At 32.7% G+C, this 72,089-nt stretch overlaps 4 protein-coding genes across 4 annotated transcripts in view; 1 reads left to right on the top strand and 3 right to left on the bottom strand.

Annotated features, from left to right (window-relative positions):
• The window catches only part of LOC132717970 (snake venom 5'-nucleotidase-like), a 15,410-nt gene extending 3,795 nt beyond the window's left edge, over positions 1 to 11,615 (bottom strand). The window contains exons 1-6 of the mRNA XM_060701582.1: positions 11,087 to 11,615; positions 9,362 to 9,575; positions 5,243 to 5,428; positions 2,092 to 2,289; positions 1,117 to 1,248; positions 114 to 236 (exon numbers count right to left, since the gene is read on the bottom strand). Coding sequence (XP_060557565.1) covers positions 114 to 236; positions 1,117 to 1,248; positions 2,092 to 2,289; positions 5,243 to 5,428; positions 9,362 to 9,575; positions 11,087 to 11,446 — 1,213 coding nt within the window. The 5' untranslated portion in view covers positions 11,447 to 11,615. The remainder of the gene's footprint in view (positions 1 to 113; positions 237 to 1,116; positions 1,249 to 2,091; positions 2,290 to 5,242; positions 5,429 to 9,361; positions 9,576 to 11,086) is intronic.
• A 2,813-nt stretch (positions 11,616 to 14,428) lies between these two features.
• Positions 14,429 to 17,277, bottom strand: LOC132717963 (uncharacterized). Its single transcript, XM_060701574.1, has 2 exons — positions 17,195 to 17,277; positions 14,429 to 15,730 (listed from the first exon to the last, which is right to left on the bottom strand). The coding sequence occupies exon 2, from the start codon at positions 15,723 to 15,725 to the stop codon at positions 14,763 to 14,765; it is 963 nt and encodes a 320-aa protein (XP_060557557.1). The 5' UTR covers positions 15,726 to 15,730; positions 17,195 to 17,277; the 3' UTR covers positions 14,429 to 14,762.
• A 9,055-nt stretch (positions 17,278 to 26,332) lies between these two features.
• LOC132718013 (snake venom 5'-nucleotidase-like) lies at positions 26,333 to 71,680 on the top strand. Its single transcript, XM_060701621.1, has 9 exons — positions 26,333 to 26,736; positions 27,195 to 27,408; positions 30,147 to 30,332; positions 32,682 to 32,879; positions 33,340 to 33,465; positions 33,804 to 33,926; positions 68,779 to 68,934; positions 70,145 to 70,339; positions 70,953 to 71,680. The coding sequence occupies exons 1-9, from the start codon at positions 26,371 to 26,373 to the stop codon at positions 71,138 to 71,140; spliced, it is 1,752 nt and encodes a 583-aa protein (XP_060557604.1). The 5' UTR covers positions 26,333 to 26,370; the 3' UTR covers positions 71,141 to 71,680.
• On the bottom strand, positions 40,000 to 48,895 carry LOC132718025 (uncharacterized). The gene is made up of 5 exons (XM_060701631.1): positions 48,053 to 48,895; positions 47,425 to 47,504; positions 43,489 to 43,594; positions 41,798 to 42,043; positions 40,000 to 41,161 (listed from the first exon to the last, which is right to left on the bottom strand). The coding sequence occupies exons 1-5, from the start codon at positions 48,339 to 48,341 to the stop codon at positions 40,953 to 40,955; spliced, it is 930 nt and encodes a 309-aa protein (XP_060557614.1). The 5' UTR covers positions 48,342 to 48,895; the 3' UTR covers positions 40,000 to 40,952.
• Positions 71,681 to 72,089: the final 409 nt, after the last annotated feature.

Raw genomic sequence — 72,089 nt, 5'->3', positions numbered from 1 at the left:
GGATGCGCAGGCTGGTCTGGATCCATGCTGGTCGCAAACGCATTACGTTGGTTTTGTCGTGACGCGGCTCATATGATAAATCTTGGTTGAAATTTTTTCTAGACATTCCTTACCTTTGTCAATCGAGGCTCTTACACCCCCACCATTCCACACAGCTATAGCTGCTGGTGCCCAATTAGAGGCTGGGTGCGAGAAGTTGACATGATACGCCACTATGGCGTCAGTTATTAAATTACCTAAACAAAAATGATGAAAATTATATAAATACTTGGAAATTATGACAACAGCGCTTTGGTTTTAATATGAAGATACATGAAGATATATACCTGAAGATATGTTTACTTCAATATTAAATATAAGACAAACGTGGCAAGAATATCAAAACTTATTGAACAACAAAATATGTAAATGTAAAGTATACAAAACTAAGGCCATGCCATCAAAATTAAATATAATATGGAGCTGAAGCTCGATCAGGGTAGTCTTGTTTAAAGGTTAAAAAGCAAACCCTGCTTGAGCATGATCTTATATATGTTTTTAACCACCCATAACTAACTTGGGTATAGTATCTGAGCGCTAAAACGTTTTCCCAGGTCCAATAACCGAAATATATCTTAAGTTTAGTAATAATTATATCTTTTATAAAGGCAGTCTTGCAGCTGATACTAGAATATTCAAACACCAATAGTAGTATACTTCCTGAATAAAAAACCAGCATATAACTTCAACAAGTAGTATATTCAAAAGGGTATAAAGCTATATTATAATGCTTTTTATTTTTGTATTTTTTTTATATAAAATTTGCAAACTGGTATTATGCTGTATCCATGGCAATATGGTTGATTGTCAAAAGAGTTGTAACATAGAACGTCTCTATTATTAGACACACATGAATAGTGTACGTAAATAGAATAAAACAGAACACAGTGTTATACTGCCATTTTAAGAGTTTTTTTATTTAGCTTTACACACTTTTAGTAATGTAATGAAGACATTAAATCCACAAGATATATGCTCGAATACGCTCAACATACCGATTTTTTATTATTTGGTAAATTGATCAAGTTTTGCCTTTTTTCTAACAACAATTCAATAAAAGAACAATAAAAGATATACCCAAATTACATTCCTTTGACCGACAATGTACTCTGTCACCGTCTAAGACAACCTTTGAATAGCCGATAATTTCTTTACTTAGGGCATCGACTGGTTTCTTCCATTCTTTTACATAGGATAAGAGCATAGTATCTGAAAAATCAGAATACATGTATATTGTACCATACTGTTATATGATGACATTTATACGCATTAAATGTGCATTTCATTCAACGATGTGCATAGAAGTCATTATTTAGAATCAGACGGTGAATAAATGAACTTGTATTCATTTTTTTTCAAATACTGTAGTTAGTTTTGGACAAATATCACAATGACTAACGGGCAGATTTTGCTTCCACGAACGTTCTTCTGCGAAATTAGAGTACATTTTGATTGTCGCCTTCTGCCGTTTCTGGACGGCGACATATGCAACTAGCCCGAACACCACCTGCGCTTAGCCAATCAATATGGAAAATTTAAAACCACATGACAACAAAATGGACGACAAATTACCTCAAAAAGGGGCGCATACGGGGCACGCCACTCCAAGTTTTTTCGGGTTAACTATATATAGAATTGAAATACTTTCTTCATGTTCGAAGCTTGAAACCAGTGTGTAGGTATAGGCTCCTACGCAGTAAACAATTTATGGTATGTTTCCCATAAAAGAAGAAAGATCGATTTTTCAGGAGAGTCCATTTCACGAAAAAAAATATTCGAATACTCGGATGAACAGCATTTTTAAATGCTTGTAATCAAACACTATCATACAATGACATGGTAATGATTTCGCTGCTATATACATAATATACAAACTAACATATAAAGGCATGTGCATAGACATGCATGCAACTCAAACATATACAAAGTTCTATACAACGCTTGGTCAATACTATTATGCGGAAAGAAACTAAACACGTCGAATTTCTTCTAATTTTGATGAGATGGAATATCTTAATGATTAAAGGCCTATTCAGCATGCTTTCTACTGACCTTCCTGAACACTTGAATCCAATAAAATAGGGTTTCCTGTATATTTTGTCACCACTCCATTTTGATCAAATGTAAGATTAAGATATCCAAGATATTTTCCCATGGTATAGGCTTGAACCACGAGACCTTTACCACCACCTGGCTGGTCGGCAACAACCGGATATGGTCCCTCAATATCTTCACCTGCAGGCGGGTTACCTTAAATAGAATTTTTACGAATTGGCATTTTTTTAAAATAAAAATATACGAACTATTTTATAAAGTTTTTGTTATCATTTTTAGCAAAACATTTACACCGGCGTATTGAATTCATATTTTTACATAGATTTCAAAATATAAAAAGATGGGAGTCGTTTGACAGTTGTATGCAATTAAATGATAAATAGCGACATCATTCTAATAATATAAATAAAATAATAACAATAATTGTTGGAAAGTGCTTCAAAAATGGCACCAGTAAAATATAGTACATAACATAGTAGCTTATATATAATTAGGTTTACTCAAACCTTTAGCTTTATGAACGCTAGAAACCTTTAACTTTATGAACGCTAGTGGCGGAAACAAAATGTTTATGTGCTAGGGCGACATACTCATACCTGATGTCTAACTGGACTCTTTAACAATCGGCGCTGGCTACTTAATTTTAATTTTGATATTTTATTTTTTTTATATTTTTATTGACCCTTACCCTGCAGGAACAGACAGTGATTGGCCTTCATAACAGTAGTGGAGGACAGTGCTGTCCTCCACTACTCATAACAATTAAAAATCCTGGTCAATCTGTACAATCTTGTTAAATGTTCTGTCTGACTAGGCTAAATTATGTTTATAATATATTTTTATGTAATGAATATAATTATTTTTGTTCGTTTATGTGACTTTATGCTCATATTTTCATAGTCTAGTTGAGCTGAACTGAATATATACATATATATATCAAAATATTGACTGTTGAAATGGTGATTGACCAACAGTTCATATTGGAAAATGCTTGGATAAAATTTAAATCTGCCTAAAATATAAAAAAGAAAGCCCCACTCTTTTTATGTACTGAACGTTACAGATAAATTCTAATGATTATTTACGAAAAAATCATTTTGGATCCATGCATTGTTTATTTTTTAATGTGAAATAATTTTATATATTAAAAGGAACTATGGCAAAATGAAAACTTTTTTTTTACTTCACCTGTTCACTCATTTGTACCCTTGGATTGGCAAAATGTCACTTTAATATTCGTACGTTTTCCGATTTTTACCTAATATGGTTATAGTGAGTGAGTCATGCAGTAATTAAGCACTGGCTGTATAAGTCTGCATTTTGGTTTATGGCTTGGTAATTCGACGAAATACTGGACAATAGTTAACATCAATTAAGTCCCAACCACCCAACCCATTTAAATATTTGTTCATTATCAATGTTCTTTTAAGCTTCTATAGATAATAAATCATATATTGTTATTTGTTGATTGTATACATGTATTACAATATCTTCATCTGTTTCAGATAAACAATTCCCTGTTGTTTCAAGTGTGAAGGAGTGCAGAACAGTTATCGCATTTAGCGATACTTGCGTTATTTTCCTATCGGTTTAAGTTCATGGACTCATTCGTGGATGCAAACTATTGTGTGTTTGAGTTCATGTACGTTTAATAAACGCTTTGTTCGGTATAGGTCACTCCTACTAAGTCGTTGTTGTCTTTATTCCTAAAGTTATTAATGTTTACACAATAGATAATTTATGTTTGTTAAAGGGAACTGAAAGAAAACATAAACCTTTTAATTAAACCCCAGACAGTTCCAACAATAGATTTATTACTCAAATTCAGATCCTCATTTTTGTAAGATATAAATATAATAATTGAGCCGTGTCATGACAAAACCAACATAGTGGGTTTGCAACCAGCATGGATCCAGACCAGCATCCGCGCAGTCTGATCAGGATCCATGCTGTTCGCTATCACTTTTTATACTTGTTATAGGGTCTGTAAGTGAACAACATGGTTCATGATCAGACTGCGCGGATGCGCAGGCTGGTCTGGATCCATGCTGGTCGCAAACCCATTATGTTGGCTTTGTCGTGACACGGCTCATATATAAAAAAAAATCAGCGGAAAGATAAACAAACAAAGATAAAATATTTGCCTGAAGAAGTATTAATGATACATATCAAAATAATAATACTTAATTGAACATTAACTTATATATCTTGATCTACTTTTTAAAGATACATTGTAATGTATACTTACACGGATTAATTTACATATATTATATATACAATATATCATACATTTACATATCTTGGTATGAAAACTTAAACTATGTACATAATAATGTATTTTGAACTCCTTAAGTTAATCATGATAATAATTCATTTGTTTACATAAATCTTTGAGAAATGATGTTATTTACCGGCCTAATCATAATGGAAATAAACGGGTTAATTTGGTCACCTGAATAAAAGATTGCCATGGATAAAGTTTTGTAGCCATCAACCGTAAAAAATCATAATTGTGCCGCGTCATGACAAAACCAACATAGTTTGTTTGCGACCAGCATGGATCCAGACCAGCCTACGCATCTGTGCACTCTGACCAGGATCCATGCTGTTCGCCATTAGTTTCTCTTCTTGTTATAGGCTTGGTAAGTGAGCAGCTGATCAGACTGCGCGGATGCGCAGGCTAGTCTGGATCCATGCTGGTCGCAAATGCACTATGTTGGTTTTGTCATGACACAGCTCATATTATCTTTAAAGAGCATTTACCTGAGAACTGTTAATATCACTTCAGTCAATGCACCTTTAAAGGTTAAATATATTAGCATAGTTCAAGATGAATCATTCAGCGGAAATCAGTCATACGTTATTAAAAATATTTCTTACATAACGTATGAAATTTAAAGCCCCATTATTCTTTAGGAATGCTACCATTTTTATTTTATGTTTAATTTTTTTGTAACAATTCTAAAAAAGTATGTATTTCTGAGGGAATATATGCCTTTTACGTTGAAGTGAAGATTTAACGAAAAGGACTAGTTATATCATTAACGAGCTTTTTGCTATTATTTTCATGTACTAAGATCCAAGATGCCGGATCGATAAATTAACATGTTTTATACAGCTAAAGGGAACCGATGAAACAAGTCCTTACCATTATATAAAAATGTATTGGTATGACCTCCAATTACAAGGTCAATTCCGTCTATACCCGCCACTTGTTTGTCCATGTCAAAACCAGCATGTCCTAGAGCAATCATCTTGTTTATTCCTCTAGATTCAAGATCTAGGACTTCTTCACGTACTGTTGTAAGAATGTCTTTAAAGCTGACAGTTGGACCTGAAAATACATATTTTTCATCACATCTTTTGATCATACAATTACACTCTCAGGCACTTTGAAATATATCGGCGCCAATAGTGTTAACTGATTCATATTAGAGATAGAGAATGTTTCTTTATGTTTTTACGAAATAATATATACATATACGCAGACAGACAGACAGACAGACAGACAGGCAACAAGAAGCTTATACAAATCTATTTTCATTCGATAGTGTTAGAAACTATTGAAACACTCTCGAATCCGTTCCTGGGACCAACCAGTACTAAGCAATCAGTGTAAAAATTCTTGCTCAAGGAGACAAAAGTTTGTCCCTGACGGGGTTCGAACCCACGCGGCCAGCAGTCCTTAGATCACTAGCGCTTAACCACTCGGTCGCAGCCACAAACAGAAAAATTATAAAATTATAACACAAAATATTAATTATCGCAAGGAAAAGATAAAATGTTGTGATAAGTTTTGAACGGAAATTTTATTTCAAAAACTATAGCTACGTATAGTGTTGTCAGTAAACCATTCCAAATGAAAAAGAACACATTAAAATTCTGGCTATATTAGCTTTCAAAAAAGGGTTTTGTATCATCACCAATATTTGCGATTTTGTTGACGTAAATGATGTAATGAAGCAAATAAATACGTACATCATTATACAAATGTAAGGGATACCCTATACACTTAAAATACAACAAAAGTCAATGACTGTGTTTGTTGTACAGAAGTCTTTTTACCATCATTATCAGTCTACCGTTATTTGCCTTAACCCACAAGTAATAAGATAAAATCAACCAATTTTATAATAATTTTATACATGCTTTTATCTTTAATGAAATCATTTGGACGACCATGCATGATATTGGACACATTGACAACCATTTTAAGTTTTATTGTTGTATATGGGTACTTTTTAAAAAAAGATCCATGAAAACAAAAATACAAAAGATATAGAGTACCAGAAATAAACAAATATATAACGTTATCTTAGTTAAGAAATTTAAATAACTTTAAAAACTGTGAAAATATCATAAACTTATAACAGCATTCTTCGTGTATTTCAACCAGAAATAACAATTTCTGATTTGTATTCCTTTATTAGACTCATAATTATAATGTACAGTGTGATGAATCATTTTAATTCAAAGGTATAAAATTGATGTCTGCTCAGATATTAATCATAAAGAAATGAAATGCAAATTTCATATCTGCAGAAAGTAATACACTAGATATATAATCAAGGGGCAGGACGTGAAGTGGTTGCACACTTGGTTCAAGCGAGCGAATTGGTTGCAAACTTGACAAAATGGTGAACACGGCGTGATTTTTTGAAACGGGTGAACGAATTTTTGCCAGGCAAGTGGGTTTCTTTGTTATTTTGAAGTTCATTAGTATGTCTATTCCATAATGCAATATATATGCCACACTCGATTAAAGGTTTCAGCATCCTAGATTTTGTTTTGACGAAGTTATTGAAGATATAAACTGATCATGTAGATATTTTTTAATTTGACATGTGACTGTTCTGGTCGGTTTTTCTCCTAATTTATTCGAATTTGTAAGTTTTGAACTGCATTTAACGATAACAAAATATGTTTCTGTCAATGTTGTACAAATGGTTTAGTTTGCAAGTCCGAAGATAACGTTCAATACATAAAAATATCTTGTTCAAGCACATTTTGGTTGCAGACTTATACTTCAAGCCTTTTGGGTTGCAAACTTTTGTGTCAATAATGTGGCATGCATATTTTAGCGAGGAATAACTTATCATTTTTTTTTAATAATTAGCAATATTAAGGCAATTATACCCGTTCATCTAATAAGAAATATATATACAAATTGTGCATGCGTGCAGATATATCCTAACACAGGGTCTTTCAAATAGATATAAAACACAATATGCTAAACTGAAGTTCAGTTGTGTTTATCTTCATCATATTTTCTCCTCGATATACTTCTTTTCTTTTTACAAAGTCTTAGGACTTTTTTATATCTTGGCATGACTTACTGTAAAGGAAAAGAAGAAAAAATAGCAACAAACAGCTTTCATTATTGTTCTTTTTTGAGATTTGAAATAAATTTGATTGTATAGTAGATAAAAACTATATTAACATTGACACAAGGGCATTATTCACATGTTTCTTTAAATTGTTCCTTATTATTGACCAATCGAAACATCTTCCAAATTCCCTAACTCGAACAATGACTTCAAGTAGTTTTGTCACGTATCAGTCAATGTAAATAACCAATCGTATATCATTTATATTATGATCTAATAATCAAAATCATCTTTAGAATACCAATTGACATATGATGTACATCAAATCCGAAATATTGTAAACAAGCATGTCATTTTAACTTTCGGTTTGTAAAAATATTTTAAGTTCATTTATATACTTTATGTCTAAAGCAACTGCTGATCTTTACATACGAACATTTCTTGTGGTTTTGATAAACTTTGGAAATTTTACCGAGTAACATCGTATGTGTGCACATGTCCTTATATGTTTATGATGAAAATAAATCACTTACATACAACAGTACTCTCACATACGTTTGTTTTGTATGTAGTTTTCATTTGCATTTTACATATGATGACATATTTTAGAATTGAAGTATCAATAAATATTTTTCTATATGCTATTCTTTTACTGATGATTATAGTATTGAACTGAGAACCATGTTATTTGAAACATAAATTGCATAATTGTTGTAAAAGAAGAAAGTATAAATAACATTTATGACAAAAACAAGTAACAGTACATAAATGTCAATAATTGCCATTGAAAATAGGTTAATAAATATAACCTTCTACACTCCTTTTGCAAAGATTTATCATGGAATTCAATAGAATAAGAATAAGTTTGCAACCAAAAATGCTTGAAGTATAAGTCTGCAACCAAAATGTGCTTGAACAAGATATTTTTGTGTATTGAACGTTATCTTCGGACTTGCGAACTAAACCATTTATACAGCATTGACAGTAACATAGTTTGTTATTGTTAAATGCAGTTCAAAACTTACAAATTCGAATAAATTAGGAGAAAAACCGACCAGAACAGTCACATGTCAAATTAAAAAATATCTACATGATCAGTTTATATCTTCAATAACTTCGTCAAAACAAAATCTAGGATGCTGAAACCTTTAACCGAGTGTGGCATATATATTGCATTATGGAATAGACATACTAATGAACTTCAAAATAACAAAGAAACCAACTTGCCTGGCAAAAATTCGTTCACCCGTTTCAAAAAATCACGCCGTGTTCACCATTTTGTCAAGTTTGCAACCAATTCGCTCGCTTGAACCAAGTGTGCAACCACTTCACGTCCTGCCCCTTGATAATTGTATACATTATTTCTTTAAATGCCAAATTACCTCCCCTTATATGAGCCGTGCCATGACAAAACCAACATAATGCGTTTGCAACCAGCATGGATCCAGACCAGCCTGCGCATCCGCGCAGTCTGATCTGGATCCATGCTGTTCGCTATCAGTTTCTCTTTTTGTAAAAGAGTTTGTAAGCGAACAGCATGGATCCTGATCAGACTGCGCAAGTAAATGCGCAGGCTAGTCTGGATCCATGCTGGTCGCAAACGCATTATGTTGGTTTTGTCGTGACGCGGCTCAAATATACTTTGTACCAATGGACTAACTGCGAAGGCTCAGGACAAATGCGCTTCTTAAAAGCAATCAGTGCCGGTGTCATATTAGGACACACAGTCCTGATTCCTCAGTAAGACTTGGACCCACGATATCTGGGTTCAGTGGCAGACACCAAACTACGAAGTCAATGCTCCCAACGCCCATTCTCAATTTCTACTCTAATCATAATTTTATAAGGCTAATGTATACATAAACACTTATTACAACTGAGCTGAAAAGTATTACAAAGTAATATGTACGGTTTTATTAGAACTAATTTGTCAGGTTTACCTGATTTAGATATTTGTGATGTTTCCGGTGTGATGTATCCAATGATTCCGATGGTTTCTGTACCTACATTTGTTACAATTGATTTTAAAAACTTTCCGTTTAAACGTGGTTCTTTCGTTATATCAGTATTAGCGCTCACAACCGGAAATGTAACGTTCTTAAGGAAGTTTGATAGAGGTTCAACTCCGAGGTCAAACTCATGGTTCCCAAGGCACTGAAATATAATTTAAAAACAATGTGCAACATATTTATTTATTTTCTTAATTTCTTTATAAGATAAGACAAGATAAGATAAGATTTAAATGATTATTCCAATTGTTCATAAGTCAGGAATAAAACATTGTATATATGGTCTACTTTGCATGAGGATGCACAATGTTGATTAACTACGCCAAACCATTATTTTAGTTCGTTTTTATTTTCAAGATTATTCTTGCTAATTCAATCAAATCTGTAGTAAAATAATGAAGCATATGTTAATCACTCTCTAGTCCTTTTCTTCCAGGACCAAACCAAAAACTGGTGTGATGTAAGTAAACATGGTCGTGATCCCGGTTAGGCTTATATCTTGGATTGGGAAGCAAAGATCTTATTACCTAGACAACCTCGTGATAGTTTTCTAAAATGGAATGCTCTACCTTAACAAAATTACATATGTTTGCGGCTTATATTAGAGCTGGAGTAATTGTAATGTCTGAAATTGACAAACGTTGTGATAAGAAAATGCTCATTTCAAAGGACATAAAAGATGTTGTTTGGCACAGATGACACGAGGTATAGGAGACTGACATCTGAGCTTTTTTTGAGCCGCGTCACGACAAAACCAACATTATGGGTTTGCAACCAGCATGGATCCAGACCAGCCTGCGCATCCGCCCAGTCTTGACAGGATCCATGCTGTTCGCTTACAAACCCTATAGCAAGAAGAGAAACTGATAGCGAACAGTATGGATCCTGATCAGACTGCGCGGATGCGAAGGCTGGTCTGGATCCATGCTGGTCGCAAACCCATTATGTTGGTTTTGTCGTGACGCGGCTCATTTATTGTACCGAGACACATGTAGCAATGTGTAAATATTAATTAACATCGAAGTTTATGCGTGCATCTTTTCTTGGGCTTTTATGATTCCATATTTACAAAATATTTATAGGGATTTGTGGGTCTTTAATTGTTCATTAAAGACCGCACGTGACCTCCTTGCAAAATTTCAATGAACAATCTCTTCTAAGCTAACTGAAAAGCTTCTTCACTAATTGTTACACCGTCCCTGGTGAATTTAGAACGAGCAATGTTTTGATACCAGCAGTCAAATAAAACGCTAGGCTACAGTACATATGTAATTAATGTAATAAAATAGTTCATCTTTGTCCATCACTTGGTCAAATTTTGTCTAAGGTGTCTATGCACCTAATACACTATATAAATTATGTGGCTCTTTCTGTTTTACCGAAACTTATAAAGTTGCATGAACACATGTTTACATGTAAGGGTGAACATTGATGGTTTACAGATGATGTTAGGCAACGTTTCAAACTGCAGGTGCAGAAACTCAATTAACTAAAATTTAAAAATATAATTGTGGGTAAACTTCTTTAAGCATTACTACATAAAAAAATTGACAAAAAAGAGTGAATAATCATATATCTGAAGATAAATACATTTAGCAACCATTTAAATTAAGTCTAAAACATATTTGATAGTAAGCATTTTAATTAACTTCTTACCATGGTATTGTACCCAAGCTGATTCATAAAGAACGCCGTGGCATGTCCACGATGTACATTAAACCACGTGGTTCCCATGAATTGGTCGCCAGCGTCCAAGAGAACAACGTTTTCGTGACTATTACGAATCTGTTGAACTTTTGAAAGTCTTCTAGCCACGCCCCCAAAACATTTTCCATCACTGGCATCAGATCCTGAACACGCTGATCCATATTTATTAAACTGCTCAACTCTCGCGTGAACATCGTTCGTGTGTAAAATCGTTATCTCAAACCCTGTTACATAAATTGCACAAAATGTTAAAAATAAAATTCCAAATGGAATACTGATTTTTTGTATAATAAGTTGTCTGGAAAACATTTTAACCCTTTCAACTTCAATACAAAGTTCACTTTGTAAGATATCAGTGAAGCGTTATTCTTTTTCAACCGCGGTCACAATAGTACTGATGAGATAAAATCATCGGCAAAGGGTAAACGATTTATTCCCGGATCTATGTGATTAACCATATTTTTTCTCTGTGTAATAAAATCCCAACCTTTTTTTTTGTCTAGGTTAATATCTGATCAGTAAAGAGCATCTGTGATGATGAGATGCATATGTTAATCTTGATATATAACTAGTATTACTTAAGGTATTGCATCCATATGTTTCGTAAAACTCCGGCATTATTCGCCACTTTCCGTGAAGAATAAATTTTGTAAAGATCTGTTTAGCTTGAATATAATTATGCTGCTAGACGCTTCATAAATATTCATCTGTATTTTTATTTATTTGTTGTTTTTTTTAACCAACCTTTGCCTATTCCAACAAATGACTTTCAAGTAATACGTTTAAAATACGAAAGTCCAATTGCGAATTTCGGACTATTCCGTCAAACTTCGGATAAGAATTTGGAACTCAAAAGTAAGCATACACCGACCGGATATTTAGTATTTTGCTAAAAGAATTTAACAGCTAATTGTTTGGAATTGTTAAATCATTTTATTGAATCATTTATAGTTTATATGGTGTTGATTATTATGTTTTTGACGAATTCACAAATCATCAACCTAACAGCATTAAAGAACTAAATCTTCAAAAACACACGACTAATTACCTACTCTTGTTAAGAGTCAGTACAAAGATTTTAACTATCAAAAATTCAGAGATCGAGAATATTACACGTCATTTTAAAAAAAAATCGTTTAGTTTTACCAAATAATGATTAATTCGTAATTTACAAATAAAATAAAATGATAATTTTAAAGCAAATTTGACCAGAAGCAAAATCAAATCAAATCAACGCATCTCAAATAAATATAAAAACCATAGGGAACGTGCATGAAAGAAATAACGCGAGTAACATATGGATAAAGAACCTTAATTCAGGTGGTAATAAAACAATGATGCGGATAAATTAATTCAATGAAAATGACTATCAGGTTGAAAGTTAACGATGTTTTATGAATATACACATCAAATAAATCGATGAATTTGTCTTAAGGGAATTTCATCAAGCAAAACAATATAATGAAAATGAGCCGCGTCATGACAAAACCAACATAATGGGTTTGCGACCAGAATGGATCCAGACCAGCCTGCGCATCCGCGCAGTCTGATCAGGATCCATGCTGTTCGCTATCAGTTTCTCTACTTGTAATAGGGTTGGTAAGCGAACAGCATGGACCTGATCAGACTGCGCGGATTCGCAGGCTGGTTTGGATCCATGCTGGTCGTAAACCAATTATGTTGGTTTTGTCGTGACGCGGCTCTTATAATGAAAATGATAAAAATTCTCAATTAATATATATAGCCTCGTAACACTTTCATGTTTTAATATCCTTTAGGTGAAAACTTAATCTAGATAAAAGCTTGGTATATATATCTTCTCATTTATCTTCTATAATTTCGCGCTAATCTTTCTATAAAATCTTTAACAACGTGCTATGTATTTTCCATTGAGTTTTTCTGCCACTTAGATTTAATAATTATGTTTCATTTTATGATCATAGATAATTAAATATTATTCATGTGTTTTTTTACTAACCCAAGTTTAATTATCAGTATTTTTATATTGAACCAAATACTCTAGATGTTCGTCTTTCATGCCATGAGAAACGTCCACTTGTGTATGAGCTTCATCCTGTCCAAGGAAATTACATATTAATTTAACCGTTAGTTAAAGTAGTAATTTCTATTGGTTTATGTAATTTAAATAATGCTACATCAAGATTAAACAAACAGCAAACAAAAATCATCCAATATTGTAGGTAAGTCCGTTCTTCTGTCCGTCCGTTCGTCCGGCGTTCAGTTATGACACATTCACCTTTATATAAAACTTAACTATTTCAGTTAGAAACCTGAAATTTGATATGTGGATATAACTCAACTCACTGAGCAGACGAACAGTGCCTAAGAAATTTATACTTTTAAACTTTATTCCTAGCTTGACTGTTATATGTATACAATACACATAGCTACCCTACTCATCCGAGCTTCGGTGTCGGCATCAGAGCCTATGTCTACGTCATATTTGTAATTTGAGATTTCCGTACCACCTCATTTATTTGTACTGTTTTGAGCCTTAGAATTATTGTTAATGGCTATCATCCCCGATTCCAGCCAGGTGACATAACTGTACTAAATTTTGATTAAATTAAAGCCATTTTCCGACTTTTTTTCCGAAGTTTTTTTGTACCGCCCTTATTATTTTCTTTAAGTTTTGAGGTGTTATTTTGAAATTTTGATTATTTGTAATTAAGGGACTATCGTTCTTATTTCGATACAAGAGGACATAACTCTGTCAAGAATTTTTAAATAAAAGCCCCTTTTTTGACTTTGAATTACTGTAGAATTTTATGTATTAACCCAACTTATTTATAATATTCTATTGTTGTTCTGTTTTGCAACTTGTTTCCGGTCAATAACAAGTTTGGAATGACATATTGAAATAAGACTTGGTAAACTTATCTTGAGAACTCACTTATGAATTCGTTTATGGTCCCTCCTTGGCTTAGGGTCAAGAGCCTAATGACTTCGAGAATAGAAAAAATGTCTCCGGTCAATAAACAGAGTTAAGAATTACATATTTTAATGGAACTTGATGTGTAGCAAGCCGTTATGGAGACCATGAAATTAGCAAGGTGCGCGCTGAAGAAACAACAAAAACAACAACCAAAAAAAAAAAAAAAAAAAAAAAAAAAAGAGTAATTTCTAGATCAAAAAAGGAACGAAATGTATTCAATCTTTTTTAAACTCTCCCTGTACAATGTATATAGTTTTCAAAAGAAATCATTAGAAGTTTATATTGATATACATGTGATTTTTGTTTTTCATTGAAATCATAACTAAACAACCGTGTGTAGGTTAGTAGCTTTAATAAACATAAGAAAGTTCATTCACATTCAAATTATTTTTAACGTGATCTATTTACATAAATTAACTTCTAAAACTATTTTTTTCTATTTTATTGCACATTGTTTTCCAATCTTTTATTGCACAATTATATGAGTTTATACAATTTAATTTCTGCGCGTATGTAAGTTTAAAATAACTTGATTGTTGTATTTTTCAAAACATGTTACTTATTTGCAAAACAGAGTCCTAGAAAAGTATCGAATATTATATGTTATATACCATGATATGGCTACAGGGCTAAAAGCAATTCACGACTGTTAATTGAAATTCATATTGTTCAATGGCAAAAATGCGTAACAACGAACGCTGCGACAAGGATGTATATTACAGATAAAGCATCGAAAACCGACGTGCTTCCGCCAATATCATTCTCTGAACAGTTTTCAAGATCGTTTCCTGGATTCTTACACACAACGTAACAAATCTCAGAGTCCCAGTTTCGGTAGTTAGCAGTAAAACATTTCCCTGTCATCTCTCCACCGCCATTTGGACCATCATTATTTGGAGGCCCATCGCCCGGGGGTCTGCCGTCCATTGGTGGTGGTCGTGTTTCATTGCCACCATTGCCACCACCTGGTCCCGACTGTTGAGCTTTAACACTGTTTCCATGGAAACAACTGATCAGATATGGAAAGTCATATGTTGCTCTATACATGTACCTTCCATTATATGTATGTCCATGACACTTGTCTAACTCGGCAGAGGTCCAGTTTTTACCAGTGCTGTCCATTGGTCCGTAGATTGGATAACCGTCTAGAGCTACACCTAAGAACTTGTCTGCAAGATCTCCTGTATAAAGGCATTCCGGGACACCGTGATAGTGATATGCTCCATTAGGACTTGGATGACCCCTGCAGCTGTCAAGCTCCTCCGCACATTCACCATGAACAGCGTCCCATCCGAATCCAGTATAGGGGTTATAAAACGCCGCACCACTAACTGCAAGCCCTACAACACCAAGCCCTCCTGCACAACCCTTTGGAGAAGAAACAGTAGGTTTAAGAGGAAGTGTATATCTGTGATTGACTATTTCTGCATCATTATTATTTCCCCATCCTTTATCAGATGTATGGTCGGGCACTCCAGTATGTTCATACGTGATAGTGCTACTGTCCACGTCTACAGTTATCGTGTAATTATTATTTCTCATCATTTGTATTTCTTCATCAGTCAATATTTGCTCAGCTGACGCTTGAAAAATAAAAGCGCCCGCAAGAACAAGGATGCAAGAAAGTTTCATCTTCCCTGAAATAAAAATATAACGTGCGTTTGTAAATAATTAAGGATGCTTGTTTGTTGTTTTTTTTTTTCTGTTTGTTTGAAGAATGAATATGTAAGTAAATTATTGACAACAACTGATGAAAAGAAGGTTGCGGAACACATGTTATTTAAAGCAGAGAACCTTTATTATAATGTCAAAAATTAATTTTATTTGTAACACATTTGTCAAAGAGTTTTGCACTATTTTGATTTTTTGGGCGGTTGTTTGGTCAATAGAATGAATTTTGAGGGAAACTTTCTATTTTGTTGTTGTTGTTTTCTTTGGTTTTGGTGACTGAGTTTTTCGGTTGAGCTGGTTGGTATGTTAGTTGGTTTGTCTTGGGTAAATGAGTGTGCAAGTACGTGCGCGAGTGAGTTTTGTTTTATATGAATGAATGAATCAACAAAATTTTGTTTCATCCATTTAAACTGCATAAATTGCGTTTGACATTTTCTATTGTAATTTGAGCACATAATGGACAATTTATTTTTTATGTCACTGAAACGACGTTTTCGCACGGAGCGCACGATTTTCAACCTCTCCCTAATATTATCGTACGTATTTAGAAACGTTTTAAAGTATCAATTTTCTCAATGAATATTTCATACTTTGTTTTGCTTATTTTGTGAATTCACTTTCAGCAAAATCTCATACATCTGTCACAAATGTTTCTAAGTCAGACAATACTCTTAACATGCTTAAGTTAATAGAAATTATTTCGGCATGTTCAATTCTATTTGAGCCGCGTCACGACAAAACCAACATAATGGGTTTGCGAGCAGCATGGATCCAGACCAGCCTGCACATACGCGCAGTCTGATCAGGATTCATGCTGTTCGCTTAAAAACCCTCTTAAAAGTAGAGAAACTGAAAGCGAACAGCATGGATCCTGATCAGACTGCGCGGATGCGCATGCTGGTCTGGATCCATGCTGGTCGCAAACCAATTATGTTGGTTTTGTCGTGACGCGGCTCATTTGGTTTTTTTTTTGTTTTTTTGTGTTTTTTTTTCATTGAACTGATTAAATATTAAAAAGAATAATATCTTAGTGTTGGTTTATAATAAGTGATAATATATCAGCAATAATTATTATTGGTGTTAAGAGTGTTATGCTTTAAATGGTAAAATATTTTTATGTATTTTTAAAGCACATCCATAATTTGTTCTTTCAAATTAAAAAAATCAATCTCCACTTATTTGTTTTTTTATTAATCAAAAATATCCTTAAAGTAACATTGAAATATAAGTAGTTAAGTACGATTTTTAACCAAATTCATGCAACTTAAAAAAAATCAGATTTTAGCCCGCTCCAACCGGTTGTGCGGAAGGCATATTAATCGCCAGATCAACACCCTACTTATCTTATCAATTAGTACATAGTTATAAAATACATTAATGTTTACAAGTAAAAGAAATAGATAATAATATAATTTAAGTAAACTACAAACCTTTTAAACACTTGCAGTATCCACGTCCTTTCTTAAAGTCTGCTACCCTGCTACCCTTTGCTTTTTATATTAAGATAAAAAAAGATATGTATGGTCGCGTAGGAGGGCCATCGTATAGTCGCACTTTTTTCTATTTATAGCACAGTTTATATAGAAAGATGTGGAGATTTTGACACTTAGTTATCTGAAATTATCATTTTAGAAACAAATGAGAATAGATTCTGCTAAATTTCAAACATTAAGAACTTATATTTAACTAATGGTTTATTTTCCATGAAGCGACAAAAAATGATGAAAAACCTTGGAATTACACAAAAACTAGATTTTTCCATGTTAACACATGCCCTTACACCAAAATTTGGTGAAAAATTGTTGTTTTTTGACATTTTTTATTTTTTTATTAACGTTTTAACCCATGAGCATATTGCGAAAAATGGCCGTTTTCATTGAAAAGCCTCCTGTAACAAGTTCAAACTGCTATGAAACTATGAAAAATGCTTCAATACTAATGAAACTTGGCACAAGTGTTGACTACACCATAGCCTCTGTAACAGCATGCTCAATCGTAAATTTCCTGTTACCATGGCAACGGGGGGACGTCTCAAAATTGCCAAAAATCACTATATTACATTGTTTTTTCCATCAAAACTGATTTCAAAGTGCTGCAACTTCACAATGAATTGAGATAGAGTAAAAGGCTTTTCAGCGTCGGTAACTTGTTACCCTAAGATCAACCTGAGGCTATTTTAGCCTGTCACATGTCCAAAATTTTCTTGGCGATGAGGGGGATTCCGCCCCCTCCCCTTCAAACCCCCCAATCAGAAGGGGGCACATACCCCTTCTGGCAACCCCCTGATGTAATATTTGGATGGGGGACGGCGCCGAAAAATTGGTCACTTTTTTAATAACATTTCTCAAACGAAAAACAGTGTTTGGGGCCTAAAAAGGGCATTTTTTCACTGTTTGAGGCCTCAAAAAAAGGGGGGGGGGGACAAAAGCCGTCGAAACAGGCTTATATAAAGGAAAAGGTTAAGTGGATATGCTCATGGAAATTAAATGTAATTAAACTGTCTAGTATGCAAAAGTCTGAATATTTTGTCAACTTGTCATTATTTTTCATTTTCCGTATTTTGCATGAAATGCATTTACTTGAATATACTTGTATGTTTGTTTTATTATTATCTTTATTTTTTATTCTATGTAAACTTTAGAAGTGGAGAAATATATCAAAATTTCATGTTATAACTTCAACTTAAGCTTTTTTGGAAAAAAAAATACCCCTATCAAGTTAAGATTAAACACAATTTATTTCAAACAATGAATCAACAGTCTGCGTTGAATACATGTAGAACATATCTTACCTTATATGAACAAATGTCCAAAACAGTACTCCGTAGTTTAATGATTATACAGTTCGTGGTTAGCTATGCAAAAGAAGTTTATAAATATATCTGCATCGTGATATTGTCACGGTTAGTTCGGTTTAGTTTTCTTTTGTTGTAGTAATCTGGTATTTCACCTGTCTATTATTAGTAACACTTCTCTGTTTACAGAGTCACGATTTATAGTATATAGTACAAATTAGTACATACGTACCTCGTTAATGGTAAAAAAATCTGCCGGGTAAAATATATGTATATGGTATAACAAATTAGATTTTAAATCATGAAGTGAAAACTATACAAATCATCAATGGAGAGCTTAGGGTTGGGAGTAAGGGGAGCGCACGTGCCCCCACCCCCCATCACAACAAATAAAATAATAAATAAATAATCCCAGAAAACCCTCATTATAATACATGTCTATTTCAAGTGTTTGATATATGTATATGTAGTTATTGTTTCACTTTCTTCTACCCGTGTTGCTCATCATCATCAGTTAGGTGACAGTAACATAACAAATTAAGATATACTCGTATTATATATATAATAATTTGTTCTATGGCTTTCAAATATATTGGAGTTTGATTTCAGATAAGAAAAAAAGAAATATTAGAAGCTTGCAATACAGTGATATCGACAGATACAGTGATCGACAGTAAAATGGACTTTTAATAACAATAATCGTATACATCGATTAGTATAGGCTTGCTATAAAATGATACAGAAATTTCGTTTACACAATGAATATACACTGTATATACGGAATATTATGTGGTAGTAGCTTTCTGAGGCTTTGTATTTTGCTACGAGCAGCGGTGGAAAATTGATATCTTGCAAGACCGAAGGTCGAGCGAGATATCAATTTTCCAACGATGCGAGTAGAAAAATACATAGTCTCAGAAAGCTACTACAACATAATTTTCCTTTTATTATATACATTTTCGTTTTATTCAGAAAATGAAATGTAGTTGTCAAGAAATAAATTCATGACTGACGGATGAATAAGTATTTATTGCAAACCGGCCACGCCTTTAATAATTTTGGTTCCCGTTTCCAAATGCAACGTTATACAAAGCTAAGATCGGAACCAACGTCAAAAATAGTCCGGCACTTCCATATATGGTACCGTATTTGTCGTCACTAACATAATACGGAAATTTCTATAAGCGTATTTGCGCTTCAATATTTGCGTGTATTATAGGGAGAAAATGTATAAGTATATAATAAAAGGTTGGTTCCGATCTTAGCTTTGTATAACGTTGCATTTGGAAACGGGAACCAAAATTATTAAAGGCGTGGCCAATAAATACTTATTCATCCGTCAGTCATGAATTTATTTCTTGACAACTACATTTCATTTTCTGAATAAAACGAAAAGGTATATAATAAAAGGAAAATTATGTTATATTAGCTTTCTGAGACTATGTATTTTTCTACTCGCAACGTAGGAAAATTGATAAACTGATCAATTTTCCACCGCTGCTCGTGGAAAAATACATAGTCTCAGAAAGCTACTACAACATAATTTTCCGTATATATTACCTGTTTTCCAATTTGTAAAGTATTGAACAATTATTTGCTTAAAGTGATATAAAAGTTTCAATGACTTTGAAAACATGTACGATTAAACAAACGAAATCATACAGACAGGAAATAAATACTGAGCACATCAACTATCAATCAATCAATCAATCAATCAATCAATCAATCAATCAACAAATCAATCAATCAATGGAAAATAAATTGCAAGGTTGCAACTTGTTCTATAATACCATAGACAAAAGTACAAACGAAAAAGAAATATGAGTTTGTCTGTTTTAATTGGCAAAACTTTCTGAGTTCCTAACATTGTTTACCGATGTTTACATTTCTCCCTTATGAATTCTGCAAGATAAGAAAAAGTTTTTGATATATTCCTCCAATTATGAGAGACAATATAAAAATTATCAAAATTAATAAATTTCAAAGAGGCTGAACGGATTAGAATGATTATAATTCTGATAGCTTATCGTTCCGAAAACAACTCAAAAATAAATAAATAAATAAATAAATGAACGAATGAATAAATGAATGAATGAATAAATAAAGAAAGAAATAAATGAATGAATAAATAAATAAATAAATAAATAAATAAATAAATTAATTAATTAATAAATTAATAAAGTAATAAAGTAATAAAGTAATAAAGTAATAAATAAATAAATAAATAAATAAATAAATAAATAAATAAATAAATAAATAAAAAATGTAAACAATTACAGTATCTTTTGATTCACCCCTTGTCACGAGGGACAATCTTTATATGGTATCCGATATGAACAGCAAGTTCCATGCAACTATAAAGGAGCTGTTAAAGGGTTGAAAAGCATTTCGAATTTTTTTTCAATTATACCTTAACCCTTTCACTTCCATAGGGACGGCTTAAGCCGTCCCTGTTATTTACGGCGTATTTGCCATATGGACGGCTTTAGCCGTTTCTATAATAATAATAGTAATAATAAAAAATTAATAATAATAATAATAAAAATAATAATAAATATAAAGAAAATTATACCATCGACAATAATTATTATTATACTAACAGATTTGGAAACGCATATAATTATTATAATACTAATAACAAATAATAATAATTATATAAATTTCTTAGAAAATCCTCCGGCAAATAGGTGAACAATAAAACAATAACCCTCTGGCAGCGAAAGGGTTAAATTTCCAAAAATATATAAGAGTTTAACCATTCAAACGTTTTACCGGAAACCAACATTTCGGTGAGCCATAATGAAGTTGGCCCCCGTGATTGTCTTAGCTAAGTCGTACCGAAGGCAAAATTTACTATCACAGCTAATTGGACAATCATTTGGCGTTTTCTTTACTTAAATTTTCTGAGTGTAGTTTTTTTCCGAGTCCATTTATTAAAATAATCTGCATCATAATTTTGAAATACGATATTATCGTAACTTACATTGTACTATACAATTTCAATACGGTAAAATAGATTGGGTTCATTTACTCCTACGAGGTGATCATTTTCTTACTTTCACTGTTAACAACGAACTCGCATATAACACGAATTAACGTTAATAGCAAAATAAATCAGAAATCCCCGGTCGATTCCTTCTTTCTGATATTATATATTTTTTATATTAAATCACATCGTTTAAAACAAATTTCCGGCTATAGCGAACCTTTTTTTTTCCAAGTCCCAAACGGCGAAAAATTATTTCCTTCATATCCTGTATTTTTTTGTAAATGATTTCTAAATTTACAAACATTAACTAAATATACAAACATCAATTTATTTTATAATGTTCTGCTATTGCTATATGGTTAGGGTGCTCATTTTCTAAGATGGGTGAGAAGGAGATGGTCCAAATTCCTAAAGTGGACATCTTTGCTTCGTAGCTCAGTGAATAAGCTTGCGTTACTTCACATAATGAACGATAGTGAAACATTCGACAGATACGCAGTTCGTGTATAGGGATCAGAATCAGGGGGTGGAACATAAAAGGTACGTTATTTTTTAAGCAAGGTGAAATGGTACGATACGGAATAATGGCGAAGGAAAGTGACAAATAACGTGGGTAAGATTCAGTTTGTTTCAAACTTGTAACGCATTCTAACAGATTGTATCGCCATTGACGTTTCCTTTCTCGATATTGCCTCAAAACTCCTTTCTTATTTTCCTTTTCCTGTTAATCTGACATCAAGTTCGTGAATTCTGAAAGTCGTTTTTTTTTTATAAAAGTAAAAAACATTTTAGTTTTAAAAAAAGGCTAAAAATTCAGTTATGATAAATATTTTACCTATTCAATAAGAAGAAAAAGTTCAAGTGAATGGGAGTGAAATTATCAAGTTTCTCAAGTTGTTGTGAGCTGCTCCTTGAGACCAATAATTTCTATTTCCAATTCTTCACATTCATTAACTAGTTTATTTTTTGTTCAATACGCTTGTTTCAGTTCCTTCTTTGTTTTATACGCGTGTTTTAGTTCATTTTTCATGTTCTGCAAGGCAGTCTTCTTTAAATCCAGCTTGTATGTTCTGCTATAATTGTAGTTTCCAAGCTAGAAACATGATTATTTAAGTTATCATAATGTTATGATCGGGGACAAGGGGTGAATTTTCTTTACAAGAAATTGACCATGGGTCATAACTCTATTTGGGTCACTACTTTTTTTACACCGGCCTGACCGAGTAGTTAACGCGTTTGAACAGTAAGGTAATGATTTATGACTACGTGGGTGCAAACCCCGTCAGGGCAAACCGTTGTTTCAATGGGCAAGAAACTTAACACTAACCATTTAGTATTGGTTGTTTTTTATAGCAATAACTAGAAATGTGTCCATAGGACACGGATGCCCCCACACGCCACTGTTCTGTCAATCTTATGACTCTAGGTCAAATATTTTTTGGACTACATGTGCCACAAGTTGAAAACTAAAAATCAACAAAGGGCCATAATTCTGTTAAATTTGGTCGCAGCAAAAATTCCTACCTTTACTACCATCTACACATTAAGGTTGTTAATCCCTGGAAGTTTAAGCAAAATCTGCCATCCGGTTTAAGAGAAGTTGCGTTCACAAAATTTCTACATAGTATATAATGAAAAAATCAACAAAGGGCCATAATTCTGTTAAATTTGGTTGCAGCGAAAATTCCTTCCTTTACTGTCATCTACACATAAAGGTTGTTCATCCTTGGAAGTTTAAGCAAAATCTGCCACCCGGTTTAAGAGGAGTTGCATTCACAAAATTTCTATATAGTATATAGTGAAAAAATCAACAAAGGGCCATAATTCTGTAAAATTTGGTCGCAGAGAAAATTCCTTCCTTTACTACCATCTTCACTTTAAGGTTGTTCATCCCTGGAAGTTTAAGCAAAATCTGCCAGGCGGTTTAAGAGAAGTTGCGTTCACAAAATTTCTACATAGTATCTAGTGAAAAAATCAACAAAGGGCCGTAATTCTCTTAAATTTGGTCGCAGCGTAAATTCCTTCCTTTACTACTATCTACACATTAAGGTTATTCATCCCTGTAAGTTTAAACAAACTCTGCCATCCGGTTTAAGAGGAGTTGCGTTCACAAGATTTCGGGACGTACGGACGGACTGAAGGACGGACGGACAAGTGCAACGCTATATTCTCCCACATTGTGGGTGCATAAAAATGAAAATGTATAAATATGCTTGAAGCTTCCTACACAACTGACCAAAACTAAAAAAATTATAAACCAAATTAATCATTATGTGGCTGACCATTAACTAGTTGATCAACTACAACGAAAAACTACACTGTAGGTTAAGCTGTACTTTTTTTCTCTCACGTAGTATAATTTCAATATGCTTAGTATTAAGATGTTGATATTCAGAATTTCTAGTGTTCAGCTGACATTTTCTCGGCTTATAGTAATGGATCATTAAATATCAACGGTACTCGAATATATTATACATAATTATAAGCAATTTTATACATTTCATGGATGAATAACTGGCGTGATGGATAATCTACAAAGTGATTGATTTCCATAAAAGAGCAGTTAAAGTAAAAATATGTATCTTCACTTACTAAAATACGTCGCCACGCTACGTGAATTTATTGCGAAGATCGAAATATTTGATAATCGCATAAATAGAGTTAATACTCTCATTGTCGTTGTGATAAGTTTTCATTACAAAAATGATATTCGAGAGAATACTGCGGATGATTTGTAACGTACATTTTAATAGGACATAGCACAGACACTTGGGGTTTGGAGCTCAAAACGCCTTTAAAATCCAAATAAAATGCATATTTGTCAATCCCAGCACATGTACTGATCATATATATCAAAAAAACTTAATATAAGCCGTTTTGAGAAAAAAATCATATTTCAACATCTATAATAATACACAAGATAAAAATGTTCGCCGGAAAAAATCTGCACCCCTACCGTCATAATCACCATGTATTTTATTCCATTTCCAATATTTTCACATAATCCTTTGGTCCATCGACACAGAAGATATAATTCTTCACGATGATGGTCAATTTTAAACTTCAACTGTAATATAAACAACGCAACAGCCGAAATAAACATCAATATTATCGCCGTTTTTTTTCAACGACAAAATCTTTCGATAAATTCAATGGACCAGACGGCTATGAACGAAGCTATCCGATTATGTGGTTCCCAAACTTAAAAGCGCTGCGCATTTTGCACACGGCAAAGCTGGGGCCACATAATCGGATAGCTTCGTTCATAGCCGTCTGGTCTATTGAATTTATCGAAAGATTTTGTCGTTGAAAAAAAACGGCGATAATATTGATGTTTATTTCGGCTGTTGCGTTGTTTATATTACCGTTGAAGTTTAAAATTGACCATCATCGTGAAGAATTATATCTTCTGTGTCGATGGACCAAAGGATTATGTGAAATATTGGAAATGGAATTAAATACATGGCGATTATGACGGTAAGGGTGCGGATTTTTTCCGGCGAACATTTTTATCTTGTGTATTATTATAGTTGTTGAAATATGATTTTTTTTCAAAACGGCATATATTAAGATTTTTTGATATATATGATCAGTACATGTCCTGGCATTGACAAATATGCATTTTATTTGGATTTTAAAGGCGTTTTGAGCTCCAAACCCCAAGTATCTGTGGGACATAGGTGACAAAAAATATCACCCATATACATTCACGGCAGCTGCAGATTTATTAATTCTGATTTTTTTAAACGTGTAACTTTCCTTTACTTGTGTAATAGGATGGGTATTTACAGTAATCTAAGTTAACAGTTAAAAGTTACTGTCTTTCTTACTTATTGCATGGTATGTACAATATTATTCTCAACCAATCAAATTGTTGCAGTGAATACTGAATTGTATAAATAAGCTGACTTTGACAATGTTAGCTAGGACAGGGGCCTCCGTGGCCGAGTTGTTAAAGTCGCTGACTTGAGATCACAGGTCCCTCACCACTGTGGGTTCGATCCTCACTCGGGTCTTACGGAAGGTCGGTGCCCGCTCGTGCCTGAAATAATGCCCGGAGGGGCACCTGGGGTCTTCCTCCGCCGGAAGCTGGAAAAAATCGACGAAAATCTCGGCGGGACGCTCTAGGATGACCCGACTTGAGTGTACGGTCGCCCATATAGGCTTTCTGGCGGCGACCTTAAATAAACGCATAAAAATATGTTAGCTAGGTTAAGTACTGTACCTACTCTGGTCAGTACAACAAGGCTTAGCCTTGAAACATTAAACTGGACTTAGTCCCTAACAAACGTTTACGTTTATTATAATCAACCACATATAAAATATATCATAAACATAATCTTGATTAAATAATAAATATAGTTATTCTTAATATAAAACTAAATTTAATTTGATTAACTAGTATACTCATTAAATTTGTTAGGGCTTTTCATATATTAAAAGCATCGATTGAAATTGTATTTACTAGTTGTTGTTGTTGTTTAGTCCATCATCTTTATAAAGTGACACTTATATATAAATCTACTGAGCCCTGAGAATTTACTAAAGTTATAATTTGTGATCGTTTGGTCTCCGTGTAAAGCATTGATTCTCATTAGAACCTGACCACTATTACACTTGTAAAGCTACAGACTTTAAAGACAAGAAACAAACATGTCCAAGCCTTTTAAAGTTTAAGTACTTTATCACCTTAAAATCAGTCGTGTTAAGAATACAAATAAACTAATTTAAAATTTGTTTACGTTATTGTCACAGTCGACTGAACAGATGCGAGTGAGGTGAAAACAACGCGATTAATTTATAAGATCTCTCTTTATTTGAAAATGTACGTTAAACATCCTCGATTTTGTTATTATTTACACAATATGTTTTGGAGTATGTGCATTTTATTTTCGTCACTACACGTGATAGCTGGATATGAATTGACTGTGTTACACACAAATGACGTTCATGCTAGATTTGAACAGTTTAACAAATACGGATCTGATTGTTCTGATAACGATGCGAGAGATGGGAAATGTTTCGGAGGCATCTCAAGGAGGTCTACGAAAATTCGTGAAATACGTGAAAGTCATGACAACGTTTTGCTTCTTGATGCTGGTGACCAGTTTATGGGAACAACTTGGTTTAATGTTTATTCCGGAATGGCTACATCATTTTTCATGAATAAATTGGGATATGATGCAATGGTTTGTTAATATGAATATACTATATATTTTCATATTAAATAATTATGTACATTTTTTATAATTCGGCGGTCTTGCAAACCATCGGTGCCTCCAAGGGGTCATGTAAAATGATGCACAAAATCTTATAATATCAAAAAGAGCAACATATTCGACTATTCGATGAAAAAGGGACAGCTATTGTATGCTAGTATTCACCTGGCTTCGTCGTCGCCGTCACATTTTGTTTAACTTTTGCGTTGGTATCTTCAAAATTACTGAAGAGAATAGGCTGAATTTTCACAAACTTGTTCTCTGTTATTATCTAACATGATAGACAAAAGTCCCAAAAGTCGGAGTAACAGAGTTATGTTCTTTTTATGAGAAAGGTCGAGTGCGTTGTTTGACGAACAATTCTTGATTTTTTTTTAATTTTAATATTATTATTCAAAAAAGTATGTTATCAATCTTTATATTTACAGTGTCTTGGGAATCATGAATTTGATCTCGGAGTTGGACCGCTCGTGACGTTTCTAGACAAAGTCACGTTCCCTGTATTAAGCGTCAACACAGATATAACGAACGAGCCTCGTCTAGATGGGAAGTTTTTAAAATCTGTTGAAAAGTCTGTTGGTGGGGAAACAATTGGAATTATAGGATACACCACACCTGAAACACCACAAATTTCGAAACCAGGTTAGTTTATCGAATCTTTATAATTTGGTAAAAGTTCCTTACATATTCAATGAATGACAAATGTAGGAAAAAAAGACACGATTGAAACAAACCTTTTCATCCGTAAGCAAAGGCAGGATTTTCATGCGTCGGACACAATTTCGGATCCCATTTACTTTGCGGGGAAGTCCATATAAACAGCTGCGTTGATAGTTCATTGGATGTACTAAACAGAACGGACCTTGCAGCGTTTTTATCGCAATCGGACCATTATTTTTATCCAAAAAAAAAAAAAATTAAAATTTCTTAAAAGTTGTGTTGACCGCGATAAGCATATCATTCCACTGACATGTAAAACAGTTCAGTATGTTTTTTATTGCCCCTGCCCACTTAAAGGAATGGGACATGCAGATGTGTCCTTTTCTGTCTGTCCCGCTGTTACACTGTCATGCTGTCACTTTGATCCGCTGTCACGTTGACCCGCTGTCACGCTGTCCCGATGACACACTGTCACGCTATCACGTTGTCCCGCAGTCACGTTGACCCACTGTCACGTTGTCCCGATGTCACACTATCACGTTGTCCTGAAGTCACATTGACTCACTGTCATGTTGTCCCGATGTCACACTGTCACGCTATCACGTTGTCCCGCAGTCACGTTGATCCGCTGGCATGTTGTCCCGATGACACAATGTCACGCTATCACGTTGTCCCGCAGTCACGTTGACTTGCTGTCATGCTGTTACACTGTCTACGTCCAGATTTGTAACTTTATTTATTTCTATCTACATGGTAGATCTCTTGTTTATTTGCTCCACTACTTAAAAAAATAAATACAAAATTTAAGAAATCCACGAGGATTAGTTTATTTTGCATGATAGACTTGTTCCTGTTACGGTTTGATATTTTTCTAATACAATTTTTTCAAGAAATCCGACGTGTAAAGCTGTGGTCTCACTTACTCTCGGGATGAACCGGGATTAAATTATTGTTGCAGTCACACTTACCCCGCAGCACTACGGTCATTCCCAACTAACCACCCAGGATGCGCTCCAGCTTATCAAGGCAGAACCCAGGTGAAGCTACGGTTCATGCCGGTGCTTCCCCAGTCGTTCCTGGATGACGCCGGAAGAGCCCCAGGCAGAGCCACGGTCGATCCAGGCAGAGCCCCGGCAGAGCCCAGGACGATCCAGGCAGAGCCCCGGTAGAATCCCGCTGGATTGAAAAAGAGTGAAAATGATTACATTGATACATAATTTTTATTAAATATAATACATGTATCTATTGTTCCAGAAAAGTAATTTACGATGATTTTCTGAAAAATCTTTATGCAAGACTGAATAGAAGGGAGATGGGAAGGATTTTAATACAAACAAGTGCAATCATCGCAAATTGTCGTGATTCTTTTGAAATGAACCGGGCACTGCCAGGGCTCTACCGGGATCATATCTGTGATACGCAGGCTTCATAACCTCAGATCCCCTTTCAAAATTCCATTTGATTTAGTTCCGCCCATTGTTTTCTCGTTTAGGGCACAAACTTTCATTTACTTGGGGACCATACGCCGCTTTTCATGGAATGGCACTACTGTGTCACATTGAAGGTTCCATGATAACCGCCATATGAACACATCTGCGGATGTTTCTAAATTCAAAATTTCACCATTTTCGTGTTAAAATGTTGAATTCTGCTAAAGCCGGTGCTAGGGGGCGTGGACGGTAACTTGCACTTTCCATTACCGTCCATGAACAGGCTCAATCAAACCCAGCCTGCAACATTTTCAATTTTGTCGTGTTGAACTTTCTTTAGGGATTTTTTATTTCTCTATTTCATTGTCACATCCGTGTTATTTGTGCTGTGTGGCGGCTGTAAAAAGTCTCCCCGTACATTTAATCAATGATGTTATATTTTCGATCCTTGAATATCGTTCGGCACGACATTATTGTTGTGTATACATGTTATGAGGTACATTTAGTTTCTTCTATTTGGCCTTTTTCAACTTTGGTGGTTCCAGTATTCCTACTTGAATACTGTTTAAAATCACCCTTAGGATATGTTGCCTGCTTTTTAAATCTGTCTTTTGACGTCATATCTGTGATATGCAGGCTTCATAACCTCAGATCCCTTTTCAAAATTCCATTTGATTTTGTTCCGCCCATTGTTTTCTCGTTTAGGGCACAAGCTTTCTTTTACTTGGGGACCATACGCCGCTTTTCATGGAATGGCACTACTGTGTCACATTGAAGGTTCCATGATAACCGCCATATGAACACATGCGGATGTTTTTCAATTCAAAATTTCACCATTTTCGTGTTTAAATGTTGAATTCTGCTAAAGCCGGTGCTAGGGGGCGTGGACGGTAACTTGCACTTTCCATTACCGTCCATGAACAGGCTCAATCAAACCGAGCCTGCAACATTTATAGTTTTGCCGTGTTGAGCTTTCTTTAGGGATTCTTTATTTCTCTATTTTTAACATTGATCGATTTTTGAAAAAATACAAATTATATGAATTACCAGACAAAAACACAAACGATACTTACAACTAGTCGTTTAATCGGCTCGTTTTTTTTCCGTGCACCGCACATTTGAAGTGGAGCGACAGTTTGCCGGGCGTTAAAATGACAGGAAAGAAGAATATCTTTGATATCTTTTCGTTTCTTCAACAAAACATAGATGAAGCATAATATTAGATATATTCTGTAGTGCCAGCTAATCATTTGATAGAAACATTTACTGTATTATTATTCTAATTTGTAGGACCAACTGTCAAATTTAATGGTATTCTTAGAACGGTACGTGACGAAGTGCACGCGCTTGAAGCAAAGGGAATAAACAAGATAATAGCTCTAGGACATGCTGGTTTTGACATGGACAAACAAGTAGCGGGTATAGACGGTGTTGACCTTGTGATCGGAGGTCATACCAACACATTTTTATACAATGGTATGATTAACTTTGTATATTATATTCAGAAATAAACTGCTGAATACATATGATTCTAAATTTTAAGTAAAAATAATGTTCGTTTCGAACATTATTTTAGCTAAACTGAAGTTAAGAAATATCAATTAGACTTACTACTCTTCAATACATTTTTTCTATAAATTCACAACTCTAATGAAATTAAAATTTGCTGTTCACAACACCCTTCATAGAAATTAGAACTGTCTGACTTCATCTCAAATCATAGAAATTAGAATTCACAACATAAAAGTCGGGCCATTGTAATAAAACCGTATTTTCACAGCACACACCACAAAAGATTGAAAAGGCTGTCTCATTAACACAAAGAATTCAGATAATATTTGAGCCGTATCACGACATTACCAACATAATGGGTTTGCGACCAACATGGATCCAGACCAGCCTGCGCATCCGCGCAGTCTGATCAGGATCCATGCTGTTCGCTATCCGTTTCTCTACTTGTAATAGAGTTGGTAAGCGAACCTGATCTGGATCCATGCTGTTCGCTATCCGTTTCTCTACTTGTAATAGAGTTGGTAAGCGAACAGCATGGATCCTGATCAGACTGCGCGGATGCGCAGGCTGGTCTGGATCCATGCTGGTCGCAAACCCATTATGTTGGTTTTGTCGTGACACGGCTCATTTATTTCAAATATAGACACGCATAGGAAGATTTCTAGAATAACAAGATTTCAGTAGTTAATGAATCAAGTAATTAATACTGAGATAGACATCAACCTCCTTTCGTTGAAAATGTGTCAAAATTTTATTCGTATACATACAAATGCACAATGCGTGAACTAAAGTACGGGTATTACAATGTAGTTACACACACTTTAGAGCATACCTATTGGTAAGTTCATTTTTTCTGGGCTTTACTTATCGTATCGGCCGAGAAAGAGATAGCCACAGAAATATCATATTCAGATGCTCGTTCATTCGTTACTTTTTATGGGGTTTCATATTGTGACAATAGGGAACATATTTTTATTTTTGCCTATGATACAAAAGAGAAAGATCACCAAAACACTCGGCAAATCTGATTTATACTCGGGAGGGAGAGGGGGATGAGGAGGAGGGCTATGTCCCACTGGTACAAATCAGATAGCCTCGTGATTCGATGCTCTTTCTATTACATAATACACAACAAACCGCCGTTCAATAAATAAATCAAACTGGCAACATGTAAGATCAAGCGTCAAATTCAAGCCAAAATAAATTCAAAACACACCAAGAAAAACAAATTATATTCAAAATTATGAAATTAAAAGCAAGCTGAAGCGTAAGAAGAATAACAAAATAAAAATAACAATGCAGACATGTTGGCTGGAACGGGAGTGGTGTAAAATTTATCAAACTATGAAAAAATGTATAACATTCGATAATTAGAAGATTTTGTAGATAAACAAAAACAACTATAAATTACCAGCTGATGAATTAAAACTGGCTATACACGCCACCTACTACAATCTATAAAAATATCTTTATGCCCATCTAAGCATGAAGATGAGTGTATAGGTAAAAATCCAAATACCTGTACATTTTGCCAAAATTGCATCCAATTCACATAATTTTCCTCTCGACACTCATGCAAAATGTATAATTCTACATTTCTTGGTTACGTTCGAGTGATACAGTCTTTAATATTTTAGACAGTCTTTGTATTTCAACATTGTTTGCTATCATTCATTTATAATAATAATAATAATAATAATAATAATAATAATAATAATAATAATAATAATAATATAATAAAAATGATAATGATAATAATAATAAATAATAATAATAATAATGATGATGATGATGATAATAATAATGAGAATAAAACATGTAATATCTTTATTTAAACAAGGTTACACGTGCATGGTGAAACACCACCGTAAAACACAAAAAAAACATCAGTTGCTATTTAAATAGGCAATACTTTGAAATATGTATTAATTTTGTATAAATTATAATTAAGATTTACCTGACTCTTGAGAAAATGTTTTGAAAAAAGAGCAACATTTTTATTTCTTATCTCTTTTCTATTTATCTTTCTCCTTTTTTCTTCATTAATTTATATAATAATATATATTTTGAATTATTCTCTTTATTTTTTAAAGTCTAATAATAATTTGATAATAATTATGTTATATTGAAAACAATATAGAGGTGATTTGTAGATAAAAGTGTATGGGTTAAGAACTTCTTTGCACGCCTTGTAACTTTGTTAATTTTAAGTGCCTAACATTTTAATCGCCTTGACGGTAACACGAGTATGTCTACGCATGCGCAACACTGAAAAAATAAATGCCACAGCCGTATTTTTCATAATTTTTGAAGGAAATCAACCGGACAGAGAAGAGATAAAAGGACCATATCCGGTTGTTGCTGACCAGCCAGGGGGTGGTAAAGGTCTGGTGGTTCAAGCTTACACCATGGGAAAATATCTTGGATATCTTAATCTGACTTTTGATCAAAATGGAGTGGTGACAAAATATTCAGGAAATCCTATTTTACTGGATTCAAATGTTCCTGAAGGTCAGTTATAATTGCAAATAAAAAACATATCTAGCTTCAAACCATGTCATATTCATATATTTTATTTAAAGATAGTGTATTAATATGTCCTTAAAATATAAGTTGATTATTGTGGTGTTTTCAAGAAATCATACAGAATGTATATTTTGCCATGTTTTCCTTTTAGCCACTTTAAATGTAAAGTACATATATGTTTATAACTTACATGTATATTTATAAAATATAAAATTCATGTTCGTTTTTTAAGAATATTTATTGTGATCTATTAATTAATTCAAATGAAGACAGAGAAAACTGTGAAATGTTACGGAAAAGTTTAGAAGTGATAGTTATTTTTATTTACCCTATTCATCTTATTTTATATTTACTTACGTCCGTCCGTCCGTCCCTCCATCCATCCGTTCATTTTCAAAGAATATTCTTAGGAAACATATCATTGTCTTTTCTTAATCGTTTTCAGATTCTGGATTACTGTCTTACATTCAAGATTGGAGAATCCCGGTGAATGATTTAGCTAATGAAATAATTGGCTTCTCAAATGTACTTTTAGACTCACAAAGTTGTAATAGAAAAGACTGCAACCTAGGTAACTGCGATATCAGATTTGTTTGTTTTTTCTTATTTATTTTGCAAGGTTCAAAAAAATAAATTACCTGACATGGTTAAAATGCTTTCTATAAGTCAAAGTTTCCAACTATAGAATTCTTTTTCGGTTAACATGCCCCTAATATATTGTGCTTTACCGCTATCAGACATGGAAGTCCTGCAGGGGATAAAACAAAATCAGCTAGTTTATATGATCGATGATTATACTTAATTCAAGATGGAAAGACATCATATAACATATCAGTATCAATGTGTCTAGAGATAAATCATGAAATTGTATGAAAATTTAGACATAATCATCATACTTTTTTCTTGTAGGTAACCTAGTAACAGACGCAATAGTTGATTACCATGCCAACTTCTCCCATCCTGAGTCAAGGTGGGCCCCAGCAGCAATAGCCGTTTGGAATGCGGGTGGTATAAGATCTTCTATTGACAAAGGTAACGTGAAGAATTTACTATGAGGATATATTTTTAAATAACAATGAGATACGGGTTCTTTTTTTTCAAAATGACGTTCTTTACGTATTCTTTTATCACAATCAACCTGTAAAATAGGTCTACTTCAATTTTAATCCGTTATAATTCAATTTATTGTTTAACTCGACCTAATTTCTAAACGAATACTTACAAATACGATTGTGTAAACAATTGAAAAGTAAGGATTTATTTTGATATTTAAACTAAAGCATAATATTATACATAGCCTTGGTCAGGACGAACAAAGACATTTTCTGTCAATTAGCAAACAAAAGTACGTAGGAAACGAAATAGAATAAACTTTTCCACCAGCTTGCCTGACCAGGTTGGGCTATATAGTAATTACACCTTTTCATCTTTATATCCATATAATTGATGAATATGACTGAGTGCATAATGCGCCGAACTAGTTTTCTAAGTATTGTAAGCTACATTAATTCAAAGCCCGTTAGGAGCGAACAGCTATTTCCATGCGTCTAGTTCTGGCTGTGTAACACCGCATTTTGGGGTCAAACGCACTTTACCATACAAATAATCTTTGAACTTATCACTCACAGCCTACCAAGAAACTCTCATTTATGAGCGGGATAATTCCGTTCATTCGGTTTCAAACCACGCTCTCTCTTTGCCATCATGCACCTGGTATAAAACGGCACCAAGACCAACTCCATTGGCATCGATATTCAAAAGAGATGGTTTGCTGAAATCAGCATATGCCAAGATGGGTGGGGTACTAAGACACTTAAGTAGTAAGTCAAAGGTAGATTGTTGATCAGGACCACATTTCCAAGGTGTAGCTTTATTCTTGAAATTGCTGGCTTTGTAGGTAGGATGACCAATCAGTAAATCGTTCAGTGGTTTGGTTATCTGGGAAAACCCTTTGATTAATCAGCAAAACCAATAAAGCTCCTTTACCCCTTGATAATTTTTGGAACTGACCAATTCTTTTTGTCGGGGTCGGTTTCGACACCATGTTCACTGACAATATGGCCTAAATACTTCACACTGGTTCGAAAGGAATCACATTCAGAACCTTTTAGCTTGAGACCAGCTTTTTACAAACGCTGAAAAACAGAAATAAGTCACTGAAAATGCTCTTCTTTTGATTAAGAAAAGGTGACAATGTCATCTAAATTGATGAGACATTCAGTAAGGTTAAGATCACCCATAGCACGCTCCATCAGACGTTGGAAAATAGCAGGGGCATTGGTAAACCCAAAACCCATACGGTTACACTCGTAAAAACAGAGTTGACCAACCGAAAAGGCTGTCTTATACTTGTCGGCCTCCTTCATGGCAACTTGCCAGTAACCTGATCGAAGGTCAAGCTTAGAAAAGAATTTTGCACCAACTAAGCTATCTATGGTCCCGTCTATCCTGGGCAAGGCATATGCATCCTTGATGGTTCCACTGATGAGCCGACGGTAGTCAATGCAGAATCTTAAAGACCCATCATTCTTACGTACAAGGACTACATTCGAAGAAAAGGGACTATTAGATTCTCTAATGGCACCAGCAGCTAACATATCTTTCAGATGTTCCCTGACTTCAACATAAATACCCGTTGGAATACGCAGATAATGGTCCTTGAAAGGGGTAGGATCTGAAAGATAAGTACCATATTCTTCAATATTGGTACATCCAAGATCTGTTGGGCCAGATGAAAAGATATGTTTCCAACTAGAGAAAAATTCATTGGCCTTAACATGTTCATCTACTGTAAGAATATCAGTAGGAACAGAAATACCCAAATCCTCAAGTCACTTCTTTGCATTGTTCATATTGGCAGTAGAACCTTCAAAAGGGTCTATTCTTCTAACACTTCTACATCTTGAAGACGACAAAGAAAAGAATTGGGTTTAATGAACACAGGATGGGCAGACATATTACACATTTTCACAGGTATCCTACAAAACGAAATTGTAGGTTTCACATGAACAAGGTTTGGACAAACAGTTACAGATACATTATTGTCAATATTCTCAGTAACAGCTTCAGACTTATTACAAACATTGCGGTCCTTGCCAATAAAAGTTCTGGTCTCAAAAGGTGGGATCTGAACACTGACATCACTAAGACTTCTGACAGGAAGGCAATTTACAGAAGATAAAACAGAAAAACATCACTAAACTAAGCTGGTACCTGACAGGTAGGTGCCAAAGTTTTAAAAAAATTTGAAACATTGGTACCTACAATTAGGGAACTGAAAAAGAATACTTGGTATCCTGAACCACTAACAATGGCGCAGAAACAGGGTTAAAATCAACCTTTGGAATACCAATATCAACAATGATATAACCAATGTAAGGAACAGAAGAACCATTAGCACTGGAAATATCCAAACTAAGATCTGGATGGCTGTGAAGTTCTGGTCAAGGAACTAAAGATGAATAAAAAGATTCACTAATAGAAGAAACCATGCTTCCGGAATCAAGAAAACCTTAACATGTAGTGTCACAAATGAGAACTTCAACCACATTGGCATGACCTATCAAAGGTGCAATATATGGGCCTTTAAAAATCGCTGACCTCCTGTTGGCCCTGTTGAGTAGGTCAATTCCGGTTTAAAGGATTCTCTGGAACCTTATCTGTAACAGACTTGTCGGTAGCCTATGTGTTTCTTTGGCTTGACCCCGCTCCTTACTCTTATCACTTCATCTTCTCCTATCTTGGTATCCATCCTGGTAGTTTCTGGACTTCTTCTCAAGTTCCTTCTCAACAGTGCCAAACCTGGAATTCAGCTGCTTCATCTGGTTGGTTAAATCCTGTAACTGTTGAAAAATCTTATTCTCAACAGATGACATTAAAAGGGAAGCAGGTTCAACCTTGTCATCTGGAGTTTTCTTACCCCCAGGGGATTGAACAACCTGGGAGGACCTATAATTTCTAAACATGCCTGTATATACAATTATATGTAATAATTGTTAATATATGTGCTTTATTACACGGTGTTGATTGTTTATGTTAATAATAAAATGAGAAAATAATGAGGTATGTTAAATATTGTATCAAATAGTGCAATGAACACCCATTGCACTAAATGGCGAACGAAATAGAAAGTGGTGCATAGGAATTTAAAGACATAATTTGTTGTATTTTAAAGTTGCACTTCAAAGACAGTAAAATAATTCAGATCCACACATGATGTTCTGCAGAAAATTAGTAAAACTAATATGCTCTCTGATTAGCCAAGAAAAAAAAGAAAGATCTAAAGACCTTAAAATATTAAGGAGCCCGAATGATGGGAAGACAAGATACCTCGACAGTGACATGCTTAGAATAATATAATTTTAAAAGACTTTTTGCAATGATTTTGTTAAAGATCCTTCTTGTTACACAATATTTTTATGTTGTTTTTTTTTTATCATAAGTATGATGCTCAAATTAAGATTTATCAATATTGTAAGTTCTCAAAATCATTATTTGTAAAGATTTTACCGAATTTAATATTTCATGTAAAAAAGGGAGTTTAATTAAACAAAGTTTAAGTCAAATTTTTTCAGTACGAAATGAATGAATATATTTTAATGATTACATATAATGTGCATAAATATTTGCATTTAATATTTCACATTTTCTTTGATGTTTGAAAATTGTTTTATAAGCATAATTATATACATATATAAAAATTTCATTTAAGTGTAGAAACAACCTCACTTAAATGAATTTTATATATGTATATAAATATAATTTCATTTAAGTGTGGTAACAACCTAGCGGTCCGGTTAGCTCAATAGGTAGAGCGTTGGACTGTGAATCGGGCGACCCGTGTTCGATTCCCGGACGGCGCAGGTCACTTTCGTTGAGATTGATTATGAAATCCTTTCTACGGTCATTCGCACTGTACCTCTTCTCTGGCGTGTACAGAAGTTTAAGTTCCTGCGAAATTGAAGGCAACTCTTCAAAGCCCTTATAATGGTAAACTAATAATGGTAAACTGCTTGACAGCCTTGCCAGTAACGATACGGTGGTTGAACTGTGCTCTGGTGAAAACAATGTGGCTTACTGTCGTGATCCGGAGTGAAAACTACCAACACCGTTACCACTGGTAACAACCTCAATAACAACATACAGGCTCTTTAAGCCTAGGGTGATTTAATTTATGAAAAAGAAAAAAAAAAGATTTCATTTTGAATATAATTTAAAGAAATTTGAAGTCTTGAACCTGGCTGTAGTTTCATTTATTTCCATATGCATTTACTGGTATTTACTGGTAAAATGAAAGATAACAATCTTTACATAGCTGGTGGTGGTGTTTGTGGTTTACCCCACAGATCATGTCAGTAAGCCAGTTTGAATTCCCCAGAGCACAGTTCAGCCACCGTATCGTTTCTAGATAGGCTTTCAAGCAATTCACTCATGCTGGTTGCCTTCTGTAGATACAGTGTGAATGACCGTAGAATGAATTTCATGAGCAATATCAAAGAAAGTGACATTCGCCGCCCGGGAATCGAACGCAGATCGTACGTACTGAGCTCATCGAACAGCCTTCTTTACATATTCTTTTTTATGTGCCTTTTGAATCCGGCTTCACTCCTCCATTCAAAGCCATCCTTCAAACTGTTGGATGGAGCGGTTGTCTATTTGAATACTTTTCTAAAAGATGCCACTATACGCTGCTCTTCGAGTTTAAAATACATGTATCGTCTAAACAAAATTACATTTCTTGGCATGCTTGTTGTATAGAATTTTTTATTTGACATAATGTTCATTTTCTTCATCATAAAGTTCAGTTAAATGACAACATATTTCAAAATATTGAAAATTCCGGTTGATAATGCGTCACGTGAGTTATGTACCGTTCATGCCAAATAAATTACAAATTTACTTCAAGCAAAATGTAGAAATGTTATATAGAAAATAAAACGGCATTTAAAGAGGTTCTAAAGACAATTCTTGTTATTTAAAGGATATATAAAAAAATCACTTTCAGAGAACTTTTTTATTATAAGATATAATTACACAGTATGTGATAAATGAGGATATTCATATACAGAGCATGATTAAATACATGTACATGTTTATAACGAAGGTGACGAAATAAGAACATGAAAGTACAGGATATTTCAAGTAGGAACATAAATGTTTATGATATGATCAAGTACATGTTTGTAAGGGACATGATCATGTAAGAATTTGATTGAATAGGATATTATAAGTAGAACATAAATGTACAGGACGTGACCATGTACATCTTTGAATGAGACGTGACATATAAGAACGCGTATATATAGGGTAAAACAAGAAAGAACAAAGATGTACAGGACGTGGCCAAGTACATGTTTGTAAGGGACCTGGCCATGTAAAAACATAAATGTATAGGACATTACAGGTTAGAATATATATGTGCAGGACGTGACCAAGTACATGCTTGTAAGAGACGTGACCATGTAAGAACATAAATGTATTGGATATTACAGGTAAGAATATAAATGTACAGGACGTGACCAAGCGCATGTTTGTTAGGGACATGACAATGTAAGAACATAAATGTTTAGGATATTACAAGTAAGAACATAGAGCGTGTACCGTGTAAGAATATGGATGTACAGTCTATGAAAAGTAAGAAAAAAAGATCTACATGGCATGACCATGGAAATAAATGTAAGGGGCGTGACTAAGTAAGAAAATGAATGTATAGGATATGATTACTGAAGAACACGAAATCAATGTTTCAGGATACATGGGTATCATCAGATATTACTTGGCCATTGGCTTAAAAAGAGCAAAAAATATAAAATACAAAAAAATAACATGTTAAAAACCCAAGCAAATATACCTGTACAATTAAAAGTAACTGTCTATTATAAAAACTAACGGCACAGAAGGTTCGATCTCATATTTAATATTGAGAAACAGGCTTTGACACTTTCTCTTATAAGATAGAACAAATTCAAATTTGTAATCATCATTCCATCCGTGAAAGTTATGATTTATTTTAACAGCTTCTTCATATAAACTCCTTCTTATTGTTTCATATGTAGATCATTCTAATAAGACATGGTTTTCCGTTTCAACTGAATTTTTACAACACCACATCTGAATTTAGCCAGAGCGGATCTGTGTTTAGCAGGATTATTACTTGTAGAGACATACATTTCTGTTTCATAACCTTGTTAAAAAATCTATATGATATAAGTTTATTACGACATTGGAACAGACATGTTATTAATACTGTTTTTCAATGTACAGCCTGACCGAGACTCAAACCCGGGGCCCTCGGAAAGCCGTTCCGAGGCTTTACCGACTGAGCTTAAACATCTTTTCCCTTAAATAGTATAAATTTCTGAGCTTTGACAAAGTTATGATTCTCCACATTCTTGATAGAGTACATGTAGAAAAGTTTTCCTATGCTAAGTTGAGATTCTCTTTTTCAGCCCTCCAACATGAAAATCATAAGCAAAAAACTCAACTAAATTTAGAAGAGGAGTGAGTCTTACTCCATCAAGTTTAAAAGATAAATAAACTTATCAAAAATACAGTTTTGCTATTTACATTAATGTAGGTCAACATCAGGCCATGTATGCCCAAAAGTAAAATATGATGACGCTAGATAAATCAACATTTACAGTAACACTACTTTTGAATTTTGAACAGAATATGTCATCACACATTTTCTGAAGAGTTTCTAGAGATTTCTAGTTTTGCAAAATAAAATCACGAAGATTTTTTTAAATACCCGAAGTATCTTTAATTATTATCAAGACATAAATTAAATCTAACTATTATCCCTATTTGAACTGGAGATTTCATGCTGTTTTTAACTTCATGCATATAAAAATACAGCAAATATTATACTCATGTTTGTACAAAATATATCAAATGATCATGAATTATTGTGTTGTAAAATAGTTCCATTTTACGGCAAAGAACGGTCGAACAGCAGTTAGCTGTAATGTTGTTTCAATGAATCAAGAGAAGAATTGAATTGTCCTGCGTTCATTCAATGTCTGATTTCACGAAGAGTTCATCATGACGACAACTCTCTTATCTATATTTCGTCTGTTCGCAAATGTACATTGCCGTATAAAAACAATTGCTTCTCTTCCATTGATAGTTTAACTCCGAAATTAATGCCCCGCAATATTCCCGTTTTTGGTTATGATACCAGTTAGTGTAACCTTGATCAAGTTCAGTCTCCGTGTGGATCCATTTCCAGACATCTTCCAGCATGACCATTCCGGCCCAGTAGTTCCCTGGAAGGAAACAACCGTTTTTTAAAGGTAGATAAAAAAGTATCATGCCTTCAAGTATGATGCGTTCTTGTACGATATGTATCAATGTGTCAATATCATGACGTAATTTTTTAGTGTTAAGTACAATACTGAATTCTATTGGATGAGTACACAGCTGTTAAACCTACATTGGACGAGACGCAACTCGAGTCTGATATAGGTTTTGCAACTGAGTATATATTTTTCCTTACTTCACACCCACCTTTTTCGGACATTTTGACAGAATTTTTTTACATTAAATACAAAAAGGAATTTATATGACCTTTTTTAAATCCTGAAATTGAAAACGAAGCTAGATAGGGTACGATATGCATTTGATAAAGATCTTTTGGACACAAGAATGAGAAATAAATGTTTGACGATTTCGATGGTACATATTTTTTAATTTTTTTTTCAATTGAAACTTTTTAACTTATCGCGATATAATTGCCCCGCATTATTCTGCGGAATGAGAAGTTAAAATGATTATAGCGTATAAACTATATTAGAATGACGTCAAGTTCGAGTTCATGTAACATATTTTTCTCTTGGGTTTTTCTTCCAAGTTTCACTGTCTCCGTTTCATTTGTTAGAGAATATTATCAAACAGCCACTTACCACCCGGACACTCGTAAATGCCACAATACTGCCACCTAATTTTGGGGTCTGTTGTGTAACACCATGGTAACCCTAAGCCGTCGGGATCTCGGCAATAGTTGGCAGCATCTGTCACAGATCCCTCTGGAAACGTGTTGAATTGAGTATGTGCGTGGGGAGTTTGTGAATCCCATCGCTGGCACGTGTGTCCGTCGTACGTCGTAGTTGTGGTGCCACTATATTGATTTGAAGAGGCATTGAGGCATTCTGAAATATTACCAGGAGTTGGTATCTCTTTGAGTTTTGTAATTGTTGAAATGAACTATTTAAATTTGGTAACTATTCAGATCTGGTTACTGTTGAAATTTGGTTACTATTGAAATTGGGCTACTTTTTAAATTTGGTAACTTTTGTAATTTAATATATTCAACATATTTATAACAAACGCTAAAACGTGCCCTGATTTAGCGCAAGAAACACACTGATAGTAACAAAAGTTATCATAAGAACTCTAGGACAGCTTCAGAGATATCACAAGAACTCCAGAACATTTGAAAAATCGGGCATAAATGTGTTAATCGGGGCTTTATGTTTGCATTTGCATTATAATTAGATAACTTTGTATAGCAGGGAAATATACTCAATACATTCAAATTGGCAAATAATTTGGAAATTTTACTAAAAACTACCAGATTGTAAACAAGAGGAGATGAAAAATGGACTATGAATTAGTTTTTGACACATACAAGATGTAAGGCAAGCTTAATCATTAAAGTTTAATTTAGCACTCGCATATTAAAGATGAAATTAAGAATTTTGACGTGTGTATTGTAGTATTTACACAAGATTTTCGACGAACCCCGTGACAGTTATCACAAGAGCCCCTGACAAGTTATCATAAGAACTCCAACGTTTACAAGCTCCTCCCCCGTGGTGAACTACCTTTCACAATAGATTAACTTATTTTTGAGGCTGTTACTACGGATTAGCTGAGAAAACACCAAAATGTTCTTTATTTCGGAGTAAGTCTATTTTTGCTGGTCCGTATATGTGTTTTTTCCCTTAACGCCCCCCTACCACATATTTTTCCCATCGTAAGCGGTTATGTGCTGTAAATAAACCCATTAAAACGCCTTTTAGAGACGAGTACATATATGAAAACAATGAACTCGATATTGACGTAACAAACACATGCATTGTACACTTTTATATTATTCTTTATTTATTTTGGCTTTACAGATCTCTCTGTAAAAGCATATCATTTACGCCTTTTTGATCATTTATAATGCTCAATTATAATAATTTATTCGTTTTCGAGTTACAATGTAAAATACTGGATTTTATCGATTGAATTAAAAAAAACGAACAATTTCGAGTACATGTATATTACTCATAATATGAGCGATTACAACATATGCAACCAATATTTATGTCTAACACGGCAATAAACAATATAAACTTGAATTACTCTGTTTGCACAGCGTTCGCGTAGATTTAAGCGTATGACGTCACTTTCTTTACGCGCGTCCCTTCCGGTGCTTCCATAGAAAGTGCCGAAAGTTTAAATAAAGCATGTTTTCTTTTTCGAGAAAATCCTTAAATCTCATTTCAAAGTGAGAAAATATTCAGTGGCTTCGCAATGTATATATTGCAGCCGCTCTTGGTCATATTACAATTTACTAAAACCAATGTGGCATATAAATAATTATTACCTCTACTATTTTGTCTGTCAAGTGTTTCAATATGGTGTCTCAGGAACTGATCCTCGTCAGCAGATGTAATCTCGGCAAGATGACCGTTCAGTTTTTTACATCGGATCTGGAACAAACATGTTTTAATTCATTCGAATAGGGTAAAGCATCAAACCGAGCTCTCGGAGAACAATACACTATAAGTACGTTTATTTTTTTACAAAGACCTCCACTCGCTCAGAATCAAAATGTGAAAGGTTAATAAGAATTCCAGTTCGGAAAAAAAGATTTTTTTATTTCCTTAAGAGTCGTAAAAATGGATCTCCAGATATAAGAGCTTCTATCCCAAATGAAATGAACTTCCGGCAATTTTTTCAAAACCAACATAGTTTGGACGCTACTTTCGTTACCGCTATGCTCGCTATACGAGCAGACACTTCAAACCTGCTCTTCTAGCTAGTTAATATGAATTTTGCAAAGCCAGCTCTAATACAAAATTTACGAAAACATTTATTTTTAAATCAAGTCTAATAAACCCTCCTAAATCATGACCTCGCAAAGAATCTAATAGCAGGGAAATAGATTGGAATCAATAAGATTTCCATTTCGGGAAAAATGATAATTACCGTGAAACGTGAACGACCGGAACTGGAAGTTACTGCTTATTGGCGACGCCGGTGAGCGTCGTCGTCTCTTATGGAATGCTTTGGGGTTTTTTGCACATGGCCCGAGCTGTTATTATTAGCCGTTAATGTCATGTTGTCTTAATTAGTTTTATTTTGATTTTGAAAAATCAATTAAACAAATATGGTGTTATATTTGTATTTAATAACTTTATGTAAAAAGCATGTGCATTTGGATATTTTTTTTTCATAAAATTGCAGACTCAGTTTAACAGCTTGTCGCGAATCGTTAAAGCCGGATTCCGAATATCGTTGTTGTCTGTATTGATGTTTTCATTTTTGTTATTTAACTCATTTTATTTTATTTTATAGATTACACTGTTTAATCATTTTTGTTAATTATGCATTATTTATTGTTTCGTTCTATATACGGTTAGAATTTTTTTCTGCAAGAAGAACGTTCAAATTCAAATGAGTATAAGGATTCGTAATGTAACCGTTGAAAACGATAATTCTATTGATTTTAATCCATATCACGTTTATCTATTGCACATTATGATTGTTTTTACAAAGTGTACCAGTATCCGGATGATGAAGGCTATCCGGTTTTCTGCAAAGTAATTCTACTGTTGTCACATGACATTCTAACTTTTTATGAATTATACTTTTTACCATTACTTTTAATAAAACTGAGCCTGCAACATTTTATTATTTTGCTGTTTAGGGTGTTATTTAGGGTCTCAGGTTTTTTCTATTTTAAGGGGAAGTAACTCATGTTTACTAAATTTTTAGTTCTTTTCTGTCAATCTAAAGTCAGTTGAGTTCACACTAAAGGTTACACCAAGTGCACTTGCTGTGCACTACATGTGCACTTCAATGAGTACATTAAGTGCACTTTGAAGTTCACTTCTAGTGCAGTAGACAATTTATGTACTGGACAATGTTTCAGTTTGTATAGCATTGCCTTTAATTTATGGAATGTTTTAAATAGCATTTTATAAATTAAATTATTAATTTATTATCTTAATTTTTTGTACTTTGTAAAATTAATAATTTCTATCAATTTAACCTCATTATAAGATTTATGTTGAAAATGATAGAAATAGAAATATTTTATTTGGTGTTATTATAATAACAAGGTAAATAATTTGAAATACTAAATGGACAGTAGTTAATATTTTAACTGATTTTACGAATTTGTTGATCTACTCTTTTTATGAATAAAGTACAAAAAGTTTACGATAGTTTTAGAGACAAATAGTATGATCATTATTTGCTTGGAAATTGTATGGTCTATGGAATATAATGATGTACTATTTACAAATAAAAGGATGATCTGTTCTTTTCTAATAATTAATAGTTGTTTCTTTATTTTTTTAAATTACAATATTTAATAATCCTTAATTCTCAAACTGAGACTGACTAGGACATATAAGCTATATGTTAATGGTAGGATAAAAAAGATTTTGTTTCTTTCTTCTAGAAATCATAAAATAATTTGATGAGCCGTGTGTATCTTAAACAGTTTTGCTAGTAGTTTATGTAATTTATGACTTTCCCAAATGTTTATGGTGTAATTTGCCATAGGGTGATATACAAGCACATCCTCAGTCCTTCCAAAAAACAGCATGATAAGATTAGATTTTACCCAGGCATTGTCACATAATACTAAAACATAAGAATCAATATTTAAGTGTCAAAGGAATACTTTAGACTTCAAAGACTTCCGCCTTTCAAAGTACTCCTAAATAGCAAGGAAAGTAAAATACCTTTTCTTGTGAATAATGAATATTTTAAAGTGGTTTGCCGTTCGTAAATTATTAAAAAAAATAAACAAAAAAGAAGAAAAAGAAAAGAAAAGGAAAAAAGAAAAATAAAACACTTCAAAAACATACTAACATGTATCTTAAAAGAAGGCTTGTTCAAAGTGAAGTTTAAACTTTGGACCATGATAGTAATAGATTAAGAGATATGTCTGCGTATTTTCACAAGTTATAAGTATTTATCTGTGGAAGTTTTAGAAGATATTCCATGCAGTACATGTATGTACTGTTGTAGAAGAAATGCAGATAAGTTGGGTATAAGTGGATTGAAATATTCAAATATTTAAAACCTGTTTTTAAAAAGAAAACATGAAACATCGCGTAGTAATTAATTCCACGGTTATACAGCTCTGCAAGAGAAGTCTGAAATAGATTATCTCCTTCGTACTAGCATTTAACAAACGATAAAACTTGTTTGAAATAAATTTCAAAAATTATTTAATGTGTTGAAAATAACATTTTTTATCATTTTAATAAAACTGTTTCCTTCTTGTACAAAATAGAAGTATCATTTCCCTTCATTATAATGACCAACCATGTATACTTTAATTTGCGAATGGTTATTTACCTTTGGGTCCCTTTCACAGCAGGATAAAGGAACTTAAATCTCCGAGTACCTATGGTGTCTCCAAGGGGGCTCATTTTAGTTCCTCTTCTATGTCTAATATTTGTCAATGATATGTCTGTAACCCTAAGCAATAAGCTTTTATTATATGATGATGACTCAGGTATCCTTGTATCTGGTAAAATAAACCTGAAGAAATTCTCTCTTTTGGCATGAGCATTTTAGTGATTGGTTATATTTGACTTTAAACTGTTTTTGCATCTTAACAAGACAGAGTATATGCTTTTGGGTTCAAGTTTCAACTTAAACAGGGTCCTAGCCTCCAGGTCACGTGTAAGGGTACTGATATAAAGTACACCTCCTCTGTTAAGTATTTAGGTGCAAGTCTTGATCAAATATTTTTTGGCGTCGCCTTTGATGCTTTGTATTAATGATTTTCTTGTAACTGCTTATAACTCCTATCACAGAGAAGACATAAATACCATAGGAGGGAGGGAGATATTTACCCTTTTTTATAGCTCACAAAAGACAGGCATTCCTTCAGGCATGCTCTTCAACCTTTAATGACCCACTGATCTATTATTATAATGACTATATTATATTAAAGCTGCATGTCTTGAGAAGAGCCAAAATATATCAAAAAATGCAAACATGATAAAAATGTACTAAGATTTTAAGAAAGGTAAAAAGAGTCAAGATTTGTGTTACAGTTTAAATGTTACGTCCGTTTAAAGACAAAGTTTGCAGTATTTATTACTATATTTCTACTGCTTTTAACGCAGTAAGGGCTATTTTTGCATATTTTGACCTTTCTGGTAATTTGCTTGAATTATAAGTGCCGATTGCAATATTTGTACGAAATACTTTCTCACAATTTTTATGAAAATTAGCATGAATCTGGAGGCATGCTGCTTTAATTTGAAAATGATCACATTGTTTCACTTACCATAGCATCTTTCCAGCTCGCCGATTGGTGACTGATGAAATAACATGACTGTTCATATGAAATCCAGTTATCAGGACAATCTATAATAAAAATAAAATGTATGCAGACGACACTTTTATAGATGTTAAAATAAGTATTAGTACCTTTATTTGCATGAAAAGTATATAATGATGTTTAACATTAAACTTACGTCATGTTTCAGCTTGTAAAATACGTACTTCAATAATATTTACTATATTTATTAACAAAGGCCCCTACTACAAATTAGATTATTATTGTAAGTTACTGAGCCATATTGATAGACTCAAAATAACCAAAAACATCTGGTTGAATTAAAATAATGTAGACATGAAATAGAAAAATCCGGCTAGGTTTAAATCTGCGAGATACCATTACCAGTGCAAGGTTTTCGATTATATTAAACTATATATGTACAGTTCTAGTGTTAATGAAATTATACATCCAAAACAGTGATTTTATCGCTAAATAAAACCACTGTTTGGAGTTGGGATGCGATGAATTATAATACTTTATGAAGCAGATCTATAGCCGTGCTAACTTTTTAAATTAATCTATAAATAATAAATAATAAATAAATAATACAATACTAAATGCAGAAACTTCAAACCTAGTGTTTCTGTTGTTGTGTTTAGTGAAGACGAAGTTGTCGCCAAACTTGTTTCAACATGCACTGATTCCTTCGGCTTAGTTACAGCAGAAGTGTTTTTTTGAAAATTCGTCGTGAAAGTAGTTAACGTGAGATTCTGAGAATTTGTTGTCGCATTAATAAAACACCTGTCTGGAATAATACATCGGCATGTGTTATTCTTATTTGACAGTAGATACACTGAAATTCCGCTTCCAATTAGCAAAATAGAAACACTGAGCAATGCAACATAGACACTCGATTTTTGCATTGTTATCCGTTTTAGAGGAGCAAGCGCCAGCGAGTGCCCCAATGGAATTATGATATAAATCGCTAACTATGATTTGAGCACATCTCGACTACGCTGGACAAAATAGGTCCAATACTTTGTCATGATATTCAGGGAATCATAATTACCCTTTCTACTTTAAAACTTACTGACCAATTAACTACTAGAATTCCAATCCTTCTTTTACAAAATTACATAATTATATTCTTGCTAAACACAGTTTTAATGTTACTACGCCAGCAGTAGATGAATTTTTAAAAGGGAACCAATTTGTTTTCAACCGACTGGTTCCCGATGAGTATCACACAAGAGAACGTGCATGAATATAGGAATCTCAGACGTTTCACTCCCAAGACATTTCACTATTGAGACGTTTCACTCCCAAGACGGTTCAAACCTAGACGTTTCACTCCCAATTTGTCAAATGTATGGACGTTTCACTCGCATTTTTTTAAAATATTTTTTTTAGGAAAGTTAACAAATTTATTTCCATTTTAAAAGCCATATCAGGATTGATATTTTTGTATTGAGGTATGTTTTTCTGTTGTAGATAAGCAATTAAAGTTCTGTAATATACTTTTTTATTTTTGTGCGGTGATAATAAAAAGATATGATTGGTTATTCAAAATAAAACACACAATTGATAAAAAGGAATTCATACTTATATAAACTATATTATAAACTATACTATACTCATCATTGAGAATAATATTTTCATTATTACTTTCATAAAAAATAAGTCACATGGAAATAATGTCATTAACTTTATATCAATTATTTTTTTTTAAAAAATAATTGTTAAAACAATAAAAAATATCAATTATATATTAATATAAAAGTTGAATATTTGTTATTTCATTTAAGTCTTAAACAATGATATGCAAAAGATGTGAATAAAATTAACTATTCTTTTGAATTATTTCTTTATCAATTTATTTAACAGTAGCCATTTAATATCGTATGCGCATGCGTGAAAAATTGTAGCACATTTTGAAAAGCTCTTGGTAAAAATTGAGAAACAATGGATTAAATCTCTAAATCAGACGGATTATTGCTAAAATAGTGTGTACATGGAAGTATTGTAACTGTATTCAAAGTTTCAAATGCCCAGAAAACGTAAAAAGACGAAAGAATCACCGGGTAACGTGCAATCTGTGACAAAACGTTCAACCACAATGGTACAAAATGGCGGAGGAATTCAAATGGGTACACCAAATATGACCGGTAGTCAATACCAGGCAAGTCATAACGTTAGTTTACCACCCCCAACTACCATATCAAAGCTGTAATAATCAATACTAGTATATGGCAATGATTTCAGCGTCACCATTATTCTCACCAGAAACTTCACCTCGAAACGTGAATTCACAAAGTGATATGATGTCAATTATTTTACAAAGATTAGATTCGATGGACAAGAAACTCAGCCATTTAGAAACCATTCAGTCTAGTGTGAACTCGTTAACGGTAAAGTCAGACACTATGAGCAAGCAGATTAATGTGATAGAATCCAAAATCCAGGATATTGAAAATAGCCGAGCCTTTGACAGCAGTTTATTAGACAGTATAAACAAAAGACAGGATGAGCTCGAAAAAATGATACAGTCTATGAAAAAGAGTGAACAAAAAAGTTCAGAAGATGACTTGAAAGCTGAAATTATAGACCTAAAATGTAGAAGTATGAGAGATAATTTGATATTCTATAACCTTTGTGAAGAGAAAGATGAAAACTGTGAGGACAAGATATTATCCTTCCTAGAAGATAAACTGAAAATAGATGATGCAAAATCTAATATTAAACTTCATAGAGCTCATAGAATAGGAAAATATAGCCACCAGAAAATAAGACCAATAGTTGCAAAATTTGCATATTTTCCAGACAGGGAGAAGGTCAGAAAATCATCAAATCAATTAAACGGCACACCGTTCGGGATCAGCGAACAATTTCCCCGTGAAATCATAGAGACTAGAAAACAGTTAATCCCAATCATGAAAAAAGTACGGGAAAACGGTGATGAGGCATTTTTTGAAAGTTGCCAAGCTGTACATCAATAAGAAATTATACAACGGTAACAGTACGAAATAGGTTACACGTGAGAGTGTTCTGAATTGTGTGTCATGGAATGTTGAAGGATTTAGCGGGGCAAACGATCTTTGTCCGAGTTTTTAGCTGTATTGAAAGGCTTTGATATTATATGCTTGTCGGAAACCTGGACTAACAAAAAGTCGAAAATTGACCTTAACGGATACAGTAATCCGATCCATTCATACAGACACTTTCAGCATAGGAGGGCACGAAGATCTAGCGGGGGTCTTATAGTTTATATAAAGAATAATTGCCGTAAGGGGGTTTAAGTTGTTCAAAAAGACATTGATTGCTTAATTTGGCTAAAACTGGATAAAACATTTTTTCAAATAGAAAAAGACATATGTCTTGCAGTAACCTATATAGCGCCAGAAAATTCTCCTATTCACAATACGTATGACGTTGATATTTTCAGAAAAATTGAAAATGATATAAATAGATATAGCACATTAGGAAAAGTATTTGTTTCCGGCGATCTTAACTCTAGGGTTGGTAAAAAACATAATTATATTGATAACAATCGAATAATAGGAAACGATGATACATTTGGTATTGACTCGGCGCTCCCTCGCGCAACGTGTGACGTAACAGCGAATAGATTTGGAGAATTGTTTCTTGATTAATGTAAATCAACCAACATACGTATTGTTAACGGAAGACTTCACGATAACGGTATCGGTAAACGGACGTGTATGACACACAACGGAGAAAGTCTAGTTGACTATGTATTGACGGAAGAGGGTAATTTTAAGGACATAGTGAGTTTTAATGTTACAGATTTCAATACCTTTTCAAATCATGCGCCAATCTCGTTCTCATTCGGTATAAATACTGAGCTATCAAGTACATCTTCCAAAAAACATACGTATTACCAGTGGAATAATAAATATAGAGACGCTTTTGTAAATGACGTTAGACACGGCATTAGTGATTTAGAAATCAGTTCGTTAAATGATGTTTCTAATGGAGAAGTACCCGATATACTAGTAAATAAATTCACAAATTTTCTACATTTTAATTTGAACGATGCACAAAAAGTAAAAATGTGTATTTTACTGGTACAGACGTAAACAGGCAAAAGTGGTATAACGAAGTGTGTAAAGAAAAACATGAATTGTTTAAAAAGGCAATGTATGATTATAATATCAAACCAAAAGATGAGAAAAGAATGAACGTTTATATCATGAAAAGGACTGTAAATATTATTGTCGTAAATGTAAAAATAATTATAATAAAACATTTGCCCAATCTCTAAATACAATAAAGCATAAATCACCACGTGAGTTCTGGAAGACTTTTAAACAGAAATCGCCAGGAAATCGGGGTGAAGAAATAATAGTTGACTCTTTTTATGAACATTTTAAAAATATTTCTACAAATCATGATAAACGTAAAACTAATAATGATTGCGATGACTTTGTAAAAACTTTCTTAGAATCAGAAGGCAACAATGCTACATTTGGAGAACTTGATAAACCGATATCTGTGGAAGAGATTGTTCTAGCATCAAAAAGCTTAGGTAGTAATAAAGCTTGTTCTGCAGATAACATCTTATACGAGTACTTTACATCATGTATAAATGATATTGTGAATCCTTTACAATTGCTTTTTAATTATATTCTTGATAGTAGATCTTTCCCAAAATGTTGGTCATCCGGTATTATTATTCCTTTACATAAAAAGGGTGATTCAACAGACCCAAGTTATCATAGGGGAATTACGATAACAAGTTGTTTGGTAAGTTTTTCACAGAGATTAAAAATAATAGGCTGAAGAAATGGTCTGTAGAAAATGACAAAATTACGGATGCCCAGTTTGGGTTTAAAGCAGATTATAGCACTGTAGATGCTATTTTCATATTACATTCTTTGATTGAAAGATTTATAAATGATAAGAAGAAACTATTTTGCTGTTTTATTGACTTTAAAAAAGCATACGATCTAATTGACAGGAACTGCCTATGGTATAAATTGATAAAATGTGGTATTGATGGCAAATTGTTTTCTGTAATATATTCAATGTATGAAGATGTTAAATTGTGTGTAAAACATGTAAATACGTTGTCTGAATTTTTCAGTAGTGAAATGGGTCTCTTTCAAGGTGAGATAACTTCACCAATAATGTTCAGTCTCTTTTTGAATGATTTAGAAAATTTATTACAAGAAAATTTAGATGATGGTATAACATAAGATCAAATATCTATATATTTGCTATTATTTACAGATGACGTCGTTATCTGTTCTGAACCTGCTCAAGGTTTACAAAATTCCTTAAATAGTTTAGAAAAATATTGTAACAAATGGCATCTTACTGTTAACGTAGATAAGACTAAGATTGTTGTTTTTAGAAAGGGTGGAGTTTTAAATAAAAGTTATAAGTGGATATATGGGGGTTTAAATATAGAAATTGTAAAAAACGTTTAATTACCTAGGTATTGTTTTTTCTAGCGGAAGTTCGTTCGTACCAGCTACCAACACACTAAAAGGCAAAGCACTACGGGCTATGAGCTCATTATTTAATGTAACACGAGATAAGCAAATAGTTCCCTTTTGACATTATGTTCAACCTGTTTGATGCATATGTTCTACCAATTCTAAATTATAGTTGTGAGGTATGGGGTAGCCTACCATCGAAAAATTTGGAAATTGTACATAGGAAGTTCTGTAAATGGTTGCTTAACGTGAAAATGTCAACAAATACTCTTTCACTGTTTGCAGAAGTAGGTCGATTTCCATTATATATTTCACGTCATGTAAGAAATGTTAAATATTTTATAAAAATATATCAAAATAAAACAAGCAATTGTATATTAAAAAATTGAATTGTTAATTGTCAGAGATTGGAGATATAGTCAAAGTCTAATACTGTAAATTGGTTGTCTAAAGTCTTAACCAAAGTGCTTGATTTAATGATGTGTGGATGTATCCAGAATCAGTTAAGCTAAATATATTAATACCAGTCCTACATGGTCGTTTAAAAGATATTTATATCACAAATTGGCATTCTAGTGTACATATTTGTTATTCTTTGTATTTGTATAAACATATCAAAACCGATTTTAGCAGGTCCAAATACCTGGATATTGTTGACACTATGAAATTAAGAAATATATTAGCAAAACTTAGATTATCATCTCACAATTTATTAATAGAAACAGGTAGACACAATAATATTGATAGAAATGACCGGAAATGTACTTTTTGCAACAATAATGACATCGAAGATGAATATCACTTTGTATGATTCTCTAAGGAAACAGTATATATCAAACTATTTCACAAGAAACCCTAGTATGTTTAATTTTTTAGAATTACTGAATTCAGAAAGGAAGTCAGTGTTAACAAAATTAGCTATATATTGTAACAAAGCTTTTAAATTAAGATTTGATTCATTGAATGCCGGATAATGCTATATAAGACCACCTTGTTTTATTGTTTAAAGTTATATAAGGATTGTAAATACTGTATGTGTAGAAATATTCGCGGGCTTAAAATTTTTGCGATCTTCGCGGTGACATTCGATCCGCGAATTCATGTTTAGCGCGAATATTTCTACACCAATAATTTCTTAATAGTCATATTTTCGCGCTTCTATAGAACAATGTATATCAGTGTGTGATATGCTTTCACACTTTTTATCTAAATGTTTACTGAGTAATTGTGTTTGTTTTCTAAGTTATTCATCATTTAAAATCGTTTATGTTTGTGTTTTTTTGTATCGTTTGTTCAGAAAGAAACAAAACATGATCTGATCAGTTGTCAAGACGTTTATGATGCAAACTGTGAACAATTATGCAAGTTAACTGGCATTCTTTTGTTTTGCTATAATCTGTCCGCTAGACATTGCCTTTTTTGTACAATAGCGTATTGTTTGACGCCTGGTATTGAAAATAACTGTGAACTCCCGTGATGATCACAGTAATTTTCCTTATTTTTTAACCTGAGTGGTAAACGCGAATTTATGATTTTCGGCAGTCACCTCCGCGAATTCAAAATAGCAGAACAGAACAGAACAGAATTTTCATTAACGTATACAATACATGTATCTTGTTAATACAACATCAAATTAAATACATACAATGATAAGATGATGTATAGACCCCCAAAATGGACCTTTCCGCGAAAATTTGCTTCCGCGAATTTAAATACACATACAGTATTACATGTGTTGTATTACACTCTCACTAGTTTATTTCATTTATTGATATGCGTTTACCATTTTTCATATTCATGCATGTATATATTTGTTGTATATGAAGATGAGCTGTATATGCTTAATTCAAAATAAAATATATTTTCTGTTCTGTTCTGTTCTGTTCATTTAACAAACGTAGGTAATTGTGGTGTTAACGGTAATCTCATCACCTAATTAGTTGTATAAACATTGAGACCAACAACTAGCACTTTGACATCACTATTAAATCAGTTGTATAAACACTGCACTTTAATTAGCATCAACAATTTACTAATTAGTTGTTTATTTATTAAAATACTTTTTAGATAACATCCTATAACGACCACCCCTATATGTTAGTTAAAACAGATTTTTTGACAATTTATTTAATACATATATACCTAACCAATTTTTACAAACTAACTTGAAATATTTATCTAGTAATATCTACAGCCCCTGCATGTTGGTAAAAACAGAATTTAGGACAATTTATTTAACACACGATATATATTTGACCAATATATACAATGTTATTTGATCTTGAATATATATCATTTACTCAATCTGCTGTTAATATTGCTAGATTCAAATTTATGTGACATTTTTTCTGTTCATTTATATGTATTAGTTTTATATATTGAGGTTTTTATTCGCATACTACGGAAACGTATAGCGACCACCCCTATATGTTAATTAAAACAGAATTTTTGACAATTTATTTATTACATATTATATACCTAACCAATTTTTACAAACTAACTTGATCTGAAATATGTATCTAGTAATATCTACCGCCTCTGAATGTTAGTAAAACAGAATTTTAGACAATTTATTTAACACATGATATCTATTTGACCAATATTTTAATTGTTATTTGATATTGAATAAATATTTTTTACTCAATCTGCTGTTAATATTTCTGGATTAAAATTTATGTGAGTTTTTTCTGTTCATTTATATGTATTAGTTATATATATTTGAGGTGTTTTTATTATAATATAACATAGTTTACAGTTTATATTTGATAATGAGGACAGAAAAATCCCACGCAATATATAAAGGAAGCAATTAAATCAAGTTATGTTGTAAATCATATATAATACGCATTTTTTCGTAATCTATCGTACGTTTTTTATCTTATAACGCAAGATAAACTGCTTTTAACTTTCTGACAAAATGAAAAAATTAATACACTTACATCTTTTAAATATGTATTTCTTTCCTCAAATCATATTTACATATAACAAACATACTAAATACTATAAAAAATGTCATTTGATATATATCATATAGGGGTGTTCGCTATACGTTTCCGTAGTTGGATGTGCAATATCAACACATATTATCTCAAAATCTACATGAATTTATTACGGAAACGTATAGCGACCACCCCTATATGTTAGAAAAAACATAATTTTTGACACTTTATTCAATACATATTATAAACCTAACCAATTTCTACAAACTTACTTGATCTGAAATATGTATCTAGTAATATTTACCGCCTTTGAATGTTAGTAAAACAGAATTTTAGACAATTTATTTAACACATGATATATATTTGACCAATATATACAATGTTATTTGATATTGAATATATATCATTTGTTAATATTGTTGGATTCAAATTTATGTGACATTTTTCTGTTCATTTATATGTATTAGTTATTTATAGTTTTTTTATTCGCATACCTCTATCATTATAAAATATAATATAACATATTTTACAATTTATATTTGATAATAAGGACAGAAAAATCTCGCACAGTAGAAAGCCTTTTTAAAGATTATATATGAAACATTTGATTGAGGCTTTTTGTATTCCAAAGATGAAGGAATGTTTAAATAATTGTGCTTCAGATAGTGTTACAAGATAAAGATTATATAAAAAGGACAAACTCCGTTAGTTGTTAATAAGCATAAAATAAGCTAGTGAAGTAGTACCTGGTGTAAATTAGTTATCATAGAAACAATTATATTCTTGTAAGATATATAATATATATAGCTTAAAACGACAACTTCCGACAAATTTACCATTTTAAATGTATGTACAGAGGATGGTACATGATAAATATTAAATAAAAAGTATTTGATAAAGGAAACAATTGAATCGAGTAATATTGTAAATCATATATAATACGTATTTTTTTTTTTGTAATCTATCGAACGTTTTTATCTTATAATGCAAGATAAACTACTTTTAACTTTTTGACAAAATGGAACAATAAAACACTTACATCTTTTTAAATATGTAATTCTTTCCTCGAATCATATTTGCATATAACAAACATACTATAAAACTGTAAAGAAAGTCATTTGATATATATTATATAGGGATGGTCGCTATACGTTTCCGTACGTACCATACCTTTATCAGTAAAATATATTATATAACATATTTAACAATTTATATTTAAAGGAACAATAGAAAGCCTTTTTACAGATTATATATGAAACATTTGATTGAGGCTCTTTGTATTTCAAATATTAAGGAATGTTTTAATAATTGTTCTTCAGATAGTGTTAAAAGATAAAGATTATATAAAAAAGACAAACTCCGTTAGTTGCTAATAAGCATAAGCTATGCTAGTGAAGTAGTACCTGATGTAAATTAGTTATCATAGAAACCATTATACTTTTGTAAGATATATAATATATAGAGCTTAAAACGATATATTCCGACAAATTTACCATTTAAAATGTATGTACAGAGGATGGTACTGATAAAATTTATATAAAAAGGCATCTTCGACCAGTTGATGTTATTATAAGATCATAGATCCCAAAGCTTAAGCGATATTTCGTCTTATATGATGTGTGACACGAGAAAAGTCAAGAAATTTGTATTTGATAAAGGAAGCAATTAAATCAAGCTATATTGTAAATCATATATAATACGTATTTTTTTTGTAAGATAAACTACTTTTAACTTTTTGACAAAATGAAAAAAATAAAACACTTACATCTTTTAAATATATAATTCTTTCTGCAAATTATATTTTCATATAACAAACATACTATAAAACTGTAAAAAAAGTCGTTTGATATGTATCATATTGAGATGGTCGCTATACCATGTATACGTTTCCATAAATCTGATATATTAAAAAATTATTTTTATTTTACATACTCAATGCAAAGAAAATCACCTATGAATTCTTATTATTAACAGCTGTAAAGAACTATAAGATAATACAATTATATCCAGTCCAACTTATATCCCCCCCCCCCCCCCCCCCAAAAAAAAAATTAAGAGGAAGAACGTGAATCACAATGTATTTAAATTTTAATATGCTCTGATATTTAATATGGTAGTTTTATTATGATTTAAGATACCTCACTTTATGAAAGACAACTTTTTCTTTTATATTGAATTTTAGTCACAAAATAATGATCACACATAATGAAAAAGTCCCAATGTTTTTATTTTAATTTTATTTAAAGGCATTTCTAATTGCAATGGTACGGAAGAGTATACTGACCCCCCTTATATATTTTTTATGCCTTCAAGAAAAAAAAACCTTTGTATAATACATATCTTTAAAAAAATTGACAAGTTATATGATATCTAAAATAGATCTTGCAGAGTTTTATCTGTTATTATACACCATAAATCACAAATATGCATTGTTTCTTCGATGATATTTGGAAATTTAAGAGAACAGAATGTTCTTCTTAACATACAGTAGTTGTACACTTTAGCCTTTATCATATGAATCTCATGAAAAAAGATATATGAATTTATAAATTAAATTAGATTCTCTTGGTATAATAAGTCGCATCTATTATTATAATATTAAATGGCCCTTTTCTCGTTTTGATATAAAAAAAACATGTATAATCATTGAAAAAAGATGTAATAAATATTTATAGTATAAGTTACTCAAAGTTTCAATACCATTTATATAATAATAATATATATCAGTTAAATTATAATATTTTATATAATACTCGTGTACGCAAGCGTGTTATCATAACGATCAACTTATTTTACGAAACATATAAAACGTCATCTAAGCTAAAATCTCAGGTAAACAATATATGAGCCGTGTCACGACAAAACCAACATAATGGGTTTGCGACCAGCATGGATCAAGACCAGCCTGCGCATCTGCGCAGTCTAATCAGCATCAATGCTGTTCGCTATCGGTTTCTCTACTTGTTATAGAGTTTGTAAGCGAACAGCATGGATCCTGATCAGACTGCGCGGATGCGCAGGCTGGTCTGGATCCATGCTGGTCGCAAACCCATTATGTTGGTTTTGTCGTGACACGGCTCATATATATTATATATGATTATATCATCTCTATATCTGTCAAACAAATAATGCCTCGAAAACATACTGTTTTCAAATAAATAAAAGCGTTTACTCGAAAAAAAAACGTCTGCTTCTTGAGGTAGAATTTCAATGAAAAGAAGAAAAAACATATTTCTTATAAATAAAAGTAAGGTCTTAAGAAAGACTTAAGTTTATAATACGTATCTTTAACAGTATAGTTGCCAAAAAACAGAAAAGATCAATATGAACTATATATATAACTTTTAAAAAACCATTACGAACTATGTTGTTATCATGTATCGTCGTATTTTAAACAGGTATATAAAATATATAAGGGGGGTCAGTATACTCTTCCGTACAATGGTATGGCCATAAAGATAAATTACTTATCTATATAGGTAGTGCTTGACAAAGTTTTAAACCTTCTACATATACATAAATAATACAGGGTCGAAAATATCAGAATTTTGTCTATAAAATATAAGATATTATTGTTTAAAAAGTATTTATGTTAAAAAAAATAATGCATTCTTACCTGCTCCACATGTACGATAATAAATATAGAAACAGGGATAACAATTATGATATACAAACTTAAGTACTGAGTAAATAGTCATTAACAAAAAAATGAAAATCCCTTCCGTCATGTCCGTAATTAATTTTTATTAAATTTAAGGCCTATTTATTTCTAGTTTATCATAAGTCTTAGAAGTAAATAGTCATTCACAAAAAGTGAAATTCCCTTCCGTATTTAATTTTTTATTAAATTTAAAGTCTATTTATATTTAGTTTATCATAATTCTTAGAAAAATGTTGGTATAAAAAGGAAGTGAAACTTCTTCAAGACGTTCACTCACATTTTGGAGTCAAACGTCTTGGTGTGAGCCGTCCCAATAGTGATACGTCTGTCTACATGTACCATGAAGATAGTACCAACATTATTAAGTCATAAGTGAACTTACTATCATAGAACACAACAAGTAAAATACATTGCAATACGTTTTTTTCCAGATCAGATAACTTTAAAGCTTAAAATGCTTCTAATGTGCAAATGTATTTTAAGAACATTTTCTGGCTGTTAAAAAGAGTTGAAAGTTTTATTAATACGAACGCTGAATCTCTCATATAAATAACTGTTGAGAGAATTTGTAGCGAAATTGTCGACAAGTGTTGGATGTGTATTACCGTATGGTACTGTACTGGTTACGAGAGTTACGGAATGTTCTGAGCCAACCGGAACGAGTGTGTAAGGTTTGACAGTTTGGCGCCATATAGTGCAGATTAGAACTTACAAATTTAGTGTCCTTGTACCTAGCGATTGATAGAAAGCAATTTATGGCCATACGAAAGACCTCCGCGCTACTTAGGGACATGTGTACATATGCAGTGACGTAACAGAAAAATGTGTAGCACTAGCAATGGCGTTGATTGGCTGCTCTGCGGAATTCCTGTGACGTCAGGGGAAACACCTCGATTCATCCACAACGGCTTCGCCCAAAAAACACAAAAATCACACTGGCCACAAATTTGTTACCTTCTTCGAAGGGTTTTTATAGTTCTCTTTTGTGACTGAGACTTCAAAAACACACAGAGACAGCAAAATAGATAAATGATCAACACAAAGACATGTTTTCACTCTACAACTGTGTAATTCAAATCTTCCGTGCGCATGCGTGGCGGTAAATCATGAGCGAAAAAATGAGGCCCGACACCAGTTACTGTATGATATATGATGAATCATATAATGAGGCTATGGGAGTAAATATGAGATGAAGAGTGGATGGACAAGGAAGAATATATTTAAAAGAAATGCACTTTATATCATATAGGATATTATAATAATGGTAAAGTATATACATGACCCTGTAACATTGTATTGGCAATTTATGTCCATGGCTGCTTGCAATATATGTTTTATGTGAAATCAAATACAGTGAGGCACAATAGCCTACAAAAACAACAAAACAAAGTCTATCAACTGAAAAAAAAACATGAAAACAGCCTGGTGATCAGATACTGCATCATGAAATATTAAAAGTTCATTGCCTAAATATGCAGGACAGTCTGGTGATTCTCAAATTGTAAAATGGTGGATGTTCAAATGGACCATACAGGTGACCCAACATTAGTTCTTTATTAAGCTTCTCTTGAAATATTTCTGGTTACATCATGACAGATTTTAAATTTTTTAGAAAAAGAGGGAAACCATTTTGAAAGTCATTTAAAAGATAACTGGTGATGTCTTGATCGGGATAATCATTTAATCAAAAAGATAACCTCTCAACTTTAAGGTGTTGAAGCGAGGTCCCATAAGTCTTGGTGTTCTGCTGGGCTTTTGCGGCAAGAGGCATTTCGATTTGCTGTACAATCACAGGAGGCTGTACGTTTACTGTTGGAGGCTGATGTGCAAGAAACTGACTGACAGGTGGTTGGACAGTGGCGACTGACATGGCCGACGCTGCATTAACACCTGCTGATGCAGGGGCTGGACATCCTGTTGATCATTTTCTCTTAAATCCGACCTAGCCCTCTTAGACCTTGGTTTTGCTTTTGGCATCTATCACAAAGCTACTTTTATTAATGAAAATTTAAAAGATATTAAATTATCAATTGATATTTGTGTTCGGACACAAGGTTCTAATCCCAGATGAGCTGGTAATTAATCAATGAATAAAATACCACTATTTATTTATTTACATATATTCATGATATTCTATATACAATTATTATTATTAGATTTAGATATTTTTATTTTATTCATTTATTTTTATTTATTTATTTATTTATTTATTTATTTATTTAGATCTATTTATTTATTTATCTATTTATTTATTTAATTAAATTTATTTATTTTTTTTTAGAGAGAGTTGTATTGGAAGTAGATCATCTGGTGATGACGACTTCATCTTTGACCACGTATAATGTATTTGAGACATGACAAGAATTAATTCCGTCTAATATATATTTACTAGCCATACTGTATGCAACTTTATCATACTGAGTATCAAGTATATCTAATTATTAAATTTAAAGTCGTTAGTTTAGTCATTAATAAAGACTTATCAGTAGGCCGCTAAGGTACCCATGTTCAGAAATCAACATGTCACGGTAGCTGACAATGAATAAGACATGTGTTTCTGTACTAACTTTATAGAATATTCTCTTAGAATTAATTATTGTAATAATGACGTCATCATCGAGCATGCGATGACAACGTGACCAAATTCTTTACCGGCTATAAACTTTCTTTGCAATAAACATGACATGTATACAGAGCCCAAATGGACTATAAATAATCAAATAACAATTGTGCAAAAGAAATACTGTTAATCTAGTGAAGAAAATTGTAATTAAAAAAGAAATGCTTCTCTGCAAATGAATTCGACTCAAGATTTTCTTCACGGTGTTTTCCAGAAAGGAAGATAATATAAATTCCGTACTTCAAGTACTGTTCAGTATTTATATACTAATACCAACATACCGTTATGCTGTGTGCATGATAAATTGCTTTGTCCAAATAATGTGTACAAACCTTATTATCTGAGAATCCGCTATTCTCAGGGGGTGGGGATGAGTGGTGCATATTCATGGAATTATAACTGATCACAAATCAACAGCCCTTTCCAAATAGACACTAATATAATAGTATATAATAATAGAAAAAAAAACAATAATCATATAAAATACATAAACATTGTAATTTGAAAAATGGGCCAAAAAGGGTTGGCAGAAACCAAACTTCCCAAGCCGAAAACGACTGGGCCGATTCCAAAAATGGGCCGAAATGTGACCAAACCACTGTGCAAGTGTAAATACTCAAGTTTGTTATGTTGTGAGATGTGAAGTCTGTTTTGATTGGCTAAAGTATGTACGAAAAACAAAAATAAAATATGTACGAAAAACTAAAATAAAACATGAATGCAAAACAAAAAAGAATATGTATGCAAGACTAAAAAAAATATGTATGCAAAACTAAAATAAAATATGTATGCAAAACTAAAAACAAAAAAATGCAAATGTCACTTTTATGCCACCGTAATTTTGTTATATGAACACAATTTTTAGATATTCCAAGTGGTTAAATTAATGAAACGTTTATTACTTAAGCATAATAAAGTATTGACCGCCATCTTGAACTCCACCTTAAATATTTCAATGTGGCAGATCGGAATTAAATCAGTACTCAGTATTTTAGCGGAACTCAGGTGACACCTTTAGACCCCTGGAACCCAAAGTGTACATATCAACGCACTTTGGGGTCAATTTCTCGATTTTGACCCCAAAGTGCGTTGGACCCCAAAGTGCGGTGCGAAGTTTATTCTGCAATATTTGCTATGAATTGAAGCCGCTAAACAAGATCAAAAGGCCGATAACATACAACATTAATTTTACATGCTTGTTTGTCCGAAATAAAATAATAGCGACCACTTTTCAATTTAAAACAAAGGTGGTTGTTTAAGAGAAAGCAGCTAGGGGTCTTAGGGCAATATCCCCGATACAAAGCAGATACAAAATGGAATAATCTTCAAAAAAGTTGCACCTGATTATTTGTTGATGACACTAAGCATGCTAGTAGCAGTTATATCAGAACTATTTTAATGTACTGATCGCACTGAATATAGGACATAGAAATAAGTGGTATGTTAAATACAGCCTCGATATATACTTAAACAGTCACACCAGTGAGCCAGTCCATTAAATGATGTCCGTTATACAAACTTATCTACATGTATTTGAAAGCTCAAGGTAGAGAGGATAGCAGCCAGTTCCATACTGGGTTTTTGCACTCCTCCAGTGCGTTCGACTTAATAGTGTTTCATGTAAAAGAAAGACAAATAATACATAAAATCGAAAACGCATACATGTAAGAAATGACAACTTCCGGCACCAAATAATACCCATACCACACTACAGAAATATGACGATCAATTCGAGTTAAGAATCCATTGGTATTCGTAAGAAACATATGAATCTTGTACCAGCTTCTGGTGGAATACTGAAAAATAACAAGGGTACACACCACAAGCGACAGTTAGATTTTAGCTGATCTTCGAAAGGCACTCCGTTAAGAAATCACGTTTATTGACAGATGTTAGCTATATAAAAAGTAGCTACGCACGGCACAACCGTCTTATTTTAAACCGGAACTAGACATAACTCAATTGAATCTAATGTTAGGACATACCGGTATACGGTCAAGGCCTCAGCGATGAAACAAATGCCAAAATGTTCAAATTTGTACACGGATATATCGGTAGAAAGCTCAGTTTATGAAGGCATTGGCTTTGAGAGTGTTTGTTGTGTATGTTTTGTCATTGTCCGTGGTACTTGGTTGCTGTTTTGTGTATTGTATCAATATTTTCCATTTTTCATGATTCCTGATGATGTCAGATTGTTTGACTTTAACTTTTCAGCAAGTTTGCTGTTGTGATTAGTGAGTACATTTCTAATAAGTTTTAAGTGTTGTTTTATTTCTTTACTGCTTATGAATATGATGTGTATTGTTTGACTTTTTAGCTTTATCGTATGCTCTTTTGCGCTTTGTGACATTTTTTCTTATTTGATTGTGCATCCATGGTGGATCTGTTTGTCTCGCTGTAACTGTTTTGTTAGAAATTGTTTCTTGAGTAAAATTATCTAATTTTGATGTAATTTTAAGTTCATATTGATAGATCACAAAAAGCAACAGATGTATGGGTAGAAAAAAGAAAGATATCTGGTATAGAACTTGATGATTCGGCAAACTGAGCTGGTTCAGTTACCAGTTGAGACATGCCGTTCTCCACACAAATGTTGGCAATCTCTGTTCAGAGGGGAGAGCTTTGTGTATCAAGGTTGAAGTCACCTGTAACAATAATATAATCAATATTAGTATCTTTAGCCAATCCAACGGAGATTCCTTTTATGTGAGAGTAATTGACAAGGCGTTTGGAGGACGATGAAATGTCTACTGTGTTTAAGTTTAATTTTAATCCGAATACATTCTGTTTTGGAAACTTCTGGTTAAACAAGAATTCCGCAATGATTATCAGTCATTCTGCCTTTTCTGTGTGGTGATGAATAGTTTTTTTTAAATGTATAGCTGCCGAACCATCGATGTCTGGGCTTATATGAAAAGAATGAACATACATCTACTATCATTTGCAAGACATATTCTTTTGAAAAGAATATAATCCGCATACTGGTTTACTGGGTATTTTATCTTTTCCTTGCTAAATATCTTTAAGGAACGAACCGGTTTTTTATTTACTTTTACAATACAATATATGAATAAAAGAAAACTGAACAGTGCAGATCATGTGCAGGCTGATCTTGGTCTGCTGTGGTTGAAAATACATAATCAACTACAGCATGCGGAGATAGAGTTTATGTAAATACAAACCGTATAACGCAAAATGTATTTTGCTCTCTCGGCGTGTTCAGTTAACACTTTTAGAAGGCAATACTCAACTAAACAACAATGCTAAATAAGAGAGGAAGTATTTTGAATCATTATCAAAACACGTGTTATATCAAGCTTTAATAGTTGTCTCTAAAAATATATATTCCTTTTCACATTTGAGCATTTCTATTTTAACTTCTAAAGCCTTTATTTTTAGACATACTTAGAATACGCCAACTAAATATTGCCTTTCACTCAACATCGAGCTTTTCGCTCAAAGTGATATGAAATATGAGTTTAAGGAGTTTATTTTGCACGAAAAACAATTCTTGTTACAGGGTAAATATTTTGAACACACCTTTTTTTAAGAAATTCGAGTAGAACATGTTCATGATTTGGAAGTGCAGTTTTCAACAAATCGTTGTTCACTTCGACTGGGAAAAGTTCTACCGGATGCGACAGTCCTACACGGAACTATATTGATTAGTTTGTTTGTTTGTTGTTGTTGTTGTTTTTTTTAAACCACTTAAATGAATTAAGTGACTTAGACATTAATTTAGCTATTTAAAGCTGCCGTTTGCTTTCAATAGACGCTTAAGTTTGCCTGGCGTGCATTACGAATTAGCAAGTTTTTAAATTTTAGTATTAAACATATCATGTTAGCCTTATATATATGATAAGTACACGTTTCAGAAAGCAGAGAAAACAAATAATACACAGGATCATTTGAGTTTAAGTCAGTTCATTGAAATCAACAAAAAAAACCTAAATAAGAAAATGTCATTTTCTAACATAGATGGGGCACTTAAAACAGAAATATGTGCTAAAGATAATTAATTTATATACTCAGAAATTAATTTTCTCTGCATGTTTTGAGTAAGCTTTACAATATTGGGTCATTTTTAGCAATTATAGAAATTATTCTAGAAAAACGGGATGAGCAAATGATCTGAACATTTGGCACCCGAGTTATTAGTCTAGCCTACAGCAAAAGGAACATTGATCTTCAAAAAAGAGAAAAACAGAACCCCTAAAGAAAGTTCAACACAACAAAATTAAAAATGTTGCAGGCTCGGTTTGATTGAGCCTGTTCATGGACAAAGTCCCTTTATGTCAAAAATTATCTTTATAGAGTCTCTTTCATTGATTAAATGCTATATTGATAAGTTAAACTTTAAGTTATCAGTATTTCAGAGCGTCTTCTACATTATTTAAAGGTGCGAACCTGGAAAGACGGATTCTTGAAGTCCACTATTGCGAATTTCGTTACCTGTATATTCAATAAAATTGTATATGACCATTCCTTATTTTATTTAATCTTTGTCCTTCTGACTGTAAACATGTTTTTCTTTTTCGTTTCATAATTGTTCAAATGTCTTGAACGTATGAGTACACTTTTTCAGATTTATTGATTTGCTAACTTTGCATGCCGTTGGTACTTTGTAACTTTCATACAATTATATTTATGAAAAATTTTCATTACATACAAAGGATATTATTTTTTACTGAGGATAAAAAATACCCGCTGAGAAATGACCTTTAGAAATATAAGATATCAGTTTTAGATTAATACTTGGTTGATGCTCGCAGTGGGTATGCGATAATTACACAAGACTTGCTAGTCACGCAGTAGAAATATGGTGATAAATACTGCAAATTCAGTCAATAATCGCACACAACATGTAAATCATAACTTCAATCTTTTACTGCTTCCTAAAATTTAGAACTGTTTTTCTCGAGAATTATTTTGGCTCATCTGAAAGCATTCCACTCTAAAGCAGACTGCGCAGTGGTGGTGGAATTGTTCATTTCTACAATCAGTACTGAGTGTACTAATGGAGAATGTACTAAATATATTTAACTATCTACAATTTTAATTCAAAAGACCTTCCATCTGCAGCGAGTAGCTATTATTGTCTTGATTGTAATTCAATTCATAGCACAGTTTAAAATCCTTTATTTACGTACGTACGTCTATAACTTTATCTTAAACTTGTTTTATCAATGGACTATCCAGTTTATGTTTTAAAAAATTTAGATTCACCAAATTTAATTTTGATTCTATCAATTTTTACCTTTATTGCACAAGTGTGTAAAACCATTTTTATGCCCCCGCCATATAATGGCCGGGGCATATAGTGTTACCCTGTTCCGTCATTCCGTCCTTCCGTCCTTCCGTCATTCTGTCATTCCGTCATCATCAGTTTCCGTTCATTATCTTAGTAACGGTTGCACACAATCAACTCAAATTTGGCATGAGAAAATACAGGTCAAGTTCGAATTTGGTCATGGTTCGATGATTATTCGCAGAGTTATGCCCCTTTTACTTTGAAAATAATATGAAATTTTCAGTTTCCGTTTATTATCTCCCCAACAGTATTACCTATTCAACTCAAATTTGACATATGGATATGTCAAAGGAATGCACAGGTCAAGTTGGAATTTGGTCATGGTTCGATGAATTTTTGACAAGAGTTATGTCCCTTTCACTTTGAAAATAATATGAAATTTTCAGGTTCCGTTCATAATATCCTCTAGGGTATTACACATTCAACTCAAATTTGACATATGGATACGTCAAAGAAATGCACATGTCAAAATTGAATTTCGTCATGGTTTGATGATTTTTTGGCAGAGTTATGCCCCTTTTAACTTTGAAAAAAAAAGAAATTTTCAGTTCCCGTTCATTATCTCCCCAACAGTTGTACATATTCAACTCAAATTCAAGATATAGATACATCTTAGGAATAAGCAGTTTAAGTTTAAATTTGGTCGTGGTTCAATGATTTTGGACAAACTTATCTTTCCTGAATGTAGGAAAAATTTTGAATTTTCAGTTTCAGCACTCATCCTTTTGTGGAAATGTATGTAGTCATTATTTTGGCTACAAATATGCAATACGCAATTTACAAAAGGTTAAGACTGAATAATTTCAGTGCCTTCAACATTGTATAAAAATGGTTTGGGTTAACATTGAAAAGTTTTAAGGGCTTGAACTTAAAATGAAAAAAAAAATCTGTGCAAACAAATTTCGAACTAAATATTATAACAATGAAATTTTGGCTGCATGCGGGGGCATCCGTGACATGATGACACATTTCTAGTTTTTATCCAGACAGACATTAATAATGTGGAATTGGTGAGCCTCATGCGATGTTTATCTGTGACAGTGGCAGTGTTGTCACCACATAAAACTTAGTCTCGCGAGAGAGAGGCTTAAATCTATCGCAGTTACATTTGACGACAAAACCAATATAATGGGTTTGCGATAGCATGGATCCAGACCAGCCTGCGCCTCCTCGCAGTCTGATCAGGATCCATGCTGTTCGCTTACCAACTATATTACAAGTAGAGAAACTGATAGCGAACAGCGTTGATCCTGATCAGACTGCGCGGATGCGCAGGCTGATCTGGATCCATGCTGGTCGCAAACGCACTATGTTGGTTTTGTCGTGACGCCGCTCATTTATTTTTTATATCTTAATTATTCTGATTTAAGGACAAATTTCCGCTGGAGAAGCAATGGCTACTATGCCATTTGGGAATGAGTTAGATGTAATCACTGTAAAAGGCAAGGATTTAAGACACCAGCTCGAACTTTCCGTGAAAGAATGGGGTAAAAACGGCGGAACTAGCCGCTTCCTACAAATGTCAGGTAAAGCTTTTATAATGTATTGATCGATTTTGTGTGAGAGAAATATTAGCAGTACGGTAGTTGATAATAAGCTAGCAGGCATTCAAGTTGGCATAACAGTCCGTAGACCTTTCAATAACAGTTTATGACCTTTTCAACTCAGTAAAGTTCGTAAAGTTTAATAGTCAATAAATGTCATGTCACCGTCTCAAGATCATATCAATTTTTATTTGATATTTAAAAGCCACATTTACCAATAAAAGAATTAAAAAGAAAATAAAAAAGGTGAAAAAGTACACAACAAAACATTAACAGTAATGGAATATTAAAAGAAATTGACATTAATGAAATATATAAAAATTACGTCGATAGCAATGAAATAGATTTTAAAGATATTTACGGCATTGTAATTGATTTTAAAAAAAGGTTGGAAGAAATATAATTAATTTAAGATATTGGCAGCATTGAAATAAACAAAAAGAGCAATGGAATAAATTTAAAGGACTCTTTATATTGATAATAATGGTATATATTTTAAAAAGACATTGACAACAATGCAATATATAAAAGTACATGCATTGGCAGCAATGAAGTATACAAAATTGACATTGATAGCGATGAAATATACAAAAGTGTATACATTGATAGCAATGAAATAAACAGTACATACGTTGACAGCAAATAAATAAACAAAAGTACATACATTGACAGCAAAAAAATATACAAAAGTACATACATTGACATCAAAGAAATAAACAATAGTAAATACATTGGCAGCAAAGAAATAAACAAAAGAACATACATTGACATCAAAAAATATACAAAAGTAAAAACATTGATAGCAATGTACATATACATTGACAGCAAACTATTTACACAAACAGACATTGGTTGCAATGAAACTATCTGGATCTTATCAACAGCATAAATCCTTAACCATTTCATTTCATAATTCAATAGACGGATAAACTTTTATTACCATATTCATACAATTTACAATTGTTTTAATATATATTTTTAATTACAATTCAGTGTAAAAATTTAAGTAAGAATTTGCTATTTATTGCTACATCAGATTATATATCTGATTTGATAAAGGAAAAGAATAGTCCGACATTTGCCAACACCTTTTTAGTTCTTTTTGTTATGGAAAGTTACATATAAACCTCTCTTTTTTTCGCTTTTTATTATGCTTATATCCCTTAAAATGTATATTTTATATTATTCGAAGGTCTACGTGTTGTTTATAACACTGGCAATCCGGTCGGAAAACGTGTGGTAGATGTTAAAGCTCTATGTTTAGAATGTGAAGTACCGAGTTACTTCCCGTTGAAAGACGATGATGACTACAGAATATTCGTGTCTTCATTTATGCTCGGTGGTGGGGATGGATACAATTTTAAACCTCTTCAAAGGAAACGTTTCAGTAAGTTTTGGAAACTTTTGCTTTGGTTTGGGTTAAAGTCACTCCTGGACCGCCTGTGTGTATAGCGCTATATCTCAGTGCTTAATCCCTCTTGTCCTTAGATTATTCGGAATACCAGCAACAAGTTCTCTGCATAAGGCAAGTAATGCAACGTGGCTTCCGTTAGTTGAATAATTTCATCACATGAAGGAATTTATAGATATGTATTTATCAAAGTCTTACCAGTTCCATTATAATTTTATACTTTGATGTTATTGCAAACATATTCACATTGTCCATGAGTATTTGAATAATGTACATTGTATATAATATAATGTGCTTGATTATTCATAGGCAACAGTAGAGTGGCTGTTTTTTATTTCTATTTTGTTATGAAGATATTAATAAAAGGAAATTATTGAAAAATGCTTTATTGCTTGGTCACATCTTACTATTGTCGCTAATTGTTCAATGTTTGGTACAACGGCAAAAACTGTTCTGTAGTAAGCTACATAATGTTTCTTTAACAATTGGATTATTCTTATTTCGGTGACAGTGTTTCCCTCGTACTAACCTATTCTGTTTTCAATTTGATATATTTCTGACAAAAAATAATGTCTCCAAATTGTTTTAGATACATTAGATCTGACAGTGGTTATCGAGTATTTTAAGAAGTATAAACCAGCGTTTCCGTCATCTGAAGGGAGGATACAGTTTACCTCACTACCAACAACAACATCAGCTTCATCAGCGAGAACTCCATCGGCTCTTCTTATCATCTTCTATTTATTAATATATCTTATCAGAATGAATGCACTGTAAACGCTATAAAGATTCGAGATATTTTGAAATATTTGCTTAGCTTGCTTGTGTGAGAGCGAGGTCCTACTTAACCATATTGCGCTTATATTTCATATAATAGAATAACAAAATATGCTGTTTTGTATTAGCTAGATGTATATGATTCTGTTTTATTTTTATAAATCTAATTAATAAATTCAGTAAATAAAATGTCTACTGTTGATAATATGGTTCAATGATCAATTATATTAAACTTTCAAGTGAAAACCATTCCAACAAACTTATTAATGAGTTAAATGTACATATCCTCTTACCTTGTGAATTTCCGTTTTAGTATATCTATAAATGTTTGTGTTTTTTCATGTTCCCCCCTGTAAATCATTTTTATTTAGATATTAAAAGCCTGATCTAATATAAACTACCGCCGAAAAAACGGAGATAAGGTCGGAACCGTATGACTTTTTTTTCTACTAGAATTGTTTGTGTTTACCTATTAAAATAAGCGATTATTCATATTTTTTTTAAGAAAATAAATAATATCGTCACCATTTAACATTGATTTTCGAACTTATTCTTTATTAGCTCAATACTTCATGTATTTATGAGAAATTGGTCTAAAATTGAGGGTTACCAGTGGGGAAAACATATTTTGATATTCAAGTTAATATTGAGGATATTTCATTTTAAATGGTATTTAAGCATAAAATATTAAGAAAAGTTGTTTGTTTGGTGTGTAAGATAATATATAAAGGATATTTGTTTGTTTGTGTGTAAGATGAAAATTTATTTCATCAAGTGGGCTTTAAAAACAGTATCCTCACGAATGGCGTAGCCACGAGTGAGAATACTGTTTTTAAAGTTCCCGAGATGAAATAAAATTACATCTTACACAACAAACAAATTTTCTTTTTATTTCATGCTTAAAAACAAGTTAAAACGGAATTTCCTTGATATTAAATTTAAGATTAAA

The sequence above is a fragment of the Ruditapes philippinarum genome, unplaced genomic scaffold (genome assembly GCF_026571515.1).
Source record: "Ruditapes philippinarum isolate M1 unplaced genomic scaffold, ASM2657151v2 ctg1922_1_1_1_1, whole genome shotgun sequence".
Taxonomy (NCBI): domain Eukaryota; kingdom Metazoa; phylum Mollusca; class Bivalvia; order Venerida; family Veneridae; genus Ruditapes; species Ruditapes philippinarum.
The sequence above is the reverse complement of the archived record's forward strand: the minus strand, read 5'-3'. Positions and strand labels throughout refer to the sequence as shown.

Coding starts and splice junctions, on each gene's coding strand:
- LOC132717963 (XM_060701574.1), bottom strand. CDS start 15,725: ATGAAACTTTCTTGCATCCTTGTTCTTGCGGGCGCTTTTATTTTTCAA.
- LOC132718013 (XM_060701621.1), top strand. CDS start 26,371: ATGTACGTTAAACATCCTCGATTTTGTTATTATTTACACAATATGTTT. Junction 32,880..33,339: donor GGATTCAAATGTTCCTGAAG/GTCAGTTATAAT, acceptor AATCGTTTTCAG/ATTCTGGATTACTGTCTTAC. Junction 68,935..70,144: donor CCGCTTCCTACAAATGTCAG/GTAAAGCTTTTA, acceptor TATTATTCGAAG/GTCTACGTGTTGTTTATAAC.
- LOC132718025 (XM_060701631.1), bottom strand. CDS start 48,341: ATGCAAAAATCGAGTGTCTATGTTGCATTGCTCAGTGTTTCTATTTTG. Junction 47,505..48,052: donor CACAACAACAGAAACACTAG/GTTTGAAGTTTC, acceptor TTTTTATTATAG/ATTGTCCTGATAACTGGATT. Junction 43,595..47,424: donor CGAGCTGGAAAGATGCTATG/GTAAGTGAAACA, acceptor TGTTTGTTCCAG/ATCCGATGTAAAAAACTGAA.